Genomic DNA, 71,222 nt, shown 5'->3' on the forward strand with positions numbered 1-71,222 from the left:
GAGCAGGACAGGCTCACGCCCGAGGCCAGAGAACATCCTTGTCCTCGGGAGACAGATGCAGGCAGAATCCCGTTGGTGTGCGCCATGGTTCCCACCGAGCAGCCAGGGATTTCTGGGGGAGGGGACGCCGGGAACATGGCTGGGGTGCCGACAGCCTCCAACGGGAGGAACAATATTCGGGTCCGTGCTCTGCAAACTGTAGAGCTTTCATGTGTGCATAGGTTTAAAGGACTCTGTCGCTGCACAACAGCCCCATCAGGGTCTCCAGAAAGGCTCGCCTTCTCTCTGTGGCATTCCCTCCCCTCCCACCATCATCCTACCTCCGGGGCCCGTGCCTGGGACAGGGGTGCGTGTGTCCAAAGTGGAACCATGGTTCCCTCCTCCCCACAACTTGCTTCTGCTCTGCACCACTCCCCTCCTTAGAGGACCCCACAATCCACCGGTTGTTCATGCCGGAGACAGTGGGGGGCAGTCACCATGACCCTCCAGGTGGCCTCATCCCCCATTTTCCATCAGCCTCCATCCAGTCCAGGGAAATTCCGCCTCCTGAATCCTCTCCTGAACGGGCCTTTGCTCTCCCTGACATTGCTCTGGCCCCAGCTACCACCTGCCCTCCACTCTGGATATGGCGGCCACTTGCCAGTGTCCACTGCCTTCATGGTCCATGCTGCACACAGCTGCCCCATGCACCCAACGCTCTGTCCTCTGGCCTGGCGTCCAGATGCTCCGTAAGTAGTTCCCAAGTGAATAAATGAATGAGTGAACAAATGCTGTTCCTTTCAAATATATTTGGAATCCACTGCATTACACACACACACACACACACACACACACACTCCCCTTCACTGCCACTCAACTTTCAACTCTTAGCCTAAATATCACTTACTCCCAGATGCTTTCTCTGGCTCTAAGGCCGGATGAGGTCCAGTTGCAACAACCTGGACTTTCTCATCACACCCCTATCACAACGGAATTAAGGATCTGCATAATATCATATTTGGTAGTCGTCTTTCTCCACGAGACTGGAAACTCCCTAAAGGTCAGAACGACCAAGACTCCCCGCCCCTGGTCTCAAGCAGGCAGTCAACAAAATGTCTGATGAATGGCACAAGAATGAGTCAAACTGGATGTGAGGCAGTGGATGCTTCTAATCCTCTGAGCCGAGAGGGCTTCATCCTGCACTCATCAGAGTGGGGTGTCCAATGACCAGAGCAGCTGTGAAGTGGGAACAAGAACTCAGACATGTCGGCTTTGAAGCAAGAAGGGGCAGGAGTCTGCTGGGACGGCTGGAGGGAGCCTTAAGGCAGCTTGTCTCCTGCTCCATCACCCACAGGCCAGGGAGAGGCTTTGCCAGGACATGGGCTTAGGATGCAGAGGGCAGAGCTGAGCCTCAGCTAAGGCAGCAGTCAGCCTCCTTAGCCAGCTGATGTGCAAACTCCAGGCACACGAGAGCATGGAGAGGGTCGAGCATGCAGAGGGAGCGACCCTCTCCAAGGCCAGCGCCACAGGTAACACAGCCACCTGAAATCAACGGAGGAGGCCCCGGGCTGCCTAGAAAACCCGGAAGGCCAGGCAGGCCTCCAGGGGCTGGAGCCATGACATCCTAGAAAGGTGTGGGGGAACCAGAGTCTCAGGACAGGCCTGGGAGTGTCACCCTCAGGACGGGTAATGACCAGCCTGAGCATCCCCCCAGAAGAGGAGGTGAGGCCACCCAGTCCAGGCTGCACTGCGGTCAATCCAGGTGGTCTGGCCCGAGCTCCGACCCGGCCAGGGTTGGGCAAGACTGACCGCTCTGCAGGAATGGGGAAACTCCTTGAACAGGCTTTAACAGAAGTCAGAGAAGAAGCCGTGGAAAACAGACCTGGGCCTGTGCATACTTTGGAAGGCCAGCGTCTGCTGGAACAAGTAACTTTTAGGATTTCTTGCAACTCCCTTTTTCCTTCAGTCTTGCCCGTTTCCCTGCCTTGGCCAATAGTAAAACTGACGAATCTGTTTCCTGCCACTGCTGTAACAATTACCACAAACTCAGTGGTTTAAAACAACACAAATTTGTTACCTTAAAGTTCTGGTGGTCAGAAGTTTAAAATCAAGGTGTTGGCGGGACTGCATTCCTCCCAGAAGCTCTAGGAGAGACTTCCTTTCCTTGCGTTTTCCCGCCTCCAGAGACTGCCTGCATTCTTCGGCTCGTGGCCCCTTCCTCCATCTTCAAGGCCAGCAGCATCTTCTCTCTGATCTCTGCTTTCATCACCACATCTCCTTCTCTGACCTTTCTGCCTCCCTCTTTCTTAAGGGCCCTTGCGACCACATTTAGGGCGCCCTTGGATGATGCAAGATAATCTTTTCCTCTGGAGAGCCTTAACTTAATCACACCTGCAAAGTCCCTTTTGCCATGTAAGGGAACATATGCATGGATTCTGGGGATGAGGATGTGAGCCTCTGTTGGGGCGCCATTATTCTATCCACTGCAGCCCTTAAGAACAAAAAGTCATGTGTGTCCTTGTTCTCAAGAGAGCAGAGTAGAGAAAGCAGTGGGAAGCTTGCGTCCAGCTCTGATACTGGGGGCCTGAGAGGAGGTATGACAGGTGGACCCAAGGGGAGGCAAGTGATCACAGAGCAGAGCCTCAAAGAGGAGGAAGCCCCAGACCAGAGGGAAGGAAGAGGACAGCCGGTGGGGAACTGTGCAGAACTGAGAATCAGCTCCACGGTTTAGCCAGCAAGTAGCCTGGGTTTTCCAGCGTGGATAGAGGCAGGATTTTGGAGACAAATTCTAGAAGGTCATCTCAACCTCTCAGGCCATCATCTCTCCAAATATCACTGTGAAAGGACTAATATCCCATGTGAAGAGGACTCTAGAATCCTACCAGCATTTAGAGCGATCATGCCTGTTTCCATTCTCTGAGATCCAGAATATGTGGCAGAATGAGATTCACGCCAAGAATGGCAGTGATTGACAAAGCTTAACGTCAGTTCAAGACGAAACTTGCTGGCGTGCAGATTCTCATTCCTAACGAACCTTGACACTGAACTGCCGCGTCTGTTTATATTCCCATCACTCATTTATTCAGTTGTGCAACACTCAAGTACCTGGCAGCGACTCTGTTCACAGACCTTTGATCTGCTCCCAGTGACGCGGGGCCTCTTTTTCCACCATTTCTACCAGGAAGGGCCATTGCAATAGGGCACCATGGCTGATTCTCTCAAGACTGAGCAACAGCACAAAAATTTAACTGGTAGGGCCGACGTGTTCTAAAATAGAACAGACGTGGAGAGGGAGGGCCGTGGTGGCAGGTCCAGGAGGCAGGTGGGCTCCAAAGTCAGCTTTGGTGGCACCTGGACAGTCCACCTGAGCAGGCCCACTTCTATTTCTTTTTTGTTGTTGTTTCAGATTTATTGGAATATAACACACATGCCATACAATTCACCCATTTAAAATGTAAAGTCCCATCATTTTTAGTATATTCACAGAGTTGGGCAACCATCACCACAATCATTTTTAAATCAATCATCTCCACCATGCCCCTAAAAAACCCTGTACCCTTTAGCTATCACCTCCCCAATCCTCCTGGCCTCCCCCCACCCCCTCCAGCCCTGGCAGCCACTAATCTGCTTTCTCTCTCGGTGGATTTTCCTATTCTGGACATTTCACATAAATGGGATCATCCAGTACGTGGCCTTCTGTGTCTGGCTCCTTTCACTGAGCAGAACATCCATGGTGTTGCAGGTCCCGGTGCTTCATCCCTTTGAATGGCGGACAGTATTCCACTGCACAGACGGAGCATGTCGTGTTTTCCCTTTTGTCTGTTGACAGACATGTGGGTTGTTTCTAACTCTTGGAAAGAGGACTGCAGCCCCAATTTCTCGAGTCCTGCTTTCTCTCGGATGGGCCATAAGTGCCTTCTTCCCTGTCTCCCTAGGCAGGAGCTGCAGCAAGCACCCGAGTTCCCACGAAGCACCCCGAATCTTTCATCTCTTGGAAATTACGGGCAGCACTGACCTGCTTCGTCTATGTTCTGAGAACACGTTGGGCCTCGAGAGCAGGGAGGCTGGGCCCAGTTCCTGCTACCGATAGCCCGTGCGTCAAATCCTGGGTAAGGGTTTCAGCAGATCCACTCTTCCTAGGGCGTCAAACTGTGAACCTTGTCTTGCCGGCCCTGAGGACCCTGGAGGGAGTCCATCCAGCCCACCGCACCGCTAACCACCAGCCTGGGGCTGCAGGGGATTCAGGGAGAGGACAGGGGCCACTGCAGGCCTCCACGGCGCCGTGACTCTTAACTCGTGCCACGAAGGTGAGGAGCTCACTGCATCGCGCCATGGCATCTGGCCATGCAGCAATGCCAACATCTATAAACTCAAGAACCAGTTTTCATAACCCCTGATTCAAACATCATGATTTACGTTGCTGGGCGTCATGCCCACACCCAAACACTGTCATTATAAAATTCTTGGATACAAATCTTTCCCTGCAGAGTTATGTGAAATTCTCACTCGTGATTTCTTGGACCAAATCCCGCCGAAATCCATGTATTCCTTCTTCTGTTCTCTCGCTGGGAGATGGGTGGGCATCTCACCTAAAACTGTGCCATGCTCGGCCCACCAGGAATGAAACACCGGCAGGCGAAAGGGAAGAAGCAACTCACTATGTGCAAAGGACACACACGCGCACACACGTGCACACAGACATGCCCACACATGCATGGCATTGACTGTCTGTCTGGCCTCCGAAGGTCCCCTGGGGTTACGAAGAAAGGAAGGGACAGCAAGCAGTGGGTCCTGAGGACCGTTCAGTGAACTGCCCCAAACAGGTCACGGCCCATGCAGGGTATTTTAGTGCCCCCGACAGAACCCTGTGGGGGAGCACCAAAGTCAGATCAGGCAGAGGTTTGGAACTGGGGGAAGAAAGTTCCGGGGACTAGAAACACCCTGGGAAAAAGCAGGGTAATTAAAACGAACCGGCAACTTCACCTGGACAAGAACCAGACTGGGGGTAAGGCCTCAAAGAAAGCAAAAAACCCAAGTTCAGGAGATGGGAAAGGTCAGGTGGGGGGGGGGGGGGCGGGAGCAGAGAAAGGAGAGAGCCGAGGACAAGGGCTATTCCATCTCCAGGGGAGAGCTGGGAAGGTGGGGAATTTATGGGGCAAGGCGACAAGGGCCTGAATAAAGTGACCTGGAGAGAGAAAATATTGAGCATCCTTTGAAGAAAATAAAAGTGCTTCAGGAAGCCGGAGTCTATGAAAAGATTAGAAGGTGAAGGGGGGGGGTGTCACTCTCCCCAGCAGCAGAGCAGGCTCATCCTTGAAGCAGCCTCTGCGCAGCATCTGCACCTCCCCCTAGCTCTTCTCACATTCCGTCTTCGCAGGAAGCCTGCAAGGGGCTCCTGTCCTCCGGGGCACAGGTGAGGACCCCACTCAGAACAAGCCCTTGCCCGAGCTTGCTCATCAGCGAAGACCCCAGATGGGCCCAGGTGTCCTGGCTGCAGACCCCGGCCACAGGCTGGGCTCTTCGAAAGGCGGGCTTTGCGAGCTGCCAGCCGGGAGCTGCTCCGATGCCCACCCGCCCATGGCTGTGCCAGGAGAGACCCCCAGTGGGGAGGTCGCTGGGAGCTGCGCCCCACGGTGAAGCTCGGCCCGGGGTGCGGCCTGGGCATCGGGCTTATGGAAAGCTCCGCGGGCCATTCTAACCACTGCCGAGACAGGCTGAGAGCTGCTGCGGGAGGGACCGCTGCCCTCGCCACAGGGCAGGGGCGTCCTGGGCTCCATCCTCGTTCTGGAGGCTGCTCAACAGGCCGCTGATGAGCTGTGCACACATTCAAAAAAAACTTTTAAACTCTGCAAACCGGTGCTATCTGGTCACTCACGGGACTCTGTGTTTTAAAAGGAGCTTCGAACCGAGGGCCCAGGTGGTGAGTCTGAAGCCGTGTCGGTGCGCACACAGGAGCGAGGAAGAGGCTGGGGAAGAGGGGTTCCACCCCGCCCCCCCCGCCCTCCTGGAGACGAAGGCAGCTCAGGGTGGGCCACTACCCCAAAGGCAGAGCACCTGTCTTTCAGGTTACGCCAGTCCTGGGAACATCCGCGCCAAGAGCTTCTCGCCTGGATCAGCACTGGGCAAGCTGCGGAGTCAGATTTGTCCCGGGTGGGATGGGAGGGGAGATGGAGCCAGGCCCCCAGCGCTGAGCCTCAGCCAGGACATGGACCCCCAGACGGAAGCCTGCGGCGGAAGACTACCTCCCAGGACCAGGCCTCTTAAATCCCCGCCCCTGGGGCGTGGCCAGACCAGAGCAGCCCCGGGTTTACCTCCGCTTCCGCCTCCGGGTCCTGGCAGCACGTGTAAGCGTTCCAGCCTCTCAGAGAAGGAAGGAGAGCGTCCTGGAGGATGCCACGCCCAGCTGCGCATGCGCAGCTTGCTACTTTGAAACAGGTCGTCGGGTTCAACCACAGACACCTTCAGTGGATCAGCAACACTCAGTGAGAGCCCGCTGGGCTCATGGCTCCTGCATGGCTGACCCTCCGGGATGCCCTCGGGGTCTCTTCCACGCCCCCACCCCACCCCGGGCTGACCCGCAGGCCATGCTGAGGCCGTGGATCCCGGACCCCTGCCCAGGTCTAGTCTCACCCGGGTCTCACCCCTTCCTTCACCCCACATATTTTTCCGATTTGCAAAGCTCCAACCAACTTCCAGAGCCACTCGTTTTACAGAGCAAACACGTGGAAATGCTAACGTGGATTAAGATCGAGCTAAAGCCGGGAAAAGAAAACACAGAAGAAGGGAATTAAGCTGCTCACCACGTTCCCGACAGGGCTCTCCTCACCACTTCCAAGGTCCGCGGCCGCCTGGGTTCCAGGAGGGCTCTCTCTGGGTGATTAGCCGGGCACCGAGCTCCAGAGCCGCTGACAGAGGAGCTCACTCAGGGCTTTTGTTTCCATCCTGGACAGGAAGGAAGTCAAGTTGTAAACGTGGGAACAAGGAGGATGCCCCGTTTATCTGAGTTCACCAGTCCCATTTAGCTCTATGGTTGTCAGACCCCACAGGGCTAGCAGAAAAGAAGGTGGTATTTTTATTCACCAAATGTATGCTCATGAACTTTTTTAAAACCTCTTTGTACAAATGTGTCTTCATTTGATGTTGATCCATGGAAAATATTAGGATCAGGTTCAGCTGACTATAGCAAAGATCTGACTACAGTGGCTTAAACACAGAAAGGTTTAATGCTCACACAGAGAAGCTGTCTGAAAGCAAGCATTCCAGGGCACACATGGCAGCTTCATGAAGTCATCAGACCCCCATGCTTCTATTTTTCTGTTCTGTCACATGTGGCTTCTCTTCTCAAGTCAACTCATGGAACAAGATGGCTGCTGAACCTCCAGCCGTGGCATCCACATTCCAGGCCATGGAAAGAAAGAAGCAGGAGGATGTGAGAGAAGTGCCTCCTCCCTTTGAAGGAGACTTCCCAGAATCCCCACAACACATCCCCATGGACATCTCTTCGGCAGAACATCACATGAGAGCCACGAGGGCCAAGAGACGGGAAAAGGCAGTCCTTTAGCTGGGCATATGTCCACCCTGAATAAAATTGGAGTTCTATTCCTCAGAAGAAAGGGAGGGTAGATGTTGGGGGTGGGGAAGGTGCCAGCAATCTCTCCCGGGTACTTGTGGTCCTGTGGAAGGAGTGTTTGCAGACGAGCATCATGGCAGTTCTCTTCCTTTGTGTCCACAGTTAACGTGGGAAGAGATTTGGGCCGCAGTTGCCGATGAGAGTGGTTTCCTAGGTGTAGGAGGGGTTGATAAGGGCAAGGCATGTGGTGGGGCACTGCGAGGTGGCCCTTGTCTTTTTTTGGCAGTGATGCAGTTTCTGTATCCACAGCCCCAACTGTTGGCCGATCATAGTGCCCACGTGTTCATCAGCACTCTCTTTGTGCCTGTCACCCTGGGCCTGGAGCTGGCAGCATCTGTAGGGCTTTAAATTGAAGTCATGCTGCTTCCGACTGCCTTACCCCCATCATAGTCAGCTCAGGTCCCACAACAAAGTACCACACACTGGGCAGCTTGAAGAGCAGACATTTATCTCCTCACAGTTCTGGAGGCTGGGAGCCCCAGATCCAGGTGGGGACAGGGCTGGTTCCTCTGAGGTCTCCCTCCTTGGCCTGTAGATGGTCGTTTTCTCCCGCGTCCTCACACGACCATCCCTCCATGTGTCTGTGTTCTGATCTCCTCTTCTCATAAGGACACAGTCAGATTGGAGTGGGGCCCACCCTAATGATGTCATTTTAACTTACTCACCTCTATAAAGAATTCTTCTGCAAATAACCACACAGTCCGAGATGCTGAGGGTTAGGACCTCAACGTGTGAATTTGGGCGGAGGACATAATTCAGCCTGCAACATCCCCCAAAACCTCGCTACTGTCACCATCTCTAAGATGATGCTAATAATTTAATGGGACTACGCTTCAATATTTTTGCAAACATTTCCTCTACTCATCTCTGTTTCAGTAGAACAGAGGTCCACTGATATCTGTTTCAAAGGATTGGTCCTGGAAGTTGTCATAAGCAGAGCTTCAATGCCTCGGAAGGTGATTGGGTTCCGCTACGGGGCTTTTGGTGTTCCTAGAAAAACAAAGGGATTCCTTTTAGGGAATCTGTCATTTTCTAGATGAGTGCAGGAGCTCCCACTTTGGACCATTGATCCTGATGTACATTTACTGCTCATCTTGAGTTTCAGCTTCCTTGTAAAGACTTTCACATCAGCCACAGCCCGCGGTCTACAGCAATTTGCATCGTGTCCGCTTTCTTACGCAAAGCCAGCCCAGGAGGCGGACCCCCAAGTTTGCAGGAATAGGGACCCAGCTCACCTGTGCAGGCCCTGGAGCCCTGAAATCAAAGTTTGCAATGTGGAATCACGCTACCTTTCTCTGCATTGCAAATATTCAGAAGGAAATGGATGGAAGCCGTATCGTAGGTCAGGAAGAATGTTCTACACTCCATGACTTTAGGGCCAGGTGGCTCCGGGACCAGTGTCTGCAAAGACATCCAGAGCTGGGGAAGGAAAAGGCAGCTGCAGGACAAGGTCGGCCCACTCCCGGAGCCCTGGCACCTTGGTGTCCTACATCCAAGTTCACCTTCCCAGGAGGAGGTCACTGACTGTTTCATCAGGACAGAAGGGGACGTTCCCTGGAAGATGGGAGACAGGCAGGGGGCTCTCTCCAACCTTTCCTACCCTAGCAGCTAGGAGCCCTGGAGTCAAAGGTCTGTGTTCCGATTCTGGCGCTGCCCCCAGGCTGTGTGCCCTGGGATCCCCATCTGAACCATGAGCAAACTGAGCTAGAAGACCTCCACGTCCTTTCCATCTCCCAAGTCCTGTGAATTTCTCTTGGGAACCAAGAGGAACTGACGGGCTGACCAGCCTCGTGGGGTGCCACTGTGCCCTTCTGATCCAGGAGTCCTGACCGGCTGTGTTCCACCCAGGGCCCCATCCCCGCCCTGCCCAGAGGGAAGGCCCAGACGCGGCTCTAGTCTCCACTTAGCCAGACACAGCTCGTCTCCCATTGTCCTCAGCCATCTGCAAACTGTTTTTTGTTAAATATGAGTTATAATGGGAATATTAGAAGACAGCTTCCTCCTTTCCTCTTCTTAGAATATATATAAATTTATATGTGCTTTTTAAAAAATCTTCCTCTCTCTCAGTTTGGAAGAGATTAAGAAATACGTGTGTCTTGTGCTTTCTGGTTGATTACAGAACAGCTTGACCCGATAAATGGAAATTTTAAGGCGCTTACAGGGCCTGGAAAGAAACGCCAAAGCCAATTTGAGCACAGAACAAAAATACCATCTGGGTTTCGGTGACAATGAGTAACACCACTGGCTCTTCTGAGCTCAGACAATTATTCTATAAAAAAACATTTTTTAAGGCTGCATGGTTAAAATGGCAAAAGATGTTTAAGGATGAATAAAGAGACAGAAATAATCCCACAGTCGTGCATTCACACAGCCTGGTGCACGGGGCGTTCATCACGTCTGGAAACAGAGGTTGAGCATCGAGAATGTCATCAAGGACATCGTCAACCTGTAAAGGTCATCCTCCGTGTGATCAGAGTTTATGGCCGCCCCACGTACCCAGGAACTGAAGAAGCGATGGCGGAGGATGGAGATGGAGGAAGTCCATGAGCCAGTACCCTGGGCGCTTCCTCAGAATACTTGAGCTCTTACTCAAACCGTCATGCATCAATGGGGGTGCCAGAGTCTCTTGTGCCCCACATCTTAGTCTTCCCAGGAGAGTCCTTCCTGTCCTTAAACCACGTGGACTAGAATTCACTGCCACCATACAGCGTCTCAGCCTGCCTGTCAGTCAGCATCCACCTCTGCCAGTTCTGGGACCTCTGCCTCCCCCAGTCCCTACCCGGGCCAGCTCTGGAAGAACAGAGGTTTCTCTCTTCAAAGCTAGAAGCCATGGCCTATGGCTGTGGGCTGAAGGAAAGAGCAGGAGACAGGCATGTTGAAGAAGGAAGGCACAGGCCTTCTGGTTCTCTGTGGCATGTGAGCAAGACGGGAGACGCGCACGTCCCTGCTTGTGGGGTTACCATGACAGCTGACGTGGATGGAGCCTTCAGACGTGCCCAGCACAGCCCCGAGCGCTTTCTCATGTGCTGTTTCGTTTAAAAATAATCACCCACCGGTTAGACTCTTTCCCACGCATAGAACCACGAAACCCGTGCACTTCACATACTGGCTGGACACAGTCCTGGTTTCTCTGTTTCCCAGACCTGCCCAACACACACGCACACACGCACACACACATTTTGCTGCCCTAATTCCTTTCCTCCCATTCTTGAACCAAATTGAATGAGGTTGTCACCTCCATCGCTCCCCCAAAACAAATCTCAAGATCACTAATGATGCCCCTGTTGCTTTACACGGTGCTCTATTCTCAGTCGGCCTCTTTCTTGGCTCTGCAGCACTGGACACCATGAATCACTCCTACCTTCTAGAATGCTTTGGTTTATCGACCACTCCTGGCCGATATGATGCCTTTGTGTGAGCTAGGAAAAGCTGCTGCTCTGGGCACGTGCAGCTCCATGAGCATCCAGCCCACAAGCAGAGCTAGAGCAGCCCCCTTCAGTCAGAACCTTTATGCAGTGCACACACTGCACAACAGTACAGGGCAGTTCTGCAGGGCTACAGGCTGAGGATGGGCCATCTGATAGGGAAGAGTCCAGAGGCACAGAACAGGGAACTCTGGCAGACTCCAGAAAAGGTAGGTGCTCCCTGTTCTGAGGGCTCCGTGTTGAACGGTGACTCCCAACAGAGGCAGTTTCCTAACTTTATATTTCAAGGTATATAAATATCATCGCATTGGTCAAAGTTTTGACTCTTCACTTCAAAAATATTCACCAAAACTAGTGACTGATTTCACCATTCACATTTCTGCTTATAGAAATAGTCCAAAGAAAACAAGTCTTCACAAGCAATGCTTGCCAAAAATATTGTTTCCTAATACCCTTGTTTACAGAAAAATAAAGTGTCTGTACTAAACTTCCAGCAAATTGTTGGAGGGCTGATCCTCGCAGAAAGGACGCCAGCAGTCACAGCAACTTCATTACCTCTTAGTTGTAAAGAGATCATGTCGGTCACACCTCAAACTTAAAACCCAGAAACAAAGATTCAGGCGGGATTGCTCTGAATTTCTCCCTCCTTTCGGCTTTCAGGGGAGCACGGAGAGATTCCAGAAGACTCCAGGACTGTGGGCACCTGAGCGTTCAGACCTTCTGGAGGAGACCTTGTTTTGCTCTCCTTTTTGATTTTCTCTTTAAGTCTGGTTTATGGAGGCAAAATTCATCCGTTTTAGGTGTACAGCTCCGTAAGGGTTGACAACGCAGCCAGCCATATTGTCACCATCAGCACCCAGACAGAGAACATACCCGTCACGCCAAAGAGGTCTCTCATGTCCCTTTGCTGTCAATCCCCTCCTGCAGCCTCAGGACCCCTGATTTATGGCCTATAGTTTTGCCTTTACCAGAATGTCTATAAGTAGAGTTATACAGCGTGTCGCTTTTAGCGTCTGACTTCTTTAACTTGGCATGTTGCTCCTGAGCTCCTCCACGTTCTTGTGTCAGGAATTGTTTACTGCACAGTAGTATTCCCTTGTGTGGACGTGGCACTTTCATCCAAGCACCAGGTGATGGCCATTTGAGTTGTTCCCAGTTTGGGTGATAAAGCTGCCAGATGTTTTCTTTTCTCTTAGGTAAATACCTAGGGGTGACCTTGCGGGGTCATGGAGGAAAGGTATGTGTGAGAAACCGCCCAGTTGTCTCCCAAAGTGTTTGCACCATTTTCCATTCCCACCAGCGATGGGTGAGAATTCCAGTTGCTCCGAATCCTTGCTGACATTTGATGTTGTCAATATTTTTTTGTATGTGTGTGAGGAAGACTGGCCCTGAGCCAGCATCAGTGCCCATCTTCCTCTATTTTGTATGTGGAATTCCACCACAGCATGGCTTGATGAGCGATGTATGGGTCCATGCCTGGGATCAGAACCTGTGAACCCTGGGCTGCCGAAGCAGAGCACGGGAACTTAACCACTATGCCACGGGGCTGGCCCCTGTTGTATTTTTAATTTTAGCCATTCTCCTAAGTGTGTAGTGACATCTCATTATCATTTTAATTTTCATTTCCCCAGTGGCTAATGATGTGGAGCATCTTTTCGTGCTTATTTGGGGCCTGTATCTCTTCTTTGGTGAAGTGTCTGCTCAGCCCATTTTCAGAAATGGAGGTGCTGCTCTTTCTTATCCCAGCTACTGATGAGTCGGGGGATGGGGCATACGTGGGCAGCATCTCAACATGTGGGTTCTAACCATTTTCCTTCATGTCACCTCTAATGATGCCGTGGGGGAGCCCTGAGCTTCTGTAGGACACACATGCCTCCCCACCCCCCGAGAAGCCTTCTTTGGGTAAAAGACCCCAGTGCTATGGGAGCGTGGATCCGTTGTCAGGTATGTGAAGTCCTCTCATCAATGCTGTTGCAGGATCCAGTAATTCTCCAGTCCTGAATTCACACGCTTTCCCAAGTTGGTGAGGTGACCATGCAGCGGGCACATTTAGAAATTCCCAGACCCAAAGCCTCCCTGGTGCTGGGCCCTCAGCAGGAGCTGGGTTTTGGCTGGTCCTAACCGAGTTCTTATGGTGGTGACGGCAGGTGGGCCCTTGAGGCAAAGCCACCCTTAGGGGCTGGACGAGAAGGGCAGGGCTGGGCCCAGACGGGCAGCAGCAGACCTTGGGCAGCGTGTGCAGGGTCCCAGCATGAAAGCCACCTTCCCCATCCCCAGTCCACACTGGCTATGGCGGCTACCCTCTGCCAGGGTCGCTCTCTTCTCTGTGCACAGTCTGTGCAGCCTCCTAGCTTCAGCCTGGTGCAACCCCCAGCCTCCTCCCACTCCCTGTGAAGCCTGGCTCCTGATGCCCACGCCCCACGCTCTGGGTCAGTGCTTCTTAGCAGGGGGCCACTTTGCGGCCGCCACTGCCAGGGGACATTGGGCAATGTCTGGAAATGTTTTTGGTTGTCACAACTGGGGGGGGGGGGGGTGTTGCTACTGACATCTAGTGGGTCCAGAGCCAGGGGTGGTGTTCAACATCCCTCAGTGCACACGACAGCCCCCTGACACACATACCCAGGGGTGATCCAGCCCCCAGGGCCGACTGCACCGAGCGTTTTCTGATTCGGGTCTGCCAGGCGTCCGGCTCAGTGACAGACATGCCCAGTGCACCAGGATGTCATTAACCCTTGTGGCACTTTAGGCCATTGCTGTGCTTATGAACCGCGATGCTATCATTAATCCCATTTTATTTTTATCCTCATCAGGGAAAAAAAATAATAAGGAAAAACGCAAAGATAAATGAAGAAGGCATGCCCTTGGTGACAACACAGGTTTACAGCAGCCGCAGCAAAGGCTGGGAGCCCCTTGCACGGTGCATGGTTGCCACATCTTAAAGTCTGAGAAACCCACGTATCATCGTCTTTAATGGTAATGTTTATTTATTCACATTCTCAAATTGTTCATTTTAATTTGGAGGCTTACAAAAACTTAACTGGTTTTTAAAAAGGAAAGTAAATTGAAAACTAGACCAGCCATACGTGATGGTTAATTTTATGTGTCAACTTGGCTAGGCTACAGTGCCCAGATATTCGGCCAAACGTTATTGTAGATGTTTCTCTGAAGGCATTTTTTAGCTGAGATTAATGATTAATCAGTAGACTCTGAGTAAAGCAGATGGCCCTCCATAACGTAGGTGGGTCTCATCCAGTCACTTGAAGGTCTTAAGGAAAACAGATTGACTTCCCCCGAGGAAGAAGGAATTCTGCCAAAAGACAGACTTTGGGCTCAAACTGCAGCTCTTCCCTGGGTCCCCAGCCTGCCAGCCCACCCTGCAGATTTTGGGTTCAGCAGCCCCCATAAGGTAATTCCTTAAAATCAATCTCTCTCACCACATATATACACACACACACATATCCTGTTGGTTCTATTTCTCGGGACATTTTCTTATAAAATGGCACTCATTTGAGATTTTTGAATGAGTGACACTTTATTATTCACAAGACATTTGCTATTTTTCCATTCACGAAGATTCTGAATTCTGTGGATACCTGGGTCACCTGTGGGCATGAGGGGCTTGTGTAAGTACCATCGGTGAGCATGTCCAAGGAAGAATGTTGAGGACGGCTGTCCCATCCACGCAGAGTGGGGATCGATCACCATGGAGGTTTCGCCAGGTCCAGGCACAAGCAAAACACAGACAGAAGCTCGAATCCTGTGGGTCTCCCTTGTGGGTATGGGGAGAAGGGTGCAGGAAGCCACCTGATTTGAAGCAGAAAATGGGAGGTTTAGGAGGAGAAAGAAACTCAGCAGGCGTTCAAGCCAGAGCTGAAGCTGGACCAGAGAGAGATGGAAAGTGTGGGGGCGGCTCAGGGAAACAGCATCCCATAGTGGACCAGCGATGCCAAGGGGATGATGGCAGAGTGAGGACCAGGTCCTTACATCCCACTTCCTCTCTCATGGACCCTAGAAGGCAATAAATATTTGTCGAATGAACAAATGAATGGGTGAATGCCATAAAGTCAAAACATAGGAGGTTTCTGTACATATACACGTGGCTTTAATTCTTCACCCTCTGGAAACGTTAATGAGACCTCACACAGTCGCGGCCGACACTCGGCACTTATTTTAACACGTGCTTCAGTTGTTACCCAACGCTTATTTGTGAAATACATTTTTAAAAAATCTGTTATTTCAAGGGCCTGAAAGGAAAATAACCCCCTATGATTTTTAGAAGTTTTCGTGGGAAATATTGTTGTGGGTTGGACTACGTTCCCTAAAAAGATATGTCGAAGTCCTAACCCTCAACGCCCGTGAATGTGACCTTATTTGGAAATAGGGTCTTTGCAGATGTCATCAAGTTACGAGAAGGCCATGTGATGACGGGGCAGAGACTGGACGGATGCAGCCACAAGCCAAGGGTTGCCGGAACCCACAGAAGCTGGAAGAGGCAGGAAGGACCCTCCCCTGGAGCCTTCAGAGGGAACACGGCCCTGCTGACACCTTGATTTTGGACGTCTGGCCTCCAGAATAGTGAGCGAACAAAGTCCTATCGTTTAAGCTGTCCGGTCTGTGATGCTATAGAAATAAATGCAGGTAAAATAGCATAGAAACAGTCTACGCCCTAAGAGCAGGGACTAGTGCTGAACAGGAATCTTAAATTCTGAAACACGACACCTTTCACACACAACTAGTGCTTGTAGGGTGCCGCTACCTGTGGGCCTCGGAGCGGACCTGGAGAGACAGGGCTGAGCCAGGCCTTGTGTGCCTTGCCACAGTCAGAGAGACGATAGGACAGTCCCAACTCCCGCTGTCGAAATTCCACCCCCACTTTCGGTTCTATTCCAAGCCTGCTTGTTCCTGATTCTCTATTGCCCCACCTTCCCCACCTCCTCTGAGCCCGGAGAGCCAAGGGCTCGAGGCTGCTCTGCTGGCATCAGCCTCCCAGAGTCCTCCTGGGGTTACTCACATTGGACCGTGATCTTAGGCCCACTGTGGGAGTCCCACGCAGTGCTGGACCCCAAGCATGTGTCAGTGTACAAGAAGCCAGCTTGGGGATGGCAGGCTGGGGGACACAGGGACCAGGTGCCTGGCCACAACACCCCACCTGCCCCGCCCCCAGCCAGACTGGTGGTGCCTATTGTGACACAGCCTTTCCTCCAACTTCCTGCAGGGCGGCTGCACCTCGATGCCAGCGTGGGGGCTTCACTCTGCGCTGTCCTTGGACCCCCCCCTTCCCCAGAGGCTGATGACCATGGAGGGTCTTCTCCACCCCTAGATGAGCCAGCTCCCAATCCCAGAGCTCCAGGACCTGACTCCTGCTGGCTTATCCGCCGCCCCACCAAGGCCCTAGATGCCACCCGCCCAGGCCCCTCTCTGCTGCCCCCCTTTTGCAGGCTTCGACTTTGGCTCTCTTGTCCTCTGACCGTGTCTTGCCTCAAACCCAAGGCCTTCCCCACACCCAGGTGCATCCACTGATGGCGACGGGTGAATGCCTAAGTCCACCACACGTCCCCGATCTCCCAGGACACTCACGACTTCACGTAGTCTCCTCCATTTTCACAAGTCACATGTCCCAAGAATTGCTGGTTTCAGCATTCGAAGCGCCCCTCCTGGACTTCTGCCTGCTCTGGAGCGCTGCCCACGCAGACCGTGGCAGGACTCGGAACGGGTTTAGAGAGCACCATAGGCAGACGGATTACCCCTCCTTCGTGTGTGTCTAATGTTCTTGAGTCCCTCCCCATCTGAGACAAAAGCTGTTTACTGGAGGGACTATGCCGGGCCTGTCTGGGACTGTCCATTCCAGGACAGCTTAACGCAGCTGAGCGAAGAGTCGACAGGCAGGGATGGTGGGCTCACGGCACGGTGTTCCGCATGGAGCTAGCAGCATGCACAAGGGCATACAGAGGAAAGTGGAAGCTGAGGGAGCAGTGATCTGGGGCTGGGCCCTGGGGTACACCTGCTGCCCAGGCCTGAAACTGGGGGTCAGCCCAGGCTCCCCCTCCCTCTCCAACCCGCCCATCCAATGAGTCACAGGGTTCTAGAACCTCCCTCTCAGATATTTGCGTCGATTACCAATATCACTGTCTTATTTCAGGCTTCTTTCATTTCTCATTACACACACTGTGGAAGACACCTGGCTGCTAATCTCTTCCTTCTCCTCCGATCCTCCACAGCACACCCAGCCTCACAAGCTGAACGTTCTCTCCTGATGGTGAAACCTCACACGATGCCCTTGTCATCCAAGGGAAGTCCAGGCCTGGGCACATTCAGAGCCCCCACCTCAGCCCTCACCAGTCCTGGGCTCCAGCTGGGCCCCCAACCCTCTAGTTCCAGGCTGTACTCTGACCCTCGTGTCTTTGCACACGCCATTCCTTATATCCAGAACTCCCTTCCCAACCCCAGTTATTCGGCTCGTATTCACTGAGCACCTGTTACGTCCAGGCACCATTCTATGCACCAGGGATACGGTGTGGAACTTGAATTTTGGTGGGGTAACTGACAGTAAGCAACTCAGAGTGCGCCAGGTGTTGGCGAGCACTACGATGAGGAGAATGCTGGAGAACGGGAACACACCTGGGCAGGGTGAGGACCGAGGGCAAGGAGGAGTCGGCCATAAGGAGACTAAAGAGGAAAGATGTTCCAGGTGGAGGAAAGAGCCCACGCTGAGGCCCCTAAGCAGGGGAGAAAAAGAAGGCCAGTGAAAGGAGAGCGTGGCCAGGGGCTGACAGCCAGGCTTCCTGAGCCGGGCTCCCAGGTTGGGTCCTCTGGCGGGCAGACACTTCCTGCGGGAGGTATGGTAGGGCTTGCTCCTGGGCCCCACCCTGCAGAAGGGAAGGGAAGGGAAGGGAGCAGGGTCAGGTGGACGGAGAAGTCAAGCTGAGAGGCAGCCTCAGTGGGAGGCTCAGCCAGCCCCACAGCGGTTCTGAAGACAAGGAGAACCTTCAGGGCCGTCCTGGGTTGGGGAGAGAGCTGGGCCATCACACCCCACAGTAATCAGTCATCAGATGCCGCTGCTCTGGGACGAATCACGACCTTGGGTGAGGGGAGGTCTTCAGCAGTCTCCGGGGCCTGGGGTCTGCCAGCCACCACCCCAGCAGCTGGGGCACCAGCCTCCATCCCTGAAGCCGGATCTGGATGGTGTATCTCAGCGTCCACACAGCAGGGTGGGGGTTTGGGTTTTGCTCTGAGTGTGATTAACAGCTTCTCCCTTTAAGAAGGGCAGTGACATGATCTTACAATTTGAAAAGATCACTTTTCGAGTATACTGTAGGAGGGTAAGAGAAGAAGCTGCTTCGACACTTGGCGTTGCAGACTCGGTGGATGGTGGTGGAGACGGGAAGATACGCAGAATGTGTTCTGGAGGCAGAAGTGATGAGACTCGCTGCCAAACTGGACAAGAAGATGAAGAAAGGGATCCAGAAGGACTTCAGGTTTGGTGCTGGGGCAACTGAGAGGATGGTGGTGGTTCCGTTGCCGGAGGAGAGGGGTGCATTTGGGGGCAGGGGGAGAGTGCAGGGTGGGAATTCCTCTTGGGAATGTCAAGTGTAAGATGCCTTCCGGACATCCCAACCGAAATGCCAAGGAGCTGGATGAACTAATCCGGAATTCAGGCGTGAGGTCGGCACTGGAGCCGAATTTGAATCGGAGGCAGATATATAGTATTTAAAACCAAGGGATGGAGGGAATATGGATGGAGCTGAGAAGAGGGTCCCAAGACCACATCTTGGGGAACGGCAGCACAGGGAGGCAGAGGAGGAGGCTGAGCCAGAGGGGAGAGAGTGGGGCATCCCTCGGGAAAGGAGGCACCCCTGGAACGTAGGACGAAAGATGCGAGCGGGGCTTCTACAGGAGACGGCCAGCTGGGTCACAGGCCAGAGTCAAACGGGTCTATTTCACACAAGGCTGGCGAAGCTAAGGCAGGTCTGCTCACACGTGCCCATACGCCCACCTTGCTCAGAGCACGGTCCTCACAACGGCCCGCAGGCCCCGCCTGACCTGACTCCCCAGTGCCCCTCTCCTGTTCACTCTCTGCCGCTTCAAGTCTTTGCTGGACTCTTCCTCCTCATGGGGCCTGCCCTGACCACCCAATTAGAAGTGCAATCCTGCCGGGACACCTGCTGACCCCACGGCACCTTTTCTCATTCTTATAGCACCTGTCACCTTCCGTGGCATGACATTCATTTGCATTTACTACAAACTGTCTCCCTCCACTAGAGCGCAGACCCACGAGGGCAGGGAGCTGTGTTTTACTTATTGATGCATCTGGAGGCTAGAACAGTGCCTGGCATGTGGTAGGTGCAGATGGACGAATGAATGAATGAATGAACACAGATGAGTGACCACCGGATTTGGTCGCATGGAGGTTACCAGTGACCTTGACAAGTGGCAGAGACTCAGGAAGACTGGAGTGGATTGAGGACCACATAGGGGAGGGGGCGAAAGAGAAACTGGGACACAGACAACCTTTCAAGGTGCTTATCACAGTGTATTTACGTTGATGCCCTTGAATATGTGCCAGTCACCAGCCGAGCTCCTTCAGGGCAGGGCCTGAGCCCTGTGCATCTCCCCACCCCACTGGCAGCACAGTGTGCCCCACCACTGGGCGCATGCTCAGTAATGGCTCATGGAACACCTGAACAAAGCTGTTGAACAATCAGGAGGTGACAAAGGTCGCTTTTGCTCATAACCCATCAGCCACAGCTGGTCACATGGTTCTACTTAATGGCAGGGGGCAGGACATGGAATTATCATCAGTGCCCTGGGGTGGAGGAGAAGACTGAGAAAGAAGCACAGGAAGTCTCTGCTACTCTGCTACTCTGTCAGAGGGGCGTCCCATTTGATCCACAAATAGCAAGGGAGCCCTGAGCTGGCCAAGAGCCCACCTGCCTTGTATCTTCAAGCCTAGAAATGAGGGAGACGTGGGCTCTGCCCTTGCAGCACTCACAGCCTCAGAGTGGAGACAGGCACGTAAACATTCCAACACAAGGAGGCGTGTCCCAGGCCGCGGGGGGGCGGGGGGAGGGTGTCCGTTGGAAGGATCTGAGAAGCAACCAGGGCCTTTGAAAGACAGACTAGCGTTTTCCAGCTCACTTGCTCTGGAGAAAGGCAGGGCTTGCTCATGCATCAGTGCCCCCAACAAAGTACGGGTAGGTCAGTCTCGGGCCAGTAAGGTCCTTCACGGAGTTCTAGTTCTCTGTGAAAAATCCTTTGGGTCATTAGTGTATTGCAAAACCCTGAAAGTTAATTTAGAATTTCCCAATTATCAGTGAATCTGTATTTACCCCACGGTCGATTTTACAATTCCTATAATTCAGTGATGATTTTCACTACTAAAAGTAATTCTAAGAGTGTCAGGTGAGTATCAGGGTTAACTTGGTAAAGGATGAGAGGAGCATTTCGTCTCAGTCTTGCTGGTTGCACCCACTGCACCTGCTGCGGAGGAGCTCTGCTCCAAGATGCCAAGGCGAGGCAAGCGGCACAGTCTTCCCCATGGCTGGGACCACGCTGGGAACCTCCTGTTCAGATTCTGCAGCCAGCGTCCCTAATACGCCTTTCCTCAAACACATTGTGGAATCTTCCACCTTGCCCAAATTGAATATTGCTTTAATTGGCAACCTTCACTGATGTCCCATTTTTAAACCATTATACATTTGTATGGAAATTCTTTGCATTTTCCTGTAAGCACCAATTTTCACTTTCCTTGGCTTTTCTATTGTCATACTTATTGTCAAATCTGAAAATATGAGATTTCGAGCAAATTATTTCAGTCAATTTATCATCTGTTAATTTATCATCATGTAGGTCATATCACGTGAGAGGTTTGGTCTTTCTTTTATGACCTTTTTTGTGTATCTTCATCATCGCTGTTTAATCTCACACCCAGTACTGTCCCAGACAGCATTTCCCACACTGATTCCCTTTCACCCTGTGCGTCCTGCTGGTCACTCGAGCTATCGGCTCCAGGGCCATGTCCATCTGTGCTTACTCCAGATCTGACGATTTTTCTCGGGAATGGCTTTCGATCTCAAAGTAGTGCTTTACGAAGGGAGTTGACATAACAACAACAATATCTGATTCTCGTTGGATGCCTACGAGATGCCAGGCAGTGCTAAGCGATAACCTTCATTATCTCCTGCAACCCTCCTACAGACCTGAGGAGCTGCATGCTGCCCACACTCCTATTTGATGGACAGGACACTGCAGGGTGCAGAGGAAATGCAACTTGCCCCAGGTCACCCAGTCATTAAGTTGAAGAGCTGGCTCTTGAACCCAGGACTGGTAATCCACGCCACCGTGCACCATGCACACACCATGCACCAACGCACCAGCATTGTCTGTTCCATCTCCTGGTGCCACTTTTACAAAATTTAAAAACAAACACCACATGTATTTTTGTGGCTGTCTCTCGGCCAGACCAGTTGGGCCAAGCAACATCACTAAGGCTCCCATCTTCATTGGCTGCGACCAGTGGCACTTCCTTTGTTCATCCTTCCTGATTCCAGAATTAGACCACGGTTTCTCAGCCACCGAGTGGAGCTTCTTCATTCGTCCTACAATTAATATCAATGCTCAGACTTGAAGGCATTTCCATTTCAATTAATATTCTCTGCAATAGCTCAACTTTGTGACATTTTGTCTTTTATAACATATTTGGGGATGAATCACTGGTATAATTTCGCTTATGGACTCTTTACATTTTTGTACACATTTGGCCCCATTTAAAACAGTATCTGAGCGGTGCTGTCCTCAAGGTTAGTTTGTACCTGCTAAAACAACTGATGGTTTCACTGTAGCATAACTGGGTTGATGGCCTCTTAGATTTTTTTGGCACCTGAGCCCAAGGTAGGCCACTCACTCTACTAGCTGGTAACAGATAGGGAGAGCCCCCTTCATGGAGCACTAGGAAGGGATTTTAGTTTAGTTTAGTTTTTTTTTTGGAGGAAGATTAGCCCTGAGCTAACTACTGCCAATCCTCCTCTTTTTGCTGAGGAAGACTGGCCCTGAGCTAACATCCATGCCCATCTTCCTCTGGGATTTTAGTTTTAATACAGAATTCTGAAGAGCTAACTTCAATCCCAGGAGAAAGTGCACAGGGCTTAATTTGAGACTAATTATTACACTGCTGATAATATAGCAGTAATATGATCTTGATAAGCATGCCATCAAGATGAAATCAGCCACTCCAGCTCATTGATTGCGAGGGGAGAGCTAAATCGGAAAAGGACACCGGATTTCAGAGGGATGCCCAAACATTTTTTCTCCCTTACCTCCTTGTCACATACTCCCAACATCTTATTTTTAACATTTAGTTGATTTTTATAAGTCAAAAATTGGGGGGAATATTTCCAAGCATTATTTGAAAATTCTAGACTTATAGCCAACGACACGTCAAATGAATTAAACATGCAGACTTAGGTTAAACCTCAGATGACATCATTGTGGTTCTTGGTCATTGGTCAGCACTACCTTTCTATTTCCACAGCGTTGGAACATTGACAATAATTCTACCTTAGAAAGAAAGAACGCATAAAAGGACCGGGGCATCTATTTTTAGCAGCAGTAATTTCACAGGTATCAGGGAACCAGACAGTGAACCGAATCAACTGAGTCACCTTTCGGGGTGAGTCTGCTCCCTAATGGAGAAAACATTAAATCATTTGACCCAGTTTTTATGACAGTGCTTCGTAAGCAAACTTCAAGTGCTATAATGTTTTAGCAAGTCTAGTTCTAAAGTTGATAATTTAATGTAGATTTGGGGGGAAATATTTATTAAGACACTTGAGTGTGTCAAATTGATAGCATGAAACATGTCAAATATCAAAATGAATCTCGGAAATGACTAGGTACAGTTGAGTACTTTTAGAATCACATTTAAATGCACGTCCCTATTTCTGTTTTCAACAGGGTGACTCATGTTCTGGATCAAGGTCAACAAGGTTGACTCTCACTAAAAGAGAAGTAAAGCTCTAAAGTCTCCAGGATTTTTTTTTAAATTTTTTTTTTTTTTTTGAGGAAGATTAGCCCTGAGCTGTTGCCAATCCGCCTCTTTTTGCTGAGGAAGACTGGCCCTGAGCTAACATCTGTGCCCATCTTCCTCTACTTATAGCTGAGACACCTACCACAGCATGGCTGGCCAAGGGGTGCCATGTCTGCACCTGGGATCTGAACTGGGGAACCCCGGGCCACCGAAGTGGAACGTGTGCACTTAACTGCTGCACCACTGGGCTCGCCCCCCAGGATTTTTTGGTTTTTTTAAGGAAAAAGAAACGAATGAACAAAAACAGTCACATCTCTGGTCTTTTAAAAATAGCTTCAGGGTCAGATAGATGCAGTCAGCATTTCTAACCATCCATTTGTCACGTGCACATGAATCTTCAGGTCTCAGTCAGACAGAGGTGCTCAGCTGTTTTGAAATGAGGTGGTAAGAAACACCACCATTCCGCTTGTAGACACACAGCATAAGCCGCTGTTTGCAAAGGGCCACCCAGACCAACGCCCTTCAGTAAGTTTCTCCCACAGTCTCGTGTCTCCGTCTAGAAATCCAGAACGTCGGCTGTCGGCTCCCTCTCGCCTGTCCCGGAATGAGCACAGCTCCCGTCAGAGACGAAGCTAGATCCCCTTGATGTGTGGCCCCAGCACGGTAAGGAGGATACTGACTGCTTCCAGAGTCCATCTTCCTTGTGCTGAGAGGACAGGGGCTGGTGCGGCCGCTGCGCGCCTGGGGCCCACCCTGTGTCTGGGTCCCTGGGAGAGGCAGAGCCGCCTGCCCTCGTGCCTCACAGTCCTGAGCACACATGAATCTCAGAGCATTTGCCACTTGGGTTGATGGTTCACGTCTATTTCCCCAAAGAGGGTGCCAGTTCCTGGAGGGCAGGGACCATGTGGTATTCATCTGTGCAGTCCCAAAGCCTGGGCATGACCGGCACGTACGTCATATGCTGACGGCAGGGAGGGAAAAAAAGGCGAGACAGCCAAGAGATGGACCTGACCCATAGGCCCACATACCTCACTCTTTATAGACTAAGCTGCTCATCAACTGATTCACTCACTCGTCCAGCACAGGCTGCGGAGCATCACTCCTCTGCTTCCTGCTCCCTTTCAGCTCATCCCCCCTGCACACACTTGTCTCCCTTCCCAAACCTTCTAACCGAAGCTCTGTGCTCTGGCTTAACCCCTCCCCATTAGGAGAAAAAGCAGATAAAGGGCTGACCCTTAACAAACTCCACCCTACACACCCGAAACACTCCCAGAGCAGCTCGTTTGCAAGGTCACGGACTTTGCTGTTAGATCTGGTTCCAACACCCACTCCCCCAGCTCCTAGCCTTTATGACCTCACAGACGGGATGGATCGTTCCTAAAAAGCAGGGTGGCCGTGCGGATCAGACCACAGCTGAGGGCAGACACTTGCCCAATCCCAGCTGTCCTCCTTCACCCCAGTGCACGGCCTTGGGGAGCTGGGGGCCATCTTTCTCTACCAAAGGGATGCCACGGTGCAGATTTTAAAGGAACCGCACCCCTCATCTCCTTTCATAATGGCAACTTGCAGGACAGCACACAAGAAATCCCATCGAAATTCACTTTCTTACTGTACCCAGTTCATAATCAAACACCCAGAATTACAACTGCCGTTACAAATACACACAGAGTCTGCTCCCAATCTTCTTTAAGGCAAACGGGTTGCTAGGACCTGGTATGGAGGTGTTGACACAATCCAGTTACCATCAGCGTCCGCTGTCTGCCAAACTGGAGGGTCTTGAGGTGTCTTTGGTCTCCTAGGACCAGAAAGGGGAGCACACGAAGACTGATGCTTCTGGCTGGGGTCGTATTTCAGCTTCATACCCCGCTTTTCTCACAATAATGTTTGAAGACAAGACTTCCCAACGGTGAGAACCCAGTGGGATGGATACTTCTCCTGAGCCAACGGCAACCCCGCTGGACAGCGAGCTCTGGCCCAGGCCAGCCTGAGCCTCCCTGAGCCTCTGGCGCGGCATGCCCACTGAGGGGGCTGTGCTGATCCATTTACGCGGCAACCTAGCGCTGCGCCACTGCCCGCTCCCATTCCTCTCTTCTCTTTTTTCCGTACCACGTGCTTTTCACAGACCTTCCCACACTGCTATCAGGCATACAGGAGCACGGTCTGCATCCGCAGAAGGTGGAAGAGCAGCCTCCCCAGGCAGCAGGTCCTACTCCCCGGAGCCTGTAACGTGACCTCATATGTAAAAGGGCCTTTGCAGACGTGACTAAGTTAAAGATCCCGAGATGGGGAGGTTATCCTGATTACACAGGAGGCCCTAAATGCCTTCCCAAGTGTCCTTGGAGAGGCAGAGGGGACCTGACATACAGACACAAGGCCACATGACCACGGAAGGGAGTGGAGGCCACAAACCAAGGGATGCCAGCAGCAGCCAGAAGCTGAAGGGGCGAGGAATGGCTTCTCCCCTAGAGCCTCCAGAGGGAGCACAGTGCTGCTGACACCTTGGTTTCAGCCCAGTGATACTGATGTTGGACTGCGGGCCTCCAGAACTGGGAAAGAATCCTTTTTGCTGTTGTAAGCCACCGAGATTGTGGTAATTTGTTATGTTACAGCAGCCACAGGAAACAAATATATCACCCTCTACCCCAACTTGATTTTTTTTTTTTTTTGGTGAGGAAGATTGGTCCTGAGCTAACATCTGTTGCCAATCTTCCTCTTTTTGCTTGAGGATGATTGTCGCTGAGCTAACATCTGTGCCCATCTTCCTCTGTCTTATGTGGGACGCCACCACAGCCTAGCTTGAGGAGCAGTGCTACGTCTGCATCCAGGATCCGAACCTGCCAACCACAGGCCACCTAAGCGGAGTGTGAGAACTTAACCACTATGCCACCAAGCCAGCCCGCCCAACCTGATTTTTTAAAAGGACAACCTCCCAACCTACAGGTTGGGCAAATTTGGACATCTAGATGCATGGCAAAACGAAATGGATGGTTAAGAGAATCAGAGATGATTAAAACTTCCCACTTCCAAATCTGTAGAGGCTTATGGTTTTAAACCCATATAGACCTCCTCCCCCAATTTATGAAAGGGATGTGTGTTTGGTACAAGAAATGCAAATAAACCAAGTTATAGAATTCCTAGTACAGCCATGAGCTGCATAACACTTCAGTCAATGACAAACCGCACGTATGACGGTGGTCCTGTAAGGTCAGTACCATGTACCACGGTGTGGAGCACGCTGTACCATCCAGGTTAAGTCACTCTATGATGTTCACGCGATGATGACATCACCTGACCACACGTTTCTCAGAACATCCCCCTCATTAAGGGACACATGGCTGCATCAGAGAATTGGACACCACTGTAACACAGTTTCTGAGGGAAAACTGGCCATCGGCGGGCAGATGGCCCAGGACGCAGCCCTAACGACAGGCCAAAGCTCTGGGAATACACAGGTTAACAGACACGGTCTCTGCACCAAAGGAGACCACAAGCTGGTGGAGAAGCCGGACTGCGGGCAGCCGGTACGTAACAGGAATAGATGTTAGAACGGAGCAGCCGAAGCACAGAGCCAGCAGGGCTTCATCTGACGCCTGGAAGAGAACCGGGATGTGCCAGCAGACTGAACGGGCAAAGGGCACCCAGTCAGTGCCTGTCCCAGCTCCGGGCATGGCCAGAGCAGCTGGTGAGGGGGGTGGGGGGGTAGGGAGCAGAGAGCAAGCCACCCTGAAAGCACTTCGTAGGCCTGAGGCTGCAGACAACATCGGACCTGCATTTAGAGAGAGAAATTCGACTGAAAGTGGACTGAACTGGGAAGAAGAAGAGCAAAAGTGAAGCGGGACCTTGGCGGAGTCGCTACGATGATTGGCTGTGAGACCCTGGAGGCTGGGAAGGGCAGACGGAGGGCTCGTGAGGACAGAGGCAGGGGCAATGGAGAGGGAGACCGACAGGACTGAGCGACGGCTGAACGCAGAGATGGAGCGAGGAGGCTAAAGCAGCCTTTAAGTTTCCGGCTTGGGTGACAGGGCCGAGGGCAGCCCCATTAATTGAGTAGGACAGGGACAGGGAAGGAAGAACAGGTTTAAGGGACGAGAAACAGCAGACAGCAAGTTCAGTCAGGAGCTTGCTGAGTGCATAGCTGTGGATTACCCAGATTCAGATGCCTAATAAGAAGCTGGCTACAAAACGATGTGAATTGTGTATAAATAAATATACACGTCTTCGGTGCTGGAGAGCCTGTTGCGATGCATCAGGGTATGGATAATATGCAATAAATATATGTTGCACTCCTACTAGAGGCTGGGCACGGCGCCAGGCACTGGGCAGGCAGAGGTGAACGAGAAGCCCCCTGCGGGATGAGAGGGGACTGCAGGCAAACCCAACAGCATATGCACAGGGGTTCTAACAAGCTAGATGAGGTGCCACGGGAGCTCAGAGGGGGAGCACCAAACCCAGGAGGAGGCTGGGGAGGTGGTGATGGGGGAGGGCGTTGGCGGAAGCCTGGAGGAAGTAACATGAGCCAGCAAGATGAATTCATCAAGGCAAAACGGTGGTGTGGTGGTGTGTTGCATGGTGGTGGTGGTGGTGGTATGGGCGGGGAGACACAGCTCACGGGGAGAGGACAGCACACAAGATGCCCAGAGGTGAGAGACAGAGCATGACTGTGTAGAGAAAGTGTGTCTGTGTGGGTGTCGGGGGAGAGACGGGATGACAGGGGGCCAAGTCATCACTCTGGTCAATCACATTATGGAGACTGAATGTGATCCTTAGAGCAACTGAGAGCTATCAAAAATGTTAGCAAGGGAGTGGCATGACCCCTTTTGCTTTTTAAAAAGATCACTTTGACTGCAATACGAGGGTGGATTAAAAGGGAAAATCCCTGGAGGCTGGGGCAGCAGTTAGGAGGCTCTTGGGGCGGAAAGTGGTTACATTATCAGAGATACATCCAGGAGGCAGATGGAGTGGACTCGGTGACAGGCTGGATACTGATGACAAAAGAGGGGCAGAGGTGGTGCCCAGGTCCTGGCTCGGGCAGCTGGGCTGACGTCCCAGTGATGGCGGAGACTGCACTGGGTGAGTGTAACAGGAGGGCCAAGTTCAGAACCCTGGGAACCCAAAGCGAGAGGACAGGATGGGCGGGGGCAGACAGAGGAGCCCAAGCAGGAGGCCGAACCAGAGGTCAGAGAAGATGGAGAAAATCAGGGGGAATGAGGTGTTGCTGAAGCAAGTGGGTGTGAAGCAGGAATTGGTAAAGGGTAACAAATCAGAGGTCAACAGAAAGAGCGGAAGGCTTCCGCGGGATTGAGCAGTCAGTGAAATGGCAAGGGCAAAACCTGACCACGGGGCTTAAAGGGGAGACAGCGACGTGTACCCCCGGAGGCAGCTAGAAAGGAACACCGGTGGAAGGAGATGGCTCTGGCACACAGCATAGCACGCACTCTGAGAACCAGGAAACCTGGCTTCTGGCTCTGGCTCTCGACACACACCTTGGCAACGGTTTTCTCAGGTGTAACATGAGGATGACAACGTGCTCCCGGAGCCCGATAGCAGGGGACGCTAAAACTCAAGGCCCTTGAACAGACTCACAGTCACAGTGGCATTGTGCCTTCTTTTATGTACAAAGCCACCTTTTTGCTCTACGGCCACTCAGTTCAAAATACAGATGCTTTTTAAACTTTTAAATAGTCGTCGGAGAAAATTTCTAGGTGCAAGGTTCTTCCTTCCAGACTAGGAGTCCTCTTAAAATTAAGGAAACCAAAACAACTGACAGAGCTGCGAATTTAGGAACAAGTAGTTAATTTCTATCAAGCAAATGAAAGATTATTTCTTATGCATACTCCCCAAACATCTCACAAATTATTTTACCTGGGATCCTGCGCATAAACCCAACTTAAAAAAAATTAAACGTATTTGAAAGATATTAAACGAGAGGGATCTAAAATCCAGGAATTTAAGTGTCTGTCCTGCTATTATTGCTTTAGAAGGCATCTCCTCCCCCTTTCGATCTGATCTCATCTGGCTTCGGGGAACACATCAAGATGTCCTATTTAGCTGGCTAACAAAACCTTTCCTTTAGTGTCAGTGTTTACAGTCTGGCATTCCTGCTAATTTTCTGGCTTTGATTGAAAGGGAAATGAGTTTTCTAATTAATGCACTTGCAATGTTCATGCAAGGAGACAGTCCAAGACATAACCAGACGAGAACGGATATTAGAGAAAATCACCGCCGAATGATCACCTAACTCGATGTCCACCCAAGCGGAGGACTCGGCCTGTGACCACACAGTTGACAAGCAGGTGCCCCGTGAGGCCGACGATCGCAGCCACCCCCACCTGTTGGAGCAGAAGGACCCCGGGGGCCCTGACCGTTCCCTCCGGTCACTACCGAGCGGTCCTCCGGGGTGGGGGAGGGCGCGCGCTCAGGGTCCGCTCTCGGCAGACGCGCGCAGCGGGCCACCCCGCGAGGTCACCGCGCGCGCGCGCGCGCCCGGGCGCCGGTGCCCACGACCGCCGGTGGGTCCCAGCACGACCCCGGGGCGCACGTCGGAGGGAGCGTGTCCTCGGGGCCACCGCGATGCCCACCTCCCGCCGCCACCTCCTCCCTCCGGCCCGCCCGCGAGACACCGGCGACCGCCCCCGGCCGGGCGGAAGCGGCGCGGGGAAGACGCGGGGCGCCGGGAGCACGCGGGCGGCGGCGGTTGGCGGCGCCCCGGGCGGAAGCGGCGCGGGGAGGACGCGGCGGCGGCGGCGCTCCCGTCAGGCCCGCCCTCGCCCGGCCCCCCGCGCCGCGCACCTCCCTCGCCCCGCCCCCTGGCGCCCGGCGGCCAATCACAGCGCCGCGCACGTGACGAGCGCTGCCTGCGATGACCTCATCCCTGGTGTGGGATGACGTCAAATTCAAGATGGATGGAATCACAGCGGCAGCGGCGGCTGCGGCGCGCGCGAGCCGAGTGTGAGCGGAAAGGGGCCCGGCGTCTGCCTCGCGGCTGAAGACCGGTGAGTAACTGTCACGCCCCTCGCCCTAGGAGAACGGCGGGGCCCGGTGGGAGGCCACAGCCTCCCCGCAAAACGCGGCCTTTCCTGACGTAACTCTGAGGTGATTTCTCTCTTTTTTCTCTCCACCAGCGGCTTGCGGGCTCCGAGCGCTTCTGCGCGTGCGCCGGGCGCGGCGCTCACCGAGCATGCCCCGGGCCCCCACGTAGCCGATTGTGCCTTCACAGTGCGCATGCCCCGTGCCCGCACTTGGCCTCGCCCTCGCCACTGCGCACGCTCTGTCCCTCACTGGGCTTCCCTCGCCGGGCCAGGTGGCCTTGGGGGTGGACGCCGCCGGCCGGGCTCGGCGCGCGCCGCTGCGCGAACAGTCGGGATGCCTTCCGGCCGGGGCGCGTGCTCGCGTCCCGGGCAGGCGTGGCGGCCGGCGGGTGTGCGCGGGAGCGGCGGGGCGCTGGGACCCGGCACCTGCTGCCCCCCGGCCCCGCCTGGCGGCCGCCGGCGCCACCACCGAGCTGACTTTGCTTTCCCGTCCCGCCTCCTTGCGGGCCCTCCGCCGGACCCGAGCCCCGAGCGCGCCCCTTTCCCTCCAGGAGCCCTGGGTTGCTTGCTCCTCCGAGTCCACGCCCGCCGGCAGCAGCGCAGCCCCTCCGCCGGACACAGCTTCCCCGCCGGGCTCTGGGTGGTTCCCCACTTGGGAAAGTCCGCGATCTGCGGCCGGAGGCGGCGAGGAGGGCGGTCCCGGCCCCGAGACCCCCGTGGTGCTGTCGGGGCTGCTCACCGCCCAGACCACCACGAGGATCGTGCCTTGACCCGCGGGGGAGCCCTCGGCCCTGGCCCTCCGCGCCGGCTGCTTGCACTCCCGCCGCAGGGCTGCGTGGCTCTGGAGAGGGCCGCCCCGCAGCACGTGTGGAGTGGGGTGATCGTAGAGACGCGGCCTCCGCGGGCTGGCCCGACAGCGGGGATGGAGGAGACGGTCCCAGACCCCGCTCGGCGCAGCAGCCCGGGGCGTCTGAGTGCAAGAGCGCACAGCGCTGCTCCCCTCCAGCATCCGAGGGCATCAGTGCATTGCAGCCTTGGCCGGCGGTTGTTCGTAAGGATGACCCTGAGTCATCAATAAGGAGCCTGCGTTAGGTTCTGCGTACCTGTTTAAGAAGGCAAGGAAGTGGGTTAATCCATTTTAGGAAGATTTCTCGTTGTCAGTTATATTTAAAATTTTTCTTCCCTCTGATGCTCGGGGTAAATCCCTCATCTACCTCTGGTGACTGACAGTCGTTACATTTACATTTAAATGCCCCCAAATAGTGATGTTAAAAAGAAAGTAGGAATTTGGGGCTTTGGTTTACTTAAAAGTGGCCTTATGTTTAATTCATTCTTCCTTTTAGCGCTGTGTATTGAAGGTACAGTGTGCTTCCTTTGGTGGGTGTAAAAGTTGAGGAGGAGGCAACCCCTGCCCTGGAGGACCTTACAGGCAGTTCATGGGGGGGGGGGGGGGGGGGGGGGGGGGGGGGGGCCGGGTTTCAGGGGTAACAAGACGGGGGCTCCATGCTTGAGGGAGTCTGGCTGAGCAGGAGGTGACTGAAGGGACAGTTTTAATTGGCCTCAAAGCCAGTGGGGATGTAGAGAGCAGATCCTGGAGCTGTTTGTGAACAAGCTGTGACGGGTCGTGGTGACTGGCTAGAGACGAAAGAGAAGAGGCTTCTGGTTTTCCAGACTGCTGGTTGGCCACACACCAAACTAATCAGGGAACATGTGAGGACAGGCAGATGTGGGGGTCAGGCCATGGGGGTGGGTCATAATACCATCCTGGACAGGTAGATATCCTGTGATGGGAGTGTTCGGTGGGTACCTGAGAGGCTGGAGTGCCAGGGAGATGCAGATTTGGGAATCCTCATCCAAAAGTGGTTAAAGCCACGAGAGCTCATACAGAAAGCCAAGAAGGCTGCCACCTGCTGAGCTCTGTCCCAGACACTGGAGCCAGAAAGGTGGGCAAGTCCAGGTCTCGATACTTTCTCTCTGCACCCAGTAGATAGCTGCCATCCTGTGCTAAGCATTAGGGAGACACAGGTGGAAACAAGCCTTCTTCCTTTTAAGGACTCTGATGAGGGAGACAGACAGAGAAGCAGATCACTCAGCATAGCCCCGGTGATCTTGCTGAAGAGGCCAAGGACTGTGGTAGTTAGATGACTGAGCGACTGGCTGGGAGCAGGTCACGAGGGTTTTGTAAGACACTGATGTTTGAGCCGGGTCTTTCTGGAGAAGTTGGCCACATACAGCAACAGTAACAAAGATATTTTAGGTGGTTGGAATCGGGTGTGCAAGTTTGTAAGTTGGATGGTAAGGAGTGTCTAGTAAGGGTGGAGAGAAGAAATGGTCTTGTATGCCAGTCTGTAGAGTTCAGATTTCATCGGGAGTAATAGAAAAATCAGTATGGTATTCTAAGGACAGTGATGGGACCAGCTTTACTTTAGGAAAACAAATAAAAGGCGTGTTTTCCAGACCTGCATTTAGAGTGTCAGAGTACAGAAAAACCAACAAGTATTTATTGTTGTGCAAGATGCCGTTGAGCATTGTGAAGAGTATCAAAAGATGTTAAGCAGAGTTTTAGTCCTTCGGTAGCCAACGGTTCTGCTGGGGAGACGAGCAGCTGAGAATACATGGCAGTGAACGAGCACCATGTAAATGCCGCCACTCAGTGTAGCACAGGATTTGAAAGGTGTTCACTTGTTATAAATGAAAGTAGTCAAGGAAGGTATATGAGTCTGCTAGGGCGGCCTTGACCGACTACCACGGGCTGAAACAGCAGAAGTGTGTTTTCCCACAGTTCTGGAGCCTGGAAGTCTAGGATCCAGGTGTCAGCAGGGTTGGTTCCTCCTGAGGCCTCTCTCCTCGCTGTGTGGATGGCCGTCTTCTCCAAATGTTCACGTGGTTCCCCCTCTGCGTGTGTCCCGATCGCCTCCTCTTATAGGGACACCAGTCATATTGGTGCCCATAAGGCCCACCCTAGTGACCTCATTATGGCTTAATTATCTCTTCAAAGACTCTCCAAATGCACGTACATTCTGAGTTGCTGGGGGTTAGCACTTCAGCATAGGAATTTGGGGAGGCGAGAGGGGACACAGTCCAGCCCACGACAGAAGGCTGCATGGAGGAGCTGACACTGGAGCTGAGCTCTGAAAGACGATTAATGTTCCCCAGAGTGGAGTGCTGGGCGGGGGCTAGATGAGGTCTAGGACATCCCGGATTGGGTGATGCAGGAGGCAGGACGTGCAGCTCGGTCTCCAAGGCAAAGTGTCTGCAGCAGGAAGTTACCACAAGGGAATAGTCAAGGAAAAAAACACTTAAAAAGCAATTGGAAACCAGGTTTACAAAGCCCAGGAGTCCATGTTTTTAAAATGTTGCTTTTTAACCTAATGGAGAACCATTGTTTTTATTATTACTTCTTTTCACTCGGGTCTAAGGTCTCAGCTGAAACACCACTTCGAGGCCTTTCCTGACTGTCCTCCCCAAGCCCCTTGTTACTTTGGCCCAGTCGCAGCACCCTATTTAGTTCCAAGTCTGAAGTTAGCTTTTTTGTTTCTTTTCTTGCTTATCTGATTTTCCCCACTAGAAAGTGGGGGCCTTGTCTGTTTTGCGCCCCCCTGCACTTCAGGTGTGTCTCACCATGTCTTGCTCATAATAGGAACTCAGTCACTAAGTTGAAGTAATAACAGTTTACTTAATGTACACGTCCGATGAATGATCAAAGCCGTGTTGTGGGAGGCTCGGTCCAGCAGCGGTGTTACGAAGGGTGGATTTGGAGGGCATGAGGGGAAGAAGGAAGACCACTCGGAAATGTATTAGGGTTTTAATAACAAGAACAGAAACTGACAGACTAGCCTGCATAGAACAAGGAATTTACTGTAAAGACACAGGGTTGCTCTGGAGGGTTAAGGAAAAGCTAAAGAATTGGGCCAGGAAGGGCGGAAACCAAGGTAACCAGCAGCTGCGTCTTCAGGCACTGCCGGAGAAATCAGCGCCCCTCCTTTGCTGCCTCTCTTGTTCTCCTCGGCCGACTTCCCGGGAGAAGGTTTCTCATCGGCTTGGCCTTGCTCGTTGCCTGCCCCTGAGCGAGGGGAGAGCAGCACATCAGCCTGCACTTGGGGGCGAGGGGGCTTCTTCCAGAGCCAGATCAGGGGTCCTCGACTGGCAGCAGGAGTGGCTACCGGCTGGCTGGAGCCAGACGAGAGAGGCTGCTCTATCAAGGAAGGTGCCATGAAGAGCCTGCGCTGTCGCAGTAGTCCCCGGGCTGGTGGAGCAGAGGGCACCCCGTAAACCAAAACGAGACCTTCCCTAGAGAGACTGAAAGGCCGTGAGATGGGATCCAAGGGAGAGACATTACTGCTCTTGAAGGATCAAGTAAAGGAGGCTAGCTTTGAAATCTGAGGAGCTTTAGATAATTTCTGGATATCTGCATTGTCACCTAGTGAGTGATGATAAGACCCAAACTCAGAGCCGACTTCCTGTCACCATCTAATAGTAAAATCAAACAGAGAGAGTCTGGGCGAAATCCAGAGGTGAGAGTTGGGTTGAATGCTGTGTGCGTGTTTATGCTCCAAAGTCAAATGTGGGTGGATGCTCTGGTTTTCTCACTAGGTGTTTGCTTTCTGTTATGGGCGTTCCTCCTCTTGTCCAGTGTCATGGTTCGGACTACATAAGCAGTCCCCAACATTCCAAACGATTGTGTGCCCAGAGTTCAGTTTTGGGTTAATGTTTTGGAGGTAAAGAGACATTTTCCTATAGAACTGGTAGTAAGGGGTTTGTTGGCTAGTCTTGGAGCAAATTTGATATTTAATGTACCTTAGCCCTGGTACCAGCCTGAGTTTTAGTCTCCAAAACTTGAAAGGCGGCGAGGTTGTTTTGGTCTCTTCCCATCTCCCTTTCTGGGCCCCTCACTCACCACCTAGTGTCCTTTTATCTGAATGCTTAGCTGTGCTTTGCTTTCTTCTGTTTATATCCCCAGGATGCTCTGTATTCTCAAATTGCCTACCTTCCCACCATCCCCTTAACAATCTTAACTCCCTGCCATGGATCTAACATTGCTATAGGAGGAAATTGTTTGTATGGAATTAATTCCTGTTAAGATATGAGTTCCCTTCCCCTCTTAGCGTTTAGTACCTGAGGAATTTGAGGTCGTGCTATGCAATAATTTCCTGGCCTCCAGTTTTCAAGGGCTTTGTGGCTGTTCTGGGAGGTTGGACCTTCGGGCCGGGGCAGGCTTAGCCCCTGGCCGGGTCGGAGGTGTGTTTCTGAAGAGCGTCTGCAGTGGGGATGCGAGGAGTGGAAGCTTTGGGATGACGCCACAGTCAGGTGAGTGAGGAGCTGTCCCCACTCCTCCTCCGCCTTCCACCTCCTGGCCAAATTAACTGCTTCCTCAAGTCGTTAGTCTCCTAGCACTTTTTGTATTCTTCATTGTATTTTATTTTTACATGTCTTTCTCCCAGGGAATGTGTGCTGCTGGAGAACAAGCAGCTGGCCAGCTCACTCATCTCTTGTGATACGTGACATATAGCAGCCCACGTAAACCTTCAGGAAAAGGAGAGAGGAAGGAAGTAAAATGCGTGCTTGCCATATAGGAAACACTGGATCTACTAGGAGCCTGCAAACATGTTACGTCTTGTCTTCTTCATGAAATCCTCTGTGGTCAGATAGTATCAGAAAGGCCGAGTGGTCCTTACCAGGTTACTTACCTAATAGGTGGCACAGCCAGGACTGGCGACAGGTAGGCTGATTTGAAAGACTTTTCCATGGAGCTGTAATGACTTCCATGAGTTGTTAGCCACAGAGATTCTCCCATTTTGCGATTTCAGGAAACATGGACTAGAAGCAGTTCAGGCGGGGTTTGGGAGGAAACTCTGTGCGAGGATCCAAGTGGTGCGCGAACCAGCCCTGTTTCAGGATCTGGCTTTCCTCGGGGATTTCCTCCCAGCTTATTCTATCAATCATAAACAGGCCTTTTCTTCCACATTTCACCCACTTTTCTTTTAAGAGTGCCAAGGTTTTTCCAGCATGACTAAAGTGGTAGCAGGAACTCCTGCCTTGATGAGTCAGGTCGAGATGAGCAGTGGAAAAGGCCTGGGACGTGGACACGGGGGCAGTATGTATTGATACGTGAGAACTTTTAGCTTTCTGATGCACTGTCTTAATGATTATCCATAATTAAAACATACATGAGCAACTGGAGTTTGATAAGCCAGAGATTTATGCAGGAGAAAGTACGTCCAGCAGCAAGGCTGACCTTGTCTGAGGGCTGAAGAGCAGGAAAAGCAGGAGGGTTTGCGAACTCAGTTTGCACATCCACCAGCTGCAGAGGGTTTGCTGGGTTGGCTTGTGACATTTTGCCTGCATTCTTAATGGAGCATTTTACATTTTTAGTTAAGTTGTTAAACTCAGTCAATATACCTACTGTCATTGAAACACGAAAGTCCAAAATGTTCATTGTTTGTAGCTAGACTAGGAAAGGGGCCGTTGTTTTTAAGTTTTAATACTTGAACCAAAGGTAGAAGCAAGGGCCTCAACGTGAAGGTGCCCTGCACTCTCCTGTCACTGCAGACACCCAGAGCCTTTGTCCTGGCCTGCTGGAGAGGCTGGGAGAGTCACTCTCCTCCTCAAGTGGCCTTACTTTAGCCTCCAGGACCCTCATGCCTCCATCCCCTCTCCGGCTCCTCACCCGCCCTCCCCTCTACATATCCTTTGCCCCAGCCAGGACTGTATCTTGTCTGTGTGACGTTGGACACACTGCTCCTGTCCTTGAAATGCCCTTCACCCTTCTTCCTGACTGCTCCCACCCTCTCTGACTCCTGCTGGTTCAGGAAGCTCTTCCATAGGATGGGTGCCTTCCCTGACCTCGCCGTCCTCTGAGTGCGATGGCCTCACCTGCACACTGTCTGTCCTTCTGCACGCTCCCATCTGGTGCTGAGCACGCTATAGCATGATGGCGGACTGGCTTGTCCGATTCCACACAAGACTTCAAGCACTGTAAGGTGGGACCGTGGCTGGCGCACTGGTCTCCTGCCTGTCTAGCCAGGTCTAGCACATACTAGACAGGTGTCCAGCTATAAGAAGCATGTCACGTGATGACTAAGAGTCCAGGCTCTGAGGCCAGTCCCCCAGCTCCACTGCCAACTGACTGGGTGACCTTAGGCACATTACTTGACCTCTCAGTGCCTCAGTTTCCTAATTTGTAAAACAGAGATGATGACAGTGCCCAGCTCAGGTGGTTATGTGAGAATTAAAAGAGGTGACTAGAGCCAGTATGCTGTAGGGGTCAAGAGCGTGGCCTTGGCAGCCAAGTCACCTGGTGGAATTCTGCTCTGTTTCTTATTATCCGTGTGACCTTGAGCAAGTTACTTAACCCTCTATGCCTTAGTTTCCTCATCTGCAAAATGGGGATAATGATGGTACCTCCTAAGGTTGCTGTAAATAGTGAGTTTAATGCATGAAAAATCTTTACAGTAGTCTGCGGCAGCGTGAGCACTCCAATGTTAGCTGTTAGAAACTGTCCAGTTAGTGTTTGGCTGGCTGGAATGGAGAGTCAATCCTGTGGAGTCACTGTGCTGCGTGTCAGGAATGTGGACGTGCTTTGTCGCTTTTCAAGCAGGCGGTCTCGTTGATAACTAAATGGAGGTTATAGTCAAGTGAATAGTTTTAAACCCCAAATAATGTTTAGGGACAGTGACTGTTTCTCTTCCGACTCAACTGTGAGTGACTTCTTATTCCCTAATTCCCAGCTGTTTTCATTCAAAGAGCATAGAAGCCCTTGGTTCAAGGGATTAGAAGCAGTTACTTAGAACAAAAACAGGGATCATGATCATTTGAAGAAAGCAAAAGAAGCTTTCTGAACGATGAAAGGTGAGAAAATGTTGGGTTTTGCCCTTTAGGAATAGAGTCCGGATGGTATGTGGAGTAGCATTTGCTTCCTGTCCAGGGACAGAGAAAATCTCACTTGGTTTAGTCCTCATACAGTTCCTGAGCCTCCACCTGTGGTTTCAGGTTCCCTTGGTCTCTTAGTTTGGGTTCCCCCAAAAGCAGACCCTGAGACAAGGATTCAGTTGTAGATGTTCATTTGGGAAGTGACCCCAGAAGTGCAAGAAGGGTTGTAGGGAAAGTGAAGCAGGAAAGGATGCCCATGAAGCTTACATTAATGAATGCATTCCTATTCATATTTAAAATATCAAAACTGAATTCCTGAAAAAAATCTGAACCGATTTTTCTATCAAACTTCAAATCAAGTAAAGACATCCTTCCGGTGGTTCTGGCAGAATCCTTAGAGACATCCTTAACTCCTCACTTTCTTATCCTCTACAGTCACTCCATTAGAAATCCTAATGACTGCCTTTATCTCCGCTGCTGCCACCCTGGTCCATGCACCATCATCGTATCTCACCTGCATCATTGCAGTAGACTCCTAGCTGGTCCAGGCCACCATCATGTCTCACCTACATCGTTGCAGTGGACTCCTAGCCCGTCCAGGCTGCCATCATGTCACATCTGCATCGTTGCAGTAGACTCCTAGCCCATCCAGGCCGCCATCATGTCTCACCTGCATCATTGCAGTGGACTCCTAGCCCGTCCAGGCTGCCATCATGTCTCACCTGCATCGTTGCAGTGGATTCCATGTTGGCCTCCCAGCTTCCTCTCTTGCCCTACCTTCCATGGTCCATTCTCGACAACATAGCCAAAGCAGTCTTTGTAAAACATAATTGTAGTCATTGTCATTCGTCTGCTCAGAGTCTTCCAGTGGCTGCCTGCTTCACTCCTGGTAAGAAGTGCTGTTCTTGCAGTGGCCCACCCAGCCCTGCACGGTGTCTCCTCGTGCTTCTCCAGTGTCATCTTCCATGGTTCCCTCAGCTCTCTACTCCAGCCCTACTGTTACCTTGGTTCTTCCCTCTGCTTTAATGCTCTTCCCTCTTGGCTCATCCTTGCCTCCTTCAGCCCTTCTCAAATGCCATTTTGTTGGATGAGTGAACGAATGAAGGACATGTGGAGTTCCTGGCACAATTTATAGTGTGTTGTAGGTGCTGAATAAAGGACAGCAGCTACTGTTTTTTTCATTTAATTCTCACAATAGCATTATGTGTAGCTGCTGTTATTCCTATTATACAGTGGGGAAAACTGAGGCTCAGAGAGGTTGATGAGCCCAAGCACTGACTTTCATGCTGTCTTGACTCCACGCTCAGGAAGGAATATGTCGTACATCTCAGCCCCATTGTACTCTCTTGCATGGGTGGGTATGTACGGACATAACTGGAACAAGAGTTTCACGAGAGCTTGGTCTTAGTACCTTTGAGACATTCTGACGTTTTCTCCTCTGTCCCAGTCATTTTATTTTTCCTATTGCTGATTTCAAACCACTAAACTGATTTGAAGAAACCCTTTTGCAAAGTACTTGTCTAGGCCTTTGATTCTGCATGTTACTTTTCCCTGTGGCGACATCTGAACTAGCTTTCTCAAAAATTATTCGCACTAAAAACAGTGTTTGGTATGCAGCTGAGTTGATAAGTGTGGCATTAAGTGTGATAAGTTTCTTTCTCTGCTGACCTCTGTAAAAGATGACAAGGGTTGCTTTGCACATAAATAGATATGTGATTATAAAGACCATATATTAGGATTAAGAGAGAAATTAAAATGGCTGACAGGAAAGGAAAAGGAAGGGAAAATATCTTTAACAAACAATCACAAATAGAGGAGTTAAAATCTCCCGTTGATATGAAATGATGGGAGGCAGGAGTGAACAGAAACTCGATACAGTCTCACCGAGTCACTCATTCGTGGATGGGCTACAAGCTTCGTCCCCGGAAGCAAAGTCATGCCTCTGAGTCAGTTCAATTGAGTCAGCACCATAGCACAGAGTCAGAATAAAATTCGAGAAATTTGTATACCGTGCTTGGTCGCTCCAGATTGGTGGCCTAGCACACTCTTCTTTGTGGCTCTTCAGAAGAGCTGGATGCCAGTCGACCAACAGAAGCTGATCCTTTGAAGCCGAAGGAGAACCTGCAAGTGTCCGGGTGCCAAGTTTGGTACACCTACTGCTTGCCCTCAAGAGAATGCTAAAACCGTCACAAATAGTCCTGGTTCCTTTAATCCATTTTGATATTAAAAATAAGTGTCATAACTATTTTAAAGAAAAGGTGGCATTATAAAATCAAACCACAGGGCTGAGCTGGTACCATAACAGAAGTCTAAGTGAAGGGTCGGGTCTGGAGAATCGGGCGTTGTCTCCATACAAAATAACTTCATCTTCATCAAGGGCATGGGTGGGGTGAATCTGCACCCTTTTGCTTTGATACTGAATTAAGTGCTTGTTAGTCCTGCAGTTTCTGAAAATTAATTGCACAATATTCGTTGAGTCCTTACTATGTACGAGATGCTAGCTCATGTGAATTTTGCAGCAACCGTAAAGGAGGGCACAGTCGTGACTCCCAGTGGGAGTAACTCACGTGGGGACTGGATAATCAGAGAGAGGCTGATGGACAACAGGGAGGAGCCAGCATCTGGGCCAGAGCCTCCCTCGGCTGCTAGGCCCTCGTGTCTCGCTTTTAGATTTGGAGAGAATCTCAGTGGGACGTCAAGTGACACCCGGATTTAGACTTAGTAACAATGAAGTTTAGATCCAGGCCAAAGTTTCCTTTGTGCTGTTGTTGAAAGTGTAATTTGGTAAGAAAATTCAGTAGATTGCAAGGTGTTTAGATAAGAAAGAAAACAAACTCTTTTATTCTTTACTATTTCTAACCTTTCTTAAACCCTTTGTGTTAACCTTTGATGATATAGTAATTAGCAAATGATTTTTCTCTTTCCAAATTCTTACCTATTTTTAAAGGTCTAGCGAGACCTCTACTTTACAACCCATTGTTAACAATTCACATTGTGTTTAATTACATCCAGTAGTAAAACTGATTTCCTTTCAGAATTATGGACTGTAGGGGTTTTGATATTTCATACGTATTTTCTGAACTAATGAGGAATAGAACCAAGCATCAAGTGGATAAGGACCCTAAATAATAAGGCTTTATTTTCAGATGTTGCTTCCCTGCATACCAGGAGCCTTCTGAGGTTATAAAAATGCCTGTTATTGTCTTCAGTTCCTAAAATTCTTCAGTTTTAATGATTGATGACCTACATAAGCCATAAAACTTGTCTGTTTGTATTTTCTGTGTTGTTTAAATAAGATTGTTCATCCAGAAAGCTTTTGTCTGCCTGTAATCTGCTAACTCTTGGCACCTCCGGAAAGACAGCTAGTGTTCCTGCCCCTAGGAGCACTGCACCTCAGGAGCCCTCCCGCGTTTTCGTGACGCTGTCACGTTTTGTCTTTCAGATCAGCCCAGGCGATGGAGGGACTACTGCATTACATCAACCCAGCGCACGCCATCTCTCTCCTGAGTGCCCTCAACGAGGAGCGCCTCAAAGGACAGCTGTGTGACGTGCTTCTGATCGTCGGAGACCAGAAATTTCGAGCTCATAAAAATGTCTTGGCTGCCAGCAGTGAATACTTTCAGAGTTTATTCACAAATAAGGAGAATGAGTCACAAACTGTATTTCAGCTTGACTTTTGTGAACCAGATGCTTTCGATAACGTTCTGAACTACATTTATTCTTCATCTTTGTTTGTTGAGAAAGGCAGCCTTGCCGCTGTGCAAGAACTGGGCTACAGCCTTGGGATTTCCTTTCTGACTAACATCGTTTCTAAAACACCTCAAGCCCCCTTTCCAGCATGTCCCAACAGGAAGAAAGTGTTCATAGAAGATGACGAAAACAGTTCTCAAAAGAGAAGTGTCATTGTTTGTCAAAGTAGAAACGAAGCACAAGGGAAAACTGTCAGTCAGCATCCAGCCGACGGAAGCCATACTTCCCGGCCTGCACCGAACCTTGCCGTCAGGACCAGCACCAGCAAGCCGCATGTTCCCAAACCGGTGGAGCCGCTGCACAACTTGTCATTGACTGAAAAGACTTGGCCAAAAGATAGTTCTGTAGGGTATGCAAAGTCTCTCGAGCATTCTGCATCTGTGGATGATCCTAACAGAAGCAGTTTGGGGAAAAGGAACGCAGTGCTGCCTTCAAAGCCGCTACAAGACAGAGAGGCAGGGGATGATAAACCTGGTATGAGTGGTCAGCTGCCCAAGGGAAAAGCCATAGAGCTGGCTTTGAAAAGACCACGGCCACCTGTTTTGTCTCTTCGAAGCTCATCAGAGACTCCGTATCTGTTGAAAGAAACTAACAAAGGAAGTGGTCCTGGCGAAGATAGAAACTTGCTGTACTATTCAAAGCTGGGGTTAGTGATCCCATCCAGTGGGTCTGGTTCTGGAAACCAAAGCATCGACAGAAGTGGCCCTCTTGTCAAGAGTCTCCTCAGGCGGTCATTGTCGATGGACAGCCAGGTTCCTGTCTACTCACCCTCAATAGATTTGAAATCTTCCCAGGGGTCATCTTCAGTGTCAGTCGACGCACCAGGGAATGTGTTTTGTGCTTTATCTCAAAGGTCATCTTTAAAAGATGGCGGTGAAAAATCAGCCCTGGATGACCGGACTCCAGTCCCGCAGCCGCACCGCCTCCGGTCCTTCAGCGCTTCTCAGTCGACAGAGAGGGAGGGAGTGCCCCCCGTCACAGAGGTCCGGATCAAGACCGAGCCCCGCAGCCCGCTGTCGGATCCCTCGGACATCATCCGAGTCACCGTGGGCGACGCCACAGCGGCCTCCTCCAGCACAAGAGACCTTTCTCTGAAAACAGAAGACGACCAAAAAGACATGAGCAGACTGCCAGCCAAAAGGAGGTTCCAGGCGGACAGAAGACTGCCGGTTAAGAAGCTCAAGGAGGATGGGCCCGGTTCTCCGGGGTCGGCAGACAATTTGGAGGAAGGCTCAAGCCCCGCTCTCCTCGAGGCAGATTTTCCAGATTCTGACTTGAATAAAGATGAATTTGGTGAGTTGGAGGGAACAAGACCAAACAAAAAATTTAAATGTAAACATTGCCTTAAGATCTTTAGATCAACAGCAGGTCTTCACCGGCACATTAACATGTACCATAACCCAGAAAAGCCCTACGCTTGTGACATCTGTCACAAGCGGTTTCACACGAACTTCAAAGTGTGGACACACTGTCAGACACAGCACGGCATAGTGAAGAACCCATCACCAGCCTCTAGTTCACATGCCGTTTTGGATGAGAAGTTCCAAAGAAAGCTGATTGACATAGTGAGAGAGAGAGAGATTAAGAAGGCCCTGATCATTAAGCTCAGGCGCGGCAAGCCCGGCTTTCAGGGCCAGGGCGGCTCCCAGGCCCAGGTCATCAAGCGGAACCTGCGATCACGAGCCAAAGGGGCGTACATCTGTACGTACTGTGGAAAAGCCTATCGCTTCCTCTCGCAGTTCAAGCAGCACATAAAGATGCACCCGGGAGAGAGGCCCGTTGGCGTCCACAAAATTGCTAAGCCAAAAGAGCATGTTCCTCTCGAGAGTCCGGTAGCAAACAAGGAGGTTTACCAGTGCCGCCTCTGTAATGCTGAGCTCTCTTCTCTTCTAGAGCAAGGAAACCACGAGCGCCTGTGCCGCAACGCGACCGTTTGCCCCTACTGCAGCCTTAGGTTTTTCTCGCCCGAGCTGAAGCACGAGCACGAGAGCAAGTGTGAGTACAAGAAGCTGACGTGCCTCGAGTGCATGCGCACTTTCAAGTCCTCCTTCAGCATCTGGCGGCACCAGGTCGAGGTCCACAACCAGAACACCATGGCGCCGGCCGAAAACTTCTCCCTCCCCGTCCTGGACCACAATGGTGAAGTGAGCGCGCCCTCCAGGCCCCAGGCCCCGCCCGAGCCCCGGAACACCAACCACCTGGTCGCAGCGAAAGACGACAACGTGTTCAGCGACTGTTCCGAGCAGGTGAACTTCGACTCGGAAGACTCCTCCTGTCTCCCCGAAGACCTGAGCCTTTCGAAGCAGCTGAAAATCCAGGTGAAAGAGGAGCCTGCAGAGGAGGCTGAGGAAGAGGCGCCCGAGGCCAGCGCCGCCCCCAAGGACGCGGCCTCCAGCGCGGACCCCGGCCTGTGGCCCTGCGAGAAGTGCGGCAAGACGTTCCCGGCGCACAAGCAGCTGGAGCGGCACCAGGAGCTCCTGTGCTCCGTGAAGCCCTTCATCTGCCACGTCTGCAACAAAGCCTTCCGCACCAACTTCCGGCTCTGGAGCCACTTCCAGTCGCACATGTCTCAGGCAGCAGAGGACCTGGCGCACAAGGACTCGGACGCGTGCCCTGTCCCCACAAACTCTCCGTCGCCGCCGCCTCTGCCCCCACCGCCACCGCTGCCCAAGATCCAGCCCCTGGAGCCTGACAGCCCCACGGGGTTGCCAGAGAACCCAGCCCCCTCCACGGAGAAGCTGTTTGCGCCCCAGGAGTCAGACACGCTTTTCTACCACGCCCCGCCCCTGTCAGCAATCACCTTCAAAAGGCAGTTCATGTGTAAACTTTGCCATAGGACCTTCAAGACGGCATTCAGCCTCTGGAGTCACGAACAAACCCACAATTAAAGGGCCGCCCCTTCTTACCTGTGACGAAGCGGGGGACGGCCTCCTGGTTCCAGCCTGCAGGGTGAAATGTGTCATAAGAAACAAAATATTTTTAAAAAAGAATAATAAAGGTTGGAAATTGTTATGCTTGAATGTAAGTGTGAGGTAAACTGGTGTTAATTAGTAATGTCCTTACTCCACTTAGAAACTGAGAAACATCGTGCTTCTGGACCTCTTCGCCGCAGGGCGGTGCAACTTCATTACTGTTGACATTTGGTTGATCTCGGTTGTTTGCATGGTCCCCTATCCATGGTGTCAGTATAATCTTTCAATTGAGGTTGTTTTGGTTTTTTACTGATTTGCAATTAGTGGAATACTATTAAAGTATTTCTTCCTTTGATTATATCAGACACCTAAGTTCTACTTAAATCTTAGCCATGTTCTTAAGTCCAAAATGTATCAGGAAGAAGTGGAATAGTTTGCAGTATTGGTTTAGATCTTAGAATACTTTTTAGCAATAAGAAAAATGATAAACCTCAACTTTTGTAAGTTATCCTGACACTTGATAAAAATAAATATTTGGTATTTTGTGGTCATGTAGAACTTTTTTTTGTATGAAAATTGTGAGAAATTTAAATCAGCAATAGTAACACTTAAATTTTTATAAAATAACTTGCTCTTGGGTCATTTACTATAATTAATGGTGGAAGACTTGGGAAATAAAAAGATTAAGATTTCCAGAAGGCCTCCCGGTTGGTTTACAAAAGCTTCAGTTGCGACAGGCATTACGATCAAAACTGCTGATCGTGCTGCGTGTGCACGGCACACTTCTAAAGTCAGATCGGCATTGGAAGGGCTGCACACGTGTGCTTTCCTGTTTGATGCTGTCACAAACTGAAAATCTGAGTGTGTTTGGGACAAAAAACAGCATACAGCAGTAGTTTCGAACTTAACAACGTTGGTATCACAAATAAGGTAGGACGTAGACTGACTAAGGCTCCGGGCCCCTGGGGTCAGTGGGGCCGCTCTCAGTCCTGAATTCCCGCTGACTTCAGGGACGGGGAGCAGAGGGAGAGCGAGCACACTGCAGTCCCACAGGCTTTTCAGAACAATGGACACAATGCACAGTTTCCTGCCTCTGTCTTGCGATGATTTCTGTTAGCACTTGTTGGCGTTTATCGTGGCAAAACGCCCATAGTGAAGCCATTCTGCTTTACGTCACTGCTTGAACTTTCATACATATGTGTTCAAGTGCTGTCAAGGGTCCAAAATTAGTTTCTGCTACTCATTTTGGTACATAGGGTTTGGTCTTCTTTTTCTTTCCTGTTCTAAGTTGTCATTAAAAGCCTTTCAGTAGGTGTTGTCCAGAGTTCAATGGGGCGTTCAAAAGGGAAAATTTTTATTTTACTTGAGGGTGGCGTAGATACATACAAGTAGAAATAGTGTTGAAACTACACAATCCTTTTAAGGTAGTGATATGGATTAAGACTCCGAGTTTATTAAATTTTTTTACAAGCTCTTCTTTCAAATAAAAAGAATCTCTTGTGACGAAGAAATAATTTGCTGAGTTACTTAAATTTGTCCTCTCGCAGAAAAGAACTCTGTACTCATCAATCTCATTACCCACATTCCATTCCAGTGGAAGGAAAGATATTTTTATTGAAACCCAAGCATTTTTGTAAAATACTAATTGACTTTGTACATCATAGAAATTTTGCCTCTCATTCTTTCATTTGAAAACTATTAAAAGTCCCCATGTATTTGAGTGGTTACTTCCTATTTTCGTTCTTACTTAAATTCGGTGGAGAAAGGAAAATAAGATTAAGCTGCAGTTACTCATTATTGCCATCTTTATATTTTCTTGAAGAAATCTATGCATTTTAAAGACAAAACTAAAGCATATGATCTTAGGTGAAACATGAGGATGGATTATTGTTCACTGAACTCATTCCCTGTGTGAGGTGGTGTTCCTTACTCTGAACACCTTGGTAGCTGTCACTTCAAAACAGTTTCCTTCAGAGCCATCACTACTGACGGCCGTTGGAGCACCTCATAACCCCCTGATGCACAGTATCTTGGCGTTGGAAATCCAGTATCCCAGACTTGAACCTTTATGCTACGTTTTTGAAGATTTTTTAATAATGTTAATTAGAAGAAAGATATTTTTGATCTAAATATAGGCTCTGCGTATCTGTTAGATTTTTAAAATTTTGCCACTGTTTTGTCTTGTTCGTTCACATTTTGTCTAGGCAAGGAATATAAGATTTCAAATAAAATTTTGAACCAAAAACATTTATAATGCAGTTCTGGTTTTTCTATTACTTTTTATACTGTATCTGAAAAGCATTAGGCTGGAAGAGTTTATTTTGATGGTCAAAAAATGAAATATGCTTCCACTCCTGTAGCTATTTTAAATGTTAAGAAGTAAAATAATGAAAGACACCTTAATTGCTTTGTTCAGCAAACAGTTTTTTTAACAATGTTTTTCTCAGCCAGTAGGCAAGTTGGTCTTTCATTGTTGCAACTCTTTAGCTAGTAAAGATATTCTTGTAAATGTTTTTTCTGATTGTAATTAATTTTTGAAAATGTAGAAAGCTCGTTATGCCCTGTAAGTATTCAGGATGCCTGCTTTGACCTGTAAGTATTCAGGATGCCTGCTTTGACGCGGTTGTGGAAAGAATGTAAGATGTTTTAATATATTCTTTGTTAATCTCAGAACCTTTTATTGAATCATTTTCTTCATGTGGGGGAGGGAGGGAGGAACACCATAAAACATGTTTTTATCAAAGTAAGCAATGGAGGTAACTGCATTTTTTAATAGTAATATTTCAAGATTAATAGAATATTTGCCTTCAAAACTAGTTATGGTTAGTATGCATTATAATTTTATCAAAATATACAAATACTTCAACAGTGATGTTATTTGCATTTGTGGGGAGGTGGATGTGGTTCTTGGTTTTCTGTTTTGGAATGGATCCTTACAGCCTCTTTAAAAATATGCCCCAGCACTTAATTGGTGGTAATCGTATCCACACGTAACACCCGCTGATGCTGAGCATAGAAACAGACGAGAGTGAAATGTGCCCTTTCGTGGAGGCAGGAGGTGTCTCCATCTACAGGCCAACTGACGGTCAGGGTGAGGGAGGGACAGGAATTAACAGCTCTGAAGTCAGCCTTTGTTCCCACAGATTTTGTGTGTGTGTGTGTGTGTGTGTGTGAGTGTGTGTACAACCATAATCTGAAACTTCAGGAAGTAAAATATTTGAATTTTCTTACTACAAAAGTAATTAGAGGTCATTCATAACAGGTTTCTTTATAAATTGCACTAATTAATATTGGAATATTATGAGTCAGTTTATCAATTTTTGATATTTCATTCATGTTTTTTGCAATAATTATGAAAAGCATTATTGATTTAAATAATGCTAACCCATATTCTTTAATAAGTTCTTTAACACTGGCTTTTTTTTTAAGTTTTAAGAATAGGTTTTTCTCTTGTGGCTTTAGCACTTTAAGAAGTTTGATGTTTGCATAATTTTTGACACACTCGTTCAGTGCTTCCCGTCGAGTTCTCTAGTGTACGGCATTTCCATGCTACTGGGAAGAAAACTGAGCCGTCCGCATTTAGATTCCAGAAGAGCAAAAATGAGTTCATGTTAGATTTTTTTAAAATTCCTTTTAGAGACAATTGTTTGGGAACCAAAGTATTTTACTGTAAAACTTTAAAATAATTGAATTCAGTGCTCCTGAGTCTTTTATTCGTGCTGTCCAGATTTCCCACAAAGTTGTACTTGGTTAATACTAATTTTCAAAAGGTGGTAATTTCTTAGTGACATTAATCCAAGAGTATTTCAGAATTTTCATTGAATAAATGCTTATTGTTAAAAGAAAAACAAATGTGGTTTTATAATTGTGTATATTTTGTTGACATATGCCTTAGCAGAGTAAATCATTGTTCAATTTTATTTAGGAATAAGCTTTTTTGGACTGAAAATTCACAGTAAAATAGGATTTCTATCTAATGTTAATCCATTGCTTATTTGTATCCAATTCTGTTGTCTGTTTACTTTGCTTAAATCTTGACTGAGAATGATTGGAGTCAATAAATCTGTACTGTATTTTCTTCTGAGTCACAGTCTCATTGGTATGTTTTGGACTTTGATGATAATGACTAATGATAGCATTTAAATTTATGAAAGTGAAGATAAAGCTCTTCTGTCTGGGTAATAAGAATAGCCACTTAAGAGTTGTGAGGGGCTGGCCCTGTGGCACAGCACTGAAGTGCACATGTTCCGCTTCGGCGGCCCGGGGTTCGCCGGTTCGGATCCCGGGTGCGGACATGGCACCGCTTGGCATGCCATGCTGTGGCAGGCGTCCCACATAGAAAGTAGAGGAAGATGGGCACGGATGTTAGCTCAGGGCCAGTCTTCAGCAAAAAAAGGGTTGGCAGCAGATGTTAGCTCAGGGCTAATCTTCCTCAAAGAAAAATAAATAAATAAAAGAGTTGTGAGGGGCTGGCTAATCTTCCTCAAAAACAAATAAATAAATAACAGAGTTGTGAGTGGGGCCCGGCCCGTGGCCAAGTGGTTAAGTTTGTGCACCTTGCTGCAGCAGCCCAGAGTTTTGCCAGTTTGGATTCTGGGTATAGACCTACGCACCACTCCTCGAGCCATGCTGTGGCAGCGTCCCACATAGAACTAGCATGAGCTACAACTATGATGTACAACTATGTAATGGGGCTTTGGGGAGGGGGAAAAAAAGGAAGATTGGCAACAGATGTTAGCTCAGGGCCAATCTTCCTCAACAAAAAGCATACTTACAAAAAAAAAAAAAAGATTTCTGGGAAATGCCTGAATCCCTACACAGGAGTGAGAGCTACATACATCTAAAAAAGAAAATTGGGAGAGATTTGATTTTCCCCATCAGCGCCACATTGCTTGAAGATTAAGTTCATAGTAAAGCTTCAGTCCTTGGGGCACCACAAAGACACAATCAGAACCAGAGAAGGAGCAATCTTTACTTATCCATCTTTTCCTTTGCTCTTCAAGTTAGTGGTCTTTCACGTGATTGTAGGGTAAATGCATGAAAAGAAAGTTTGGCACCCTGCGTTTCAGCATAGCAATTGATAACTGGTTTTATTTCATAATTTAAGGGCCTCCACGTTGTAGTGTCTTTTTTGTTCTAAGGAGGTTCTTCCCCAACAGTGGGACGTGTTGACCTCTTGTTATGTTAGCTCTCCCTGTGAAGTGAAGAGCTGAGCTGTGGATATTTCCCATAAACACCACGAAACTGACAGTGGAGCTCGAGAGGGAGGGAAAGGAGAGACGTACCTGGCTGACGAGTGTGGATTCACCCCACCCCGGGCTCGCACTCAGCTCTTCCAATGGTTGCGTTTTTCTTGCCTGGTATCCTAAACTATTCTTTCTTGGGAGCCTCTGGCTAAAAGCTTCTTGAACACACTGCATTAGGGACAATCAGTAGAATCTTATTTTAATCTGCTTTAGCCCTACTATTCAATTTGCCACCAAATGCCGTTTCCTTTTAGGAACTTAGATTTGCCCTTTCTTCTTAGTAATAACAGTTTTTTGAGGTTTGGGGTTGTCGCACTCCTGTTGCATCCTCCTCCGTCTTAGGCACACACTCAACAGCAAATGCCAGTTGTGGCAAAGCCACATGTCCAATGTGTAATATTTTTCCCCAGCCGGAAACTGGCTTGACTGTGTTAACAGCATAAACTCTGTGGACTAGGAAAGTTGAGTGGCAGGTATTCCTCGAACGAGGCATAGGACTGGAGAAAAAGACTCCCCATGTTGTCGTAAAAGCAGTTTGAAAACACAGCATGGTGCAGCCATGCCGTAGCACGAGTTGGGGTATCGTATGATCGGCCGTCGGTCCCCATCCTCCACAGTAGGGTCCCTTGGTCAGCTCGTTGACCTCCTGGTAATGCAGACCTGCATTTTGCCCAGCTGAGTGTCTTAGATCCCATTTATTATAGTTGGCATCATTTCTTCCAGGAAGTACTTCCTGACTCCTTTCCACTCACTCCTCACCCCAGCCCAAAGCATTGTCCCTCCTAAGGGTTCTCATGAAACCCTGACTGCCCTGGCATTGGACTTGCTGCCTTTTATTCTCCCTGCGTGTGGTCTGTCCCACAAGACGGAGAGGGGCTCAGGGCAGGGGCTGTCAGTCATCTTTGTGTTTCCAGGACCAGGCAAACGGAAGGGGCCTATTAAGTATTTGGTAAATAAAGACAGCAAAGAAGGCTTGTCAGAGGCAAGAAGACAACCAGCCCATTTATTTTCAGCTAACATTTGAAGGAACTTCTTGAATATCTGTGCATATATTCCCCAGATTTTGATTCAGCTACTCAATAAGGCTCAAAGCATGTTTTACTTTTTCTGTGGTTCTCAGTAAGCTCAAGGAGGAATGGAAATGTTCAAATGGCTGGTCTCGCACGGAGGAGTCCCTTGAACTTTGTAAATGCCATGCACTCTTGGGCTGCCGTAATAGTCTTGGGGGTGTGACGTGCTGGTGTGAGTGTCGCTGGCACTGCTAAAGTGCCCGTTAGCTCACCCCAGAGTGGTGAGTGGTCTGGATAAACTCATCAGTAAACCTAAGAACAGCAATAGCTAAGTACTGGCTGTGACTAGTGCTGTAGGAGGAGCTAGACTGAGTGCTGCCACAAGCAAGGCGCTGTGCACCTGTGCACAGTAGCATTTGTAAAACAGTCACAGGCTTGTTTTCCTCCCATTTATCTTTCACTTTCCCTTCCCTATCCTCAGACAACCCAGTCCTTTCTCATCTCCCTCAACGTGGAATATTCCTCAGCCTGTCTTTGCCTGTCGTGGCCTTGATCGTTTGGAAGATGGTAAGAGCGGTCATCTTGCAGAGTGTCCCTTAATTGGGGGTGAGTTATGCCTTTTTGCGCCGGAACATCACAGAAGCTGTGTTCTTTTCGTGTCAGCCCAGGGGCGGCATACAACGTCTGTTTGTCCCTTTACTGATGGCACTAATTTCAATCCTTTGACAAAGATCATTGCTGCCAGGTCTCTCCACTATGCTTTTCCCCTTTGTAAAGCAATCTTTTGCAGGGAGATATTTTGAGACTATGTAAAACCCCATTCCTCGTCTCAATTTTACCCACTAATTTTAGGATTTGTGGGTTTTCTTGCCTGAATTAATTATTTTTTACAGTCATCGCCAATTGGAGATGTTCTCATACCTCCGTTCTCTCTTCATTTATTTGTGGGCTTTCTACCGAAAGAAAAAATGTTCTGTTATTCTCACTGATTTATTCATTTCCTTGTTTAAGTGTTGTGGATTCACGGATTCCTATTCTTCTCAATGGGTTAGAATCAGTTGCCGTCACTTCTTTTTAAATTTTGATTCTCAGATTATTCTAGATTTACCAGTGGAAGTTCAAACTGGCATCTCTGACCTTTGACATGTCCTCTTTATTCTTTGAGTATTTTCCTACTTTCTGTTGTTCCAGACTCATCTCATTCTTTCCCTGCCAGACCCCTGAAATCAGTCACTTCTCTAAGGAACCTCATTCCTTTTAGTGGAGAAGGGCGTTTGGAAACCAAGACCCGGGCATTACGTGTGCTACTGACACTAGAGTGGGGCAGCTCCCAGCCCCTTCAGTGGACAGGCTTAAAGGGGAAAAAATACACACACACACACACACACGCATACACATTTACGTCTGGATTCACTTCTGAGTCTTCTCGTCCTATCCATACCGGCAGAAGTCTGTGAGTTCACACCGATAGATTCAATTCCAATCCAACACCACATGGTTCATTCCGTGGCCTCCTCTTTCCGTGTTTGTACCTTCTCTCTCTGATGGTGAGAAACAAGGCTCGCATTACCTCAGTCTCCCTGCATGTAACCAATCTCTGGCCCCCCTGGGCCTGCCTCCCACACTCAGGCTGACTGCCCACCTCATGGGGATCTACCTAATGGCTTTTTGACAAGGAAGGAAGGAATGGAGGGAGGATGGGAAGGAGGGGGGAAGGAAGAAGGACTATAATTGTCTGTCTCTTTTACCTTCCAGTTTATCAATTTTTGCCTCATGGAGTTTAATGCTCTGATACTAGATGCATAAATGTACAGGGTTGATGAACTGACCCCTTTACCATTTTTTAAATGACCTTACTTATCTACTGTGAAGCTACTTCATTTGTATTAATATAAATACTCCAGCTTGGTATGTTTTTCCATCCTTTTACTTGTAACCTCTTTGTGTCATTATATTTAAAGTCTGTTTCTTATAGGCAGTATATTTTTGGGTACTGATTTTTTAAATCCAATCTGACATCCTCTGCCTTTTAATCAGGGTATTTGGATCATTTATGTTTAATGGGATTATTGATATGGTTGGATTTGAATCTACCAACTTATCATTCATTTTCTATTTATCCTACCGGTTCTTTGTTCCCTGTTTTCTCTTTTTCTCCCTTCTGTTGGATTAACTGAGTATTTTTTATCATTCTGTTTTTCTCCTTTGTTGGCTTATTAGCTATAACTGTGTTGTATTATTTTAGTGGCTGCTGTAGAGTTAAAAGTATACACCTTTACCCTATCATAGTCTACCCTCAAGTAACATCATACCACCTTACGTGTGCTACAAGAATTGACGGCGTAGGCTTCCTTTTCTCCCTTCCCAGTATTTGTGCTGTGGTCATCATACATTTCACTTCTGTGTATGGCATCAGCTCCACCATACATTGTTATTATTTTCTCTTTAAATAGTCGATTAAAATTTCGAAGAAATGTAATAAGAAACAAAGGCTTTATGTTTGCCCATCTAAGTTTACGTTTCCGGTGCTCTTCATTTCACCTGCAGATCCAAGTTTTCACGTGATATCGTTGCCCTTCTGCCTAGAGGACATTAACATTAATGTTTCTTGTAGTGTAGGTCCACTGGTGCTAAATGCTTTCAGCTTCTGTATGTCTAAAAAAAGTATTTTGCCAATTTCGAAAGATAGTTTTGCTGGGTATAGAATTCTAGATTGATAGTGGGGTGTTTTCTTTTAGTACTTCAAAGGTGTTGGTTCACTGTTTCCAGCTTGAATTATTTCCAATGAGAAGTCTGCTGTCCTTTTCTTTCTTCCCTATACATATCATTTTTACTCTGCTTTTAAGATTTTCTCTCTATTCCCAGTTTTATGCAATCTGATTATGATGTAGCATGGTGTACCTTTTATGGGGTGTGTGTGCACCCATACACACTTAAGTTCATTTCATTTCTTGGGTTTGTAGCTTTTGTCAAACTTGGAAATTTTTCAGCCATTATTTCCTTAAATACTTTTTCTTTTTTGCCCTCTTTTTCTCTCCTTCAAGGATTCCAATTACACTCTTAGTAAGCCATTTGAAATTGTCCCAGAGATTGCTACTGCTTTTTAAAATTCTTTCCTTTTTTTCCCCCTCTGTGTTTCATTTTGGATAGTTTCTAGTTCACTAATCTTCTCTTTTCCTTCTGTAAAGTCCAATCTGCCATTAATCCCAGCTGGCATAGTTTTCATGTCTAGAAATTTGATTTGGATCTTATTTATATCTTCTATGTCTCTACTTAACATGTTCCATCTTTCCTCTAGCTTTTTTAACATATGGGATACAGTTATAACAACTTTTTAAATCTCCTTGTATACTAATTCTATCATCTCTTCCATTTCTGGGTTGGTTTCAATTTATTTTTTTTTTTTCCTCCTCATTCTGGGTAACATTTTCCTGCCTTGTGGCATATCTGGTAATTTTTTGTTGGATGGCAGACATTGTGAATTTTCCTTGTTGGAGGCTGGGTATTTTTGTAGCCCTATAAATATTCTAGAGCTTTGTTTGGGGGACATAATTAACTTACTTGGAAACAGCTCTCTCCATTTTAGGTTTTGCTTTTAAACTGTGTTAAGTGAGATCAGAGCATCATTTAATCTAGTGCTTATTTTGCTCTCCTCCTGAGGCAGACACACTCCTTCTACCCAAGGGACCATGAATTATTTGTGCTGAACGCATGCTCCCCTCTGGGAGTCTGGAATTTTGATGCGTGCTAGGCAGGCAGAAGGTGCCCACGTTACCAGCCTCCCAGAAACACTGGCACCGAGTCTCTAATGAGCCTCCTTGGTAGGCAGTATTTCACATGTGTTGTCACAACTCGTTGCTGGAGGAATCAAGCACATCCTGTGTGACTCCGCTGAAGGACTCTTGGAAGCTTGCTCCTGGTGTCCTCCAGATGTCCCTCACGCATCTTTTCTCTTCACTGATTTTGCTCTGTGTCCTTTCACTGCAATCAGTTATCCCCCAGGAGTATGTCTATATCCCATGTCTGTGTGTCCTAGCAAATCACCAAACCTGGGGGTGGCCTTGGGGGCCCCAACACGTGGTTTCAAGTCACAATTTGGCTCACAATTGAATCAGACGACAGTCCTCTCCATATAAAAGCACCCCAAATGTAGGCACTCATGATTCCAGTAGATCAAGCCAAGAGCTCGCAGTCACCACACAAGGAGGCAGGCCCCACGCGTGAGAGTTGGCAGAAACGGCCAGCAACAGAATCAGACCCCCAAAAGCTGCAGGCGTTACAGCTGTCGTATGCCAGGTGCACGACAGGTATTTATGCAACACTTAAAGGAAAAAAGAGGGAAATAAAGATGATAAATAAGTAATTCAACATTATCAGGACTGAACAGGCAGACTTCAGAAAGAAACAAATGGAACTTCTAGAAAAGGAAAACAATTTGAAATTAAAAACTTGGTAAATGGTGCTATGGACTGAATATTTGTGTCCTTCCAAAATTCTTATGTTGAGACCTCATCCCTAATGTGATAGTGTTTTCAGGTGGGGACTTTGGGACATGAGTGGGTCACAGGGGTGGAGCCCACATGAATGGATTAGTTATAAAGAGACCCCAGAGAGCTCTCACCTCGTCCACCAAGTGAGGGACACAGCAAGAAGACGCTGTCCACGGCCCAGAAATCCGGTCTCACCAGACACCACATCTGCCGACACTTTGATCTTGGACTTCCAGCCTCCAGAACTGTGAGAAATAAATTTCTGTTGTTTATGAGATGCCTGGTATTTCGTTAGAGCAGCCCGAATGGACGATGATGACTGGCTCAAAGAACAGAGTTCACGTAACTGAAGAGAATTCATGAGCTAGCAGACGCATCGGGAAAAAATTACACAGAGTCGGTACAAAGAGACGAGAAGATTGACAATATGAAGAAAAAGTTCAAAGTTATGGAAGATTTCCACTCTGGCCAAGATGGAATAATAGGGACTGGATTTGTCTTCCCGCCTAAAACAACTACAACACCAGACAGAAGATAGAAAGCAACAGTTCTCAAGACGTTGGACCCCAGGCAATGAAGTGACGATTCTTAAATCATTTTAACATTACTAAAACATTACATGTTTAATGCTATTTAATATTAACATTTGATAATGATGATATTTAATATTAAAGAGAGAATTGCCTTGTGTAGTAATTTCTCTTGATCAACTTACAATTTTAGATAATTTTAATGTTATTAAAATATTTTATGTTTAATGTTATTTAATACTGAAAATAATATTTAATATTAATTTAAAATTATTTTAGACCATCCCTTGGTCAAGAGCAATTGTCAGATGGAGCAGTTATCAAATTGAAAATGAGATAAGCAAAGAAGAGATCTTGAAAATACTATTGATGAGTTTGTTTCCATTAAAGCCAGGAGAGTAAAATTATAATAATTTCTGTTTATAATGTTAGTAAAATATTTAAACTTAAAATAATGTTATGAGTTTTAGTACACCTCCTTTTCCATTCTTCAATATTTTTCAATTACTTTAAATTTCTGGAAAAAATCCAGACCATTAAAAAATACATTAGAGAGGAAGATGGAGCACTCCCTAACACATTCTATGAAGCCAACAGCACCCTGATCCCCAAACCTGACAAGGACAACACAAAGAAGGAAAACTACAGGCCAGTATCACTGATGAATATAGATGCAAAAATCCTCAACAAAATTTTGGCAAACCGAATACAGCAATATATCAAAAAGATTATACACCACGATCAAGTGGGATGTATACCAGGGACACAGGGATGGTTCAACATCCGCAAGTCAATCAACGTGATTCACTACATTAACAATATGAGAAACAAAAACCACATGATCATCTCAATAGATGCAGAGAAAGCATTCGACAAGATCCAACATCCATTTATGATAAAAACCCTCAATAAAATAGGTATAGAAGGAAAGTACCTCAACATAATCAAGGCCATATATGACAAACCCACAGCCAACATCATACTCAATGGACAAAAACTGAAACCCATCCCTCTCAGAACAGGAACAAGACAAGGGTGCCCACTTTCACCACTCCTATTCAACATAGTACTGGAGGTGTTGGCCAGAGCAATTCAGCAGGAAAAAGAAATGAAAGGAATCCAAATAGGCAACGAAGAAGTAAAACTCTCGCTGTTTGCAGACGACATGATCTTATATATAGAAAACCCCAAAGATTCCATACAAAAACTATTAGAAACAATCAACAACTACAGCAAAGTTGCAGGGTATAAAATCAACATACATAAATCAGTAGCATTTCTATATGCTAACAATGAATTAACAGAAAAAGATCTCAAGAACTCAATCCAATTCACGATCGCAAGAAAAAGAATAAAATACCTTGGGATAAATTTAACCAAGGAAGTGAAAGATCTATACAACGAAAACTACAAGACCTTCTTGAAAGAAATCGACGACGACATAAAGAGATGGAAAGACATTCCATGCACATGGATTGGAAGAATAAACATAGTTAAAATGTCCATACTACCTAAAGCAATATACAGATTCAACACCATCCCAATCAGAATTCCAATGTCATTCTTTACAGAAATCGAACAAAGAATCCAAAAATTCATATGGGGCAACAAAAGACCCCGAATTGCTAAAGCAAACCTGAGAAAGAAGAACAAAGCTGGAGGCATCACAATCCCTGACTTCAAAACAGACTACAAAGCCACAGTAATCAAAACAGCATGGTACTGGGACAAAAACAGATGCACAGATCAATGGAACAGAATTGAAAGCCCAGAAATAAAACCACACATCTATGGACAGCTAATCTTTGACAAAGGAGCTGAGGGCCTACAATGGAGGAAAGAAAGTCTCTTCAACAAATGGTGCTGGGAAAACTGGACAGCCACATGTCAAAGAATGAAAATCAACCATTCTTTTTCACCATTTACTAAAATAAACTCAAAATAGATCAAAGACCGAAAGATTAGGCCTGAAACAATAAGTCTGCTAGAAGAGAATATCGGCAGCACACTCTTTGACATCAGCTTCAAAAGAATCTTTTCGGACACCATAACCCCTCACATGAGGGAAACAATAGAAAGGATAAACAAATGGGACTTCATCAGGCTAAAGAGCTTCTTCAAGGCAAGGGAAAACAGGATTGAAACAAAAAAACAGCCCACTAAGTGGGAAAAAATATTCACAAGTTATTTATCCGACAAAGGGTTAATCTCCATAATATACAAAGAACTCACACAACTCAACAATAAAAAATCAAATAACCCAATTACGAAACGGGCAGAGGACATGAACAGACATTTCTCCAAAGAAGATATACGGATGGCCAATAGACTCATGAAAAGGTGCTCATCATCACTAATCATCAGGGAAATGCAAATCAAAACTACACTAAGATATCACCTTACACCTGTTAGAATGGCAAAAATATCCAAAACCAAGAGTGACAAATGTTGGAGAGGCTGTGGAGAAAAGGGAACCCTCATACACTGTTGGTGGGAATGCAAACTGGTGCAGCCACTATGGAAAACAGTATGGAGATTCCTCAAAAAGTTAAGAATAGAAATACCTTATGACCCAGCCATCCCACTACTGGGTATATATCCTAAGAACCTGAAATCAGCAATTTCAGAAGCTCTATGCACCCCTATCTTCATTGCAGCATTATTCACAATAGCCAAGTCATGGAACCAACCTAAGTGCCCAGCAACTGATGATTGGATACAGAAGTTGTGGTATATTTATACAATGGAATACTACTCAGCCATAAAAAAGGACAAAGTTGTCCCATTCACAACAACATGGATAGACCTTGAGAGTATTATGTTGAGTGAAATAAGCCAGACAGAGAAAGACGAACTCTGTATGACTCCACTCATAGGTGGTAGTTAACGTATGGACAAGGAGAACTGATCAGTGGTTTCCAGGGGAAAGGGGGTGGGGGGAGGGCACTAGGGGTGAAGTGGGGTACCTACAACATGACTAATAATAATGTACAACTGTAATTTCACAAGGATGTTAACTTTTATAACCTTAATAAAAAAATGTTTAATAAAAACAAAAGGCAAGGATCCAAGTAAACCTACATGTTTTCTTTTACTCATCTTTGGTCGAATAGTTATTTTGTCTCAGACACCATATTAAAAACTTTATAGGCCTTAAAAAAAAAATACATTAGAACATGTATATAGGGGTGCACATTTTTTCTTTTGCTCATGGTCCAATATGGCCCAGTTCAGCACTGGACTTTATTTAAAATGTTGATATTCTGTTCATCATGGATTTTTTGCGTTAACTTTGGTTTTTTAAATATTGTATTAAAACCTTATTATCTGGGTTACTGACTTTTCGGAGTCCCCTTCAATTTTGCACCCCAGACAAGTGCCTCCCTCGCCTCACATCACAGCCGTGCTGGCCCTGGGGCCCAGCCTGCATCCTGAGCACCTCCTGCCAGGAGGCAGGAAGTCACATGGCAGCCTTTCCTCTGGCCGGATGCTTGAAGACTCGCAGGGGAGCGTGTAAGGTCATGTCATCGTTCGTCAGAGCGCTTGACTTAAATAAGTTCAGACTTTAAAGTTTATCACAGCTCCTGCTGTCCTGGAAGAACACAGAGGCTTCTGGAAATGGCCATTTGTCATCCTTGGGCAGCCGGACACAGAGATAAAAAGAAAAGCCAGCTGCCAGCAGAGACCCAATGGGCTCTGAAGGTGGAGCTGATGAGAACGGGGCAGGCTGTCACTGCAAAGGTGCACGCTCCTTCCCCACAGGTGTGGTGACATTGCGGGGCCAGCGGCTCTCAGATCTGGCTCTATGTTAAAAACCATCACGGGAACTGTTAAGAAACACAGGTGCCATTTTCCTAATGGCCCCGACCGGGAAGAAAGCTGATGATGCCCAGCCACGGTAGGATGGACAGAGAGGTGTGTTCACGCCACGGCCTTCTGCACAGCGGTGAGGATGAGTCCTGCATAGCCACACACAACTCTGCATGAGTCCCTCACCCGCCAGTCAGCGAAAGACGGGAGAGAAGAGACCCTGTGATCCGGCTCACAGAAAGCACAACAGCAGGCAGGCCCTGCGCTGCTAGAAGTCGTTATCTGGTCATCTTTGGAGGGGGAGCGGGGCCTGGGTGCTGGTTCTGTTTTGATCCCTGATCTGGGTTACATGGGTGTGTCCGTTGGTGAAAACTCACTGATCTGAACACATGATGCATGCACTTGGTGTATATTATACTTCAGTAAACCTTTGGAAAGTAAATATAAAGTAGACGATGCTAGGGCCCCATTGCAGACCAATCAGAGTTCCTCGGGGTGAGCCCCAGGCATGAGAGATTTTTGTCCACTCTTTCGATGACTCCAATCGACACAAATGTGCAGCCAAGGCTGAGAAGAGCTGATTGCGAGCAGCGCCTCTCAAACTTGAATGTGAAAGCAGATCCCCTGGGCGTCTTGTTAGAGTGCAGGTTCTGCCTTCCTGGGTAGGGCGGGGCCCAGGATCCTGCATTCTCGGCCTTGTTAGAACAAGCTCCCAGGCGAGGCCGCGCTGTGAGCAACAGGCTTTACACATTCACTGTTGGGGCCCTGGGAGAGCCTGGAACCTGCATCTTTAACAAGCAGCCCTGTGGTTCTTGGGTAAATTGGGAAAACACAGATTAGTTTCCCAATTGCCTCATTGGATGATGGAGCTCCGTAAAATTCACTGTCTATCTTCAAAGGAGAAAGGTGGCTTAAGGGATTTCAGAAGCTACTTTTAAAAAATAATTTTAAAAAGACAGGAGGAACGATCAGCCAGGGCAGGGAGCGCATCCCAAGCCAGAGGCAGCTCAGGGCAGGCAGGCCTATCGGCTTCACACAGCTTTGCCTGAGAGAAGTAGCAAGGTGATGGGCAAGTGAAAACAAGGACCCCAGAGACATCCCCTCCTCTCAAGGAAGGTTCCACAGAGCTCCTGAGATGGCGGTGATTCTACCATGATCACGCGACCAGCTGGAGACAGAGCCAGAATCTTCTAGCACCCTCTCTACGCAAGGCCAGAAGCTTGGGGTCCGCGGCTGAAAGGACTCGGTGCCCACTCCTCTGCTCTAGGGGGCTTCCGCCTTTGTCCCACTTCCCTTTGAGCTCCTCACCGAAGACAGCCCTATGCAAACTGAAAACATCCCACAGGGCTGGATGGGGCGCTGGAGCGGAGAAAAAGAACACCTCCAGGCTTCCTTCAGGTCAGCGCTTCAAGGCCCAGGTGGGTCAACACAAAGATGCCAAAGCGAAATAAGCCAGACAGAGAAAGACAAACACCACATGATTTCACTCACGCGTGGAAGATAACAAACACATGGATAAGGAGAACCGATTAGTGGTCACCAGAGGGAAAGGGGGTGGGCAGAGGGCGAAAGGGGTAAAGGGGCATGAATATATGCTGATGGATGAAAACTACACTATTGGGGAGGAACACGATGCAGTCCATACAGAAACTGATATGTAATAATGTACACCTGAAATTACACAATGTCGTAAACCAATGTGACCTCAATAAAATAAAAAAATAAACAGAAAAAGATGTTGGAGAGCTTACAGACTCGCTGTCCTCAGAGCTGGGTGAGCAGAGACAGGTGTGCAGTGGGCGAGCAGTTCCCAAACCCCCCCCCCCCCCCCCCCCCCCCCCCCCCCCCCCCCACCCGCAGTTCCGTGTCTCCTTCCTGAGCCCGAGGCCCCATTCGTGTGACTCCCGGCCTCCTGTGGCCCTTGCACACGCTGCCCTGGGAAGCAGGTGTGGCTCTCTGGCAAATGTGGAAGAACAGGTGGAGGTGATTAGGACCGAGCTGCCTGCCTGTGACTGGGTGTCTAGGTCTGCTGATTTGGGGGCTCAGCAGTGACAAACCTACTCAACTGAGAGACCTCAGCTTAGCTCAGCTGTACTAAGGTGACAGTCTGCACCCTCCTTACCCATTACTTCACTCCTGACTCATTCAGCAGCCCGGTGAGGAAGTGGGGGTGCTACTTCTGGGGGACCCCACTCAGAGATCTTAATATAGGTGCAAATAAAAGGGAAAGTGTAAATGTCCCAGTTTTTTACAAGATGGCTTCCAGAAATTTCATTCTGGTAATGTTGTCATTGATCCCGGACAACATTTTAGACCTGATCACTAAAAGGGTGGTTTGAAAAGATTTAGAAAATGGCAAAGATGCCAAGCCAGCCAGTTCACTAAAAGCCGCTCCCAGTGAACACCTCTGGTTCCGAGTTCTGGACCCATCGCTACAGACACCTTGACTGTAGCACGCCCCAAACGGGGCTCCTCACCCCCCTTCCCCGCCCACCTGCCCTCAGCCTCACGTTTCCAGGAAGTAGTTCACACCCACCTGTGGCTGAGACCCGGCAGGTGCCTGGGTGCTGTCCTCTGCCTCCCCACCCAGATGCCTTAGCAGATGCCCTGTCCCCCAGCCCCCTCATCTTGCCCTGCAGAGCCCTGATGGGGCCTGGGCACCCCACCCCTAACCCCCCAGTCAAAAGCATCCACTGCAAACTGTCCTAGAACAGGATTTCTCAAACTTTAGTGTGCTTTGAAATTCCCTGCGCTTTTACTAAAATGCAGTTTTGGATTCCACGGGTCTGGGGCAGGGCCTGGAGTCGGCGTTTCTAACAAGCTCCCAGCTGAGGTTGATGCAGCTGGCCCAGGACCACACTTTGAATAGCCAGTCTTCAAGTGATGTACAAACTTGAGGATGCCCCTGCCTTGCTCAATCCTTGGATGGCTCCCCCTCCCCTTTGGGATAAAACTAAAGGCTCTACAAGGCCACATTTCACCAGGCCGTCCCTTCGTTTCCAAACTCACCTCAATCAGGTCCAACCAAACACGGTTAACATCTAGCTGGATCTAGCCACAACCACGGAGCGCAGCCGCTCTCATTTCCCAGCCTTTGACCAAGCTGCTCCGCCTGTCTAGAATGACTGTCCTTCCCCCCCCTCCACTTCCTCTTCAACATTGTTTATTTCTACAGACACTCAAGACCTAGTCAGCCTTTCCCTGACCCACGGCCGCCCCCCAACAGAGTCGGGGCTCTCCTCCATCTGTGTCCCCCATGCTTTGTGAAATACCCCCGTTAGCCCTCTCCATGTCATTTCGTAAGTAATGGTTTGGGTGCCCTGCTCCATTGCCCTAGACTGCAAGCCCCTGGCACAGGCCTTCGGGGTCTCCCCGGGGAAAAAGAGCTTGCTCCATGGCGGTTTGCTTTGGGAAGAGATTCCAGGGAACAGGTGGGGGCTGGGAAGAGGGAAACAGGGAAGAAGGGGAGACTCCAGTAAGTGCGGGACCCAGCTAGTTATGTTGTGGGCCCAGGGGCCCCTCCCGCTGGGGACCCCCTGAGGACAGGTGGAGGGGGCTTCTGAGAAGAGAGACGCTAAGAAGGGAGTATTGGTCCCCCAACTCCTGTCGCCACTGGTCAAGGCTTGCCCCATTAATGTTCTGTCATTTCAAGATATATGTGTGTTCCAGAATGGTTGGGCCAGTCCCGTGCGGAAGCAGCAGAGAAACCCAGGGCAGAGACAACTGGTACCACCGAGGCAAATTGCTGCCAGGCTCACCTGGGCACAGTGGGCGCCAGAGCGGGGCTGAAGCAAGAAGCAGATCCGGAGGATGGGAGGTGGGGCCCAAAGCATCCGACCCCAGGGGGGATGGCCACTCTTCTCAGGCGAGTCCCAGAATGGGGACTGTGGCACCTGGCACTGTGCCGGTTGATGGCTGTGAACCCAAAGGATGCTGAATGAATGAATGAGAACCAACAGCCTTGTTTTCTTTGTGGATCCAGTTGTCAGATTGCTAGCCCAGGAAATAATCAACGTCGAGCACTCGGGATCTGCCTACGCCTCTCCCGAGGTACTCATAGGCAAGAGGAAGAAGCATGCACAGGGCGTACAGCTCTGCACCACGGCCTCAGGAACGGAGGCTGAAGACCCGGGCCACTTCTGACCCACTCTCCTGTGCCGTCTTTCTCATGCCTCGACCAACGTTGACACCCATTTCTTGAACAAAGACTTTGAAGACATACTGATGTTGATCAAATCTGCAGATAAAATAAAAGCTGGAAGAATATCGAATAGATCATGGATCAGGCCAATTTTTTTTTAAACTCAGAGGGGAGCAGGAGAAAGAAAGGGCTCTGCAGAACTACTTTGTGCATTGGGTCAGAAGTTAGGATAAGTTCACTGAGATTCTAGAATCCTCTTGACGCCTCTACGTGTGAGGGCATCGTGAAGCAGCTTTAGAAGTGCATGAGAAACATTTTCGCAGTGTACTGGGGTCGGCCCGGCTAGGGTGAGGAGCTTGAACAGAGCGAGAAGGTGGAGGAATGTGGTAGATCTGGTCGTGATGAGAGGCTGACCACAAAAACAGAAAGGAGAGCAAACTCACTTAAAAAAAAAAAGCTGGAACTATAAATATGTAAAATGAGAAGCAAATTAAAATTAAAAAATAACTTCCACGCGTGACTTGTTTTGGAGTTCATTATCCTCTAATCCCGGGCAGCACTCCAAGCATCTCCTTCCTCTCCTGGGGAGACGAGAAACCGCTTAGCACCATGTGATCCCCAGGCTCTAGGACAACGTGGGTAAAACTAGAAGGGTCCCCGGCAGCCCCTTTGCCAGCCAACCCTGCTCTTACCTGAATGCTATTTTTCCTGATCATTCAAAAGCTTTGCTTCACAGATTTGCTGCTTTTTCGACACGTCTTGATGTACTTCCCTTCTTATGAGGGACCTTAGCAAAGTAAACTAAACCAGAACAGTTGAAAACCCAGGAACTGATCCGGGACCCTGGGGAGCAAGCCCTGGAAACGGGGCAGCTGTTGAATTTCCCTGGAGTCTGGCCATTTCCCCCACTGCCTAACACGGTCACGTCTTCGCATAAAGTGGGAGACGAGCCTGCGTGATAGTAAGGAGGAACTTATGACACACCTGATGAACAACAAAGTCTTCTGCGTTTTTTGAAAGACTGGAAACATTCTGCAAACGAATCATCTTTATGATCTCTGTATATATTGGACCTTATTAACAGCTGAAATTTCATCACTAATATTAACTCAGGGAAATTTTTCCCAAGGGGAGCAGAACTGAGGTCATTTTTTCCCCCTCATAATCCTACTTCATACAAGAGCGGAGCTTTGAACTCCCAGAGGGAAGGCCACTGGAAGTGTCTGTAAATGCCTGATTCTCTGTGTCACCTTCGATGCTGGCAGTCTGAGGTGGGCCCAGGGCCACTGTCACCACCTTCCTGGTGACGCTCATCCACCAGGGCCGAATGGACCCCAGGTCTGTGTGGCATTTGCTGCCACTATGTTGCTGTGACCGCTCAAGGCCCTGACTTGCGTTCTCACCCAGAACAAAGGCCATCTACGTCCCTAAAGAGGGGCTGCTGGAGCACGGGCGGGCTCGTCTCTAATCTGCTCTCTGTTATTCCCAGGCGTGTAATGGGAGCCCCGGCTCCAGGGATGGGCGAGGGGCAGCTCAGACGCAGACGCTGCTCAGCAGGGCTCCCCGTCTGGGGAAAGACTCCCGTACAAGTTACAAGGGTGATAAGGATTTCAGAGGGGCCGGGGCAGGTGACTGTGGGAGTGACTTTGACCAAGGACCGAAGCCCAGGGGACCCAGCCAGGTGGGCTCGTGGGAAGGAGTCCTTTGGTTGCGGGAGAAGAGGAAGGGAAAGAGGGGCCAGGGTTGGGGATAGACAGCCCAAACCCAGAGTGGGAGAGAAAGCGGAGGCAGTGGACAGCGCGGGGTGCCTGCCACATAACTCCAGGCAAGGGCCTCGTTTCCCAAAACAAACCTGCGGGACTCTCACCCCGCATGTGAGCTGCGTCCAGGCGTCTGTGGGTGAGCTGCAGGCAGTGCGGGTGCCTTTCCCAAGAAAATAGGAACAGCGTATGGAAGGCCCCTTCTGCAGGATTACCCATGGCAAGCCGTGGGCCAGGTCTCCGGGCCTCCCCCCGCACACCAGGTACCTGAGTGCCAAGCAGCAAGGATGCTGCGATGCCCGGAGGGGAAGAGCCAGCAGGCCCCCCATCTATCTTCAGGGCCTCCACCTGTGGAACCTGCCCAGGTTTCCTCTCCTCCTTTTACCCCGCGTGGAATAGAGCGCAGCTTTCCCTAAGCTCTTCTCTCCCTGAAATAAGAGCACGGCGCCCCGAGGCTGCAAACAGACCACACAGCCTTAGTTTCTGTGTGTAGCTGAGGGTCTCATGCTTCCTAGGCCAGTGCGGCTGCCTTTGCAACTCCCTGAGCGCCATGCCTTGGTGCACCAGGGAGGACAAGGGAGCCAGGCTGCCAACGGCCGGACAGGCCTGCTGTGTGTATTGGAAGAAGTCGCCCCTTCCTCCAGACAGATGCATAGCAGCCCCACTCGCCCCTCAGCACAGTGTCCTTGTGCAGTGAGCAGCCCAAGCAACTGAACACGAAGTCCGGAGTAGTTATAAGAACCCACTAAGGGGTCTCAGCCTACAAGGCCCCTGCCACCACCTTCTCTGTGCACTACAAAGAGGCACGAAGTGGTGTCCAGTGTAGCGGACCTCTGAGCCCCTGGGGAAGAAGAGAAGAAACAGGAGCAAGAAGGAAGGGCAGTCCCCACTGAGTGCATGTGAGTCAACGATAAAGGAATATCCGGAAACAGCAGAGAAACTATTGGCTAGCTCCTTCGTTCAAATAGTTTCCAGTCTTATAGATTTAAAATAAATGTGACATGTGGAACTTTGGTTTTGAATATGTTGATTATCCATACTGTACCCAGATGAATGGGCTGGAAATTTCTCTGATGAAGAGTTGTCCTGCCTCTAGATATGACAGCGATGTGACCTCGATTTTGAGGCCAAGATCACACTTATTTTACATTGAAGCTTTTCTAATTAGGGAAAGCGTTCTAACGTCCCCAAAAGTGACACAGCAGGGGGAGGACTGGCCACAGAGTCCTGCAGACAGGGCCCAGGTGGGAGGAAGCGAGAAGCCGGGGTTAGATGGCAAAGGGGTGGCATTGGTTTCTGATCAATTGACCAGATCGGATGCGGTCGGGGTTGGAGAAATGACCTGGGTACCGAGGATTCCTGGGTGCGTGTGTGAGAGAAAATGGTGCCACTGTGACACGAGGAGAGAAGTCGGAAGGAAGATTTTTGTTGTTAGATCAGCATTTTAAACTGTGTTTGGACGTTGCCTTTCCAGCGAAGGAGGCGCTCAGTCAGGAGGAGGCCTCTTTCCTTTATACTTTCTCTGATCGTGTTTAACAGAGGGAAGCATCACCAGCCATGGGGGGATTACCGTGTTCTCCTTTTGATTCATTCTCTATGATGTTTTTTTAATCGGGGTAAAATTTATGTAACATGACAGTCACCATGTCAAAGTGAACAATTTAGCGGCTTTTCATAATTCACATTGTTATGCAACCACCACCACTACCTAAACCCAGAACGTTGTCATCACTCAGAAAAGGAAACTCGTACCCATTAGGAGACAGTCTCCCTTGCTCCCCATCCCCAGCCCCTGGCACCCACTGAAATCTGCTTTCTGCCTCTATGGATTTGCCTATTCCGGCCGTTTTATATCAATGGGATCATACACTGTGTGACTTTGGGGTCTGGCTTCTTTCACTTGGCGTAGTGTTTGGAGGCTCATCCATGTCACAGCACGTGTCGCTACTTCATTCTTTTTTATGGCTGAGTAATATTCCATCACATGGATGGATAGACCACGATTTGTGTATCCATTCTTCTGGCGACGGACTTTTGGGTTGTCGCCGCTCTCTGGCTGTTGTGAATTGTGCTGCTGTGCACATGCGTGTACAGGTGTTCTTGGGCCACCTCTTTTCCGTTATGTTGAGTGTACACACAGGAGCAGGATTGCTGGATCACATAGTATTCTATGTTTAACTTTTGAGGAGCTGCCAGACTGCTTTCCTCTACGTTATGTTTTTCATTTGTTTGCTTTTGCTGTTTATTCATCTGAAGTCAAATGTGTTTGGCGTGAAGGGCGCATTGAAAGCCAATTGAATTCTTCCCTATTCTGGTCTCTGGTTATGTAACAAGAGCCATCTTTTCTGTTATGTGTTGAGTGCACACAGCGTGCCAGGCACCACCTCTGTGTGTGTGCATCACCTCCAACCCACACGTTGGCCCTTCTTGGTAGGAGTGGTCCCCATTCTACAGATGGGGTGACAAAGCCTGTTCCTCGTCTGCAGGTGGGGCTGCTCTTTGTGCCACACCCACATCTTCTTAGAGTCATGAGCACTGGAGGCTGGGTCAGTGGTGCCAGCACTGTCCTTCAATCTGGCTTGTCCTTGGGGACAGTGCTCAGCCCTCGTTCCTTGAGTATAAAACCAAGCAGTGGCATCCTCTGGTTGTCTGTATCATTCTCCTCCCATTTAATAATTCTATCCCAAGATTTACTAATTAAGTTCTTCCCTAGTATCTTGTGATGCTCAGTCTACTGGGCACTAAATGCGTCCTGGGCATCTATTTCTGGGGCCTGTGTGTGTTTGTCACTCAATTCCGGCTTCATACGCGTGGCTTTATAAGATGGGCAGGCCCCTGGCGGGCTGCCTCAGCACCTGGAACCCTGCCGTTCCCCACTGCGGGGTCCTTTCTCTTCACTGTTGGGGGTTCTCAGCCCTTTTCATGGTCCTCTCCTTCCTCCTTTTTTCTCTCTTCCTGCATCTCAGGCCAGTCAAGATGCTCTCACAGGTGGCCTTGCTTGTCCCTCCTGGGGCCAGGCCCCTCTGCACAGGTTCTGCCTCAGCGAGACACCTGCTCGTCACCCTCAGCATCCCCACCTCCACCTCCAAGTCTGCCATCCTGACCTCCAAACGCCTGCAGAGCGGGGCCCCTACGCGCCATCCCCGACGAGCTGTGGTGCACTCCGCACCCCCTCCGGCTTCCCAGGGCCCGTCTTGGCCAAGCGCAAATGGGACCATGTCTCTGCCACTCTTTCCTCTTGCAGAAGGAACAGAACACACAGGCTCCTCAAAGTCTCGCCCGAGCTGGCATCCCTCTGCTTTCCCTGGGTGTCTGGCTCCAGCCACACGGCCGCCCTGCCATCCATTCCATTCACAGTTATCTGGGGGACCGTTCCACCAACATCTGTCTCCTCTGCTGAGTTTGAGCCCCATGAGAATTGATTTTGCTCGTCATGAGACCCCAGCACCTCGCCCAGCAGCTGGCACACAGCTGGCACCCGATAAATACTTGTGGACTCAATGAACGAAAGAATGAACCAACAAGCACGTGGACGAACCACCCTGCCCCGCCCACAGAGAGCACCACACACACAGGGGTTAAATCAGCCGGTCAATCTCCTTTTTAAAACGGTGGTAAAATACACATAACGTAAAGTTGACCATTTTAAAGTGTACAATTCAACGGCATTTAGGATACTCAAAATGTTGTACACCCACACCACCATCTAGTTCCAGAACATTTTCATCACCTCCAAAAAAGAAACCTCATACCCTTAGCAGTCACTCCCCACCCCCCACCCCCAGCCCCTGGCGGCCATGGGTCTGCTTTCCACCGCTGTGGATTTGCCTCTTCTGCATGTTTCACACAAATGGAATCTTACAGTCTCGGGGCTGGTCCCAGAACCACAGGATGAAGGCGAGGACGCCTCCTGGCCCATCTGGCACCATCTCTCCTGCCTGGCTCCCTCTTCCCCGGTCTTCTCAGGACAGGGTTCATTAAATACCACAGATGGGCCAACAAGAGCTACCACTTGGCCTCGTGCACCGGTCAATTCCTCTAATGGCCTCTTGGATGTCCCCCTGTTCAAGGACGCTCATTTATTACATTCAGTAATGGTCAGTCTCGCTCTTCCCAACGCAAACCATGTTGCCTTTGTTGCCACCTCGCACTAGAATCTTTACGTCTTATAAACCCACCAACAGGAAGCCTCTCCCATGGTTTATTCTCTGCATCGTTCTGGGAGGGAGGAGAAACTTTGGTGAGGAGATGGCATCTGGGTCATTCGCATCCATCCATTTCTGGACCTCACTGAGGAAACCCTCATGGAGATGTTGAGAGAGAGAGAGAGAGAGAGGCGGCATCTTCTATGTCCACGGTGTCCACAGCCATGGATGTGCCAGGGTCTGGGAGATGCCCACCCTGCGGCTGCTAGCAGAAGGATGTCGTTGGGAGGCAGGGGGCTCAGGGACATGACCACATGGAGCAGGACAGCTCTGCCACCGGTCTGCTACTCAGAAAGGCACATTTTCCACGCTAAACACGCCTCTGGCAACAACAGAACCTCACGTAGGCCGCATCTTTTCCCTGTTCCTTCAATCTTGCATAATTTCTTAGATCAATTTTTTTTAAGAGGCAAAATAAGAAGGAAAAGACCATTTTCTTCCCAACATGGCAGATTACTGCATTTGCACAAATGACCGTGCCCGAACAATTCCGTCACCTGGAGCCTGCCCAGTGGAAGCCTGGGCGTTTGCTATCTTTCACTGCAGAGTTGCTTTGATGATTTTTTTTAAAAAAATGAATATGTATGGTTTTATTATTAGAGCAGATAATGCCAACCAGCCCTTTACTACAGCGTGGGCTAAACGTCGAACGATTTCCCAAAGGTGTGTCTGATGGAACTGCTGTCTTAGAAAAATGTGCTCAGGAATGAGGCTTAGCTGCTCCGTGGCCACACAGGCTGTTCTTGGCTAGTAGGGGAGTTGGATGTGGGTCCTTAGTGCCCCTGACACACCTGTTAACCCTCAGCTGTGTCTGTAATAAATGTAGGATCCTTGAGAAGACCCAGAACTATCTGGACTTCAGGTGCCTACCGCAAAACAGGGATATTCACATCCATTTTGCCCACATCACAGCACTGTGAGGGCTAAGATTAAAATGTGGCCGAGTCTGATTTCCTTTTCACATTTTCAATTCCTTTTGAAGCATCTTTGGTCATTTTACTTATCCATTGGTCTAAGCTCAGTTGTACCGTGGGTGGTTTCATCTGCCGGCTTTCCCCAGAGAGTCTGCAACTTGGAATCTGTGTTCCCTAATGCAGCTGAGCCAAGGGGTCTTCAGAGCGCCCATCCCCGATGTTGCCCTGTGCAGGGGCTTCTGCGGGAGCCCTCGGTGTTCCCAGGGGACATCCCCTTTTATAGGAGTGTTTGCATGGATTTCTGAGATCATGCAGCTTCTTGCATACCAGCTTCCTTGATGTCACCCTTTACTCCCAGAACGTTCTTTTTCTAGTTTCCCTAGAAAGGGGTCTGTTCAATGTGGGGGGTCTCATTTCCACCTGCTCAGTGTTCATCTGTGGCCTGAAATGCCCTGCCCTGTGCTGCCCCAGAGCAGCGGGCGCACCCCCTGGAAATCTCTC

At 49.3% G+C, this 71,222-nt stretch overlaps 1 protein-coding gene and 1 long non-coding RNA gene across 9 annotated transcripts in view; one reads left to right on the forward strand and one right to left on the reverse strand.

The window, feature by feature from the left end:
• LOC124234234 (uncharacterized) overlaps window positions 1-2,098 on the reverse strand; it is a 3,170-nt gene extending 1,072 nt beyond the window's left edge. Inside the window, exon 1 of the long non-coding RNA XR_006887255.1 lies at window positions 2,057-2,098. This is a non-coding gene — a long non-coding RNA (uncharacterized LOC124234234). The remainder of the gene's footprint in view (window positions 1-2,056) is intronic.
• Window positions 2,099-29,902: 27,804 nt separating this feature from the next.
• On the forward strand, window positions 29,903-46,318 carry ZBTB21 (zinc finger and BTB domain containing 21). Of its 8 annotated transcripts, none has more exons than XM_046651560.1 (3): window positions 29,903-30,048; window positions 41,396-42,996; window positions 43,597-46,318. In XM_046651560.1, the coding sequence occupies exons 2-3, from the start codon at window positions 41,409-41,411 to the stop codon at window positions 44,589-44,591; spliced, it is 2,583 nt and encodes an 860-aa protein (XP_046507516.1). In that variant the 5' UTR covers window positions 29,903-30,048; window positions 41,396-41,408; the 3' UTR covers window positions 44,592-46,318. The 8 variants fall into 8 exon arrangements, with proteins under 8 accessions (XP_046507516.1, XP_046507508.1, XP_046507515.1 ...); XM_046651553.1 differs by lacking the exon at window positions 29,903-30,048 and adding exons at window positions 33,903-35,391; window positions 35,526-35,803 and having other exon boundaries at window positions 41,396-46,318; XM_046651552.1 differs by having other exon boundaries at window positions 41,396-46,318.
• Window positions 46,319-71,222: the final 24,904 nt, after the last annotated feature.

This window comes from Equus quagga, unplaced genomic scaffold, assembly GCF_021613505.1.
Source record: "Equus quagga isolate Etosha38 unplaced genomic scaffold, UCLA_HA_Equagga_1.0 73442_RagTag, whole genome shotgun sequence".
Taxonomy (NCBI): domain Eukaryota; kingdom Metazoa; phylum Chordata; class Mammalia; order Perissodactyla; family Equidae; genus Equus; species Equus quagga.

Bases quoted from the DNA above. Each gene is read 5' to 3' on its own strand.
- ZBTB21 (XM_046651552.1), top strand. From the start codon at position 41,409: ATGGAGGGACTACTGCATTACATCAACCCAGCGCACGCCATCTCTCTC.